A 72,089-nucleotide genomic window follows, 5' to 3' on the forward strand; every position below is an offset into this window, starting at 1 on the left:
TGGTTGTGTCACACACATATCAGAAACACCAAGCTAAAAATGTTCAATTTGTCAAAAGCACACAAGCCAGTAAGTACAGGGACATGATTACAGACATTTGTATTCATCTGTATACTGACTCACCTCCCTGCTAATGGCCCACAATGAATTAACAAGCCTACTCACATCAGGAAGCCCATGCTCCAGCAACATGTACTGTGATGTGACCACAATGAAACACTACACACGTATGTGGCTTCTGAAGGGTAGGCCTGAATGGACCCGCACATTCACACTCTTCGAGACAGACTCACTGCACATAGTTCCTACAAGCAACCTCCACAATACAGACTTCACCCTTATACCTGAGTGAGAATGAAGGGGCTGGCACTGTGAGTACATGTGGCCTACCAAATGCTGACTCATGCCACTTGAGGGGGGTTGGGTTCTGTGGTATGTACCTGTACCACAGAACACTCCTTTGGACATATGTGTCCAACTTACAAAGTTGGCATCCAACATTCAAAGTCATGCATTGTTCAATTTTTGCTATGTGACCAAGCTATTGACTCACATGCCATGTCCTCTCAGGAATCAACACAGTGTCTGCACTGTGGAAATGTCATTCATGCAATAACCCTGTACAGGGTAATTAAGACTTATCTGAAGGTGATGAAGGTGATGAAGGTGACAACAGAGCTGTGGGAGTAAGGGGCTTGCCATGAGTCAGAGACACACATTGACAATGTTGTAAAACACACATATGGACTTCTTCTGGATGTACCTCTGAACTAATTCCTAACCGAGTCAATGGGCTGAAGCATTCAAAGCAAGTTTTGCCACTAGAGGATCATATTGTCCACATGACAGGATCTACTGGTGTGCAGGGAGCGGGCACAGTGCCATGGTTGCATAGCCACAGTGACTCTCTCACAGCCGGGACTAGGTCCCATAATGGGAGATACATGTGACAGGTCCTGGTCTTTGCAGGCTGAGCATACAGAACCTACATGCCTTTCACATTTCCATCACCTCCATGCATGACAGTACATCATGTGTCCATCAGCAATGTGGCATGTGGTTTGTGTGGCAACCTGGAGGGCACGGCGAGACATGAAATGCCTTGCAGAAAACAGTTTTTGCAAGGACAGATGTGGGTTCTGAAATCTGTGGCACCATACGTATTGCTCACAAGATCCTCAAATAACTCAGACAAGATGCATGCACAGCTCATGCTGTCATGCACATACATGTTGTCCAACATTTACAACAATCATGAAGAAAAAGATGTCATTTGGTGGCAGAAAAGTCTCCTTGCCCAGTTATGTGAATCCAACACAAGGAGGATCTAGGAACACAAAAACATCACACAACACAATGTTAATGAACACACATATAATACTGGCCACTAATACCTGCACAATGTATATCCCATTTATGTCACATAGACTGCAATAAAGGGCACACAAGAAGTCCAACTGGCACACAGGGGCACATTGTAGCATGGCTGACGAGGGAAAGGATGGTGTTGAACAGAGTCAATTGTGCACATGAGGTACTGACCTGTTCCTCTGGTGAACTGTCCATATAGGGGAAGGACCTTATTTTTCAAAGCCGCTCCAGCTCCTCTGGAAAGAAGGAAGGGCCCTATCACCTGCTGGACATGGCATGATTGCTCCCAGAGGCAGCACACAGCAGTTCAATCAGTGGAGGTGTTGCTGTCTGCAGTGCCAGGAGCCAAGTGAGTGAATTTGTACAACATGGTGGTCACATCTGCCACGTACGTGGTCATCACCGTCGATGGATACAGCCACTGGGCTGCGACCATCACAGGCAACAATTTTAGCTTATGACTGTGTCCGCCTCGGTTGGAACTGCCTACTGCCCTGAGGAGTTTTGCCAGAGTGTGGTTCCTAATGTCCAGCAGAGTAGGTAAGGCATCCACCATTTTGGCAGCCTGAAATACTGTACATGGCTTTGTAAACTGTGTCACACCTAGAATATATGTGTTGTAGCACCACAAACATCCTTATTCTGTCTTGTCATGTAGGTCCTAGTACACAACCTAGTAGTGTTTTGCACGACACAGAAGGCTTTTGACTGTGGTGCACGGCCCACCACCACTGATGGTCTTTTTGGTGGTTGGAAAATACAGTTACATTTCGAGGGGCAATTGTGTAGCAAATAGTTGAGTTTCGCCCAAATCCATGTTATGGACACATGTGTTGACAACCATGGGGGGTCACATGTGACCCTTGTGTAGTGGCCAGCTGGGATGTATTCTGTGTGTCATGCCTATCCAGTCAGAAATGCTTTGTCACATGATATTACTGGCATGCATCATGCAAGTTGCTGTGGACCCACTGACTAATGTTACAAATCATTTCTTGTCACACACAGGTACCCGGAGAGAGGGAGGATGCAACAAACTTCTGTCTACCATCCTATGCCAGACCTTCAGACCATGGAGTAATGGCATATGTATGATTTAAAGCTTATACTTCTTGTTTTGTTTATTGTATAGGTACCTTCATCATGACATTTTCATGTGGGAATTTCAGAGTTGTGACATTGGCAGGTATGTGATGCTATTTTGACATACAGGGTGGACATGGATTGTTCTAGGTAATGTAGGTCACAGAGATTAGGTGTATGTGACTTATGCCAGGACAGCTTGCACAGTGCTTGGGTGGAAGGTCAGAAGTGCCCATTGGGCTTGTTTTGTGTGCTGAGGTATCATGTGTATCACGTGAGCATAAGATATGTAGTGTTAGCTTACAACCAAGTCATTCTTCCTTCACAATGGCTAAACACTCTTTTTATATGAGCTATATGTAGCTGTAGATGTGTTTCATCTTTGTAGGCCGCAGTGCTTGTGCCACAACACTGACATATGTCTGTGTCATGCCACCAGATGCATGGGCATTAGATTATCATGGTTCTGTGATCAGAGACTGTTGTACTTCCATCTGTCTGTATCTTGGATTATGTGATGTTGAATTACTTTGGTGTGGTATGTGATAAAGCTCAAGCTGATGACATCAACCACATCAATGTTTGCCTATTCTACAGGACAATGTCTGGCAAATCCCTTCCTTCCGTGATCTGGCGATCTGTACCTGTCAACATGTTCATTCACTCAGTATGAGTCAATCATGTTTGATTTCCAATAGTCCCAACAGTTTGACAGCCTATGTGCTGATCACTGTAATTGTTTTACTTTGAGCAGACACTTGTATGTGTATGTTTGTGTGGGAGGGTTGTAATCCTAAGCTGGACACTGTGCACATGCAACATATCCCAGCTTGAACAAGTAGCTTGGATCATCATTGTATAGTTCACATGCTCTGACATAGCTACATGGCTTAATATGAAACCAAAATCAGCAGACAAAGAGTCAGTGACAGCTGATTTTATTGTGCAGCTACGACTAACAGAAAATATTTGTGACATGACTCAACAAAAAATCAAATGTGAAGGGGTCCATTGTGGTGAACAAAATCATTGGCGTATATACCACACAACTGGGAGAGCAAAGTCCAGAGTACTCCTCCCATTGGAAATGGTAGGTGGTTCAGGATCAGTCCAGAGTGAATATGTAACACACAAAGGAGGTCTTTAAGGAGGAGGGTTATTACTGGCAGTGGTGGGTGTCTTGCCATCCGCACCTCCTGGATTCTTTGTTGGTCATCCCCGCTTGCATGGGGGGATCTGCTGCTACAGAGGCAGGGGCGTCTGGGCCTTGTTGCTCCTCTAGGAGGGCCTCCATTCCAGTGGCAGGCACCAATGTTGCTCGGCCTGCTGGTGATTGGCCAAAGGAAGGGGTAGACTGATTTTGAAAAGCCCTACTCAGGGTGGTATGTATGTCCCTCAACACCCATGTTAGGGAGGCCATGTTGGTATTGTGGGCCTCCATCTGTTCTACCATTTCCCTATGCATGTCCCTTTGTAGCTGTTTGATTTTCCTGAGTTCGTCAGCACCTGGCCCATCACACCTGGAGACTCCTGATAGACCCCCAAGAAATGGCTGATGATGTCCTGGCCAAGAGCAGCCCCAGTGGCCCCACTCCTCTGCCCCTCAGCATCCCTCCCACACACCTTACCCCCACAAGCCTGTGCCCTTACCACAGGGTGCCCCCTCCATCTGGGTCCTGGACCCTCATTGTCTGAAGTGTTGCGCTGCACCTCAGGATCCAGGACTGGGGGGCATGAGATGGTAGACACTGTGCATGGGACACAGGTTGGGGATTGAATGGTTGCCTGTGATGTTGAAGAAAGAGGGCTGTGAGGTGACGTTGTGGGCACAGTGAAACTCACTGTTGCCGTCTGACCAGTTGTCCAAATGGGCCAGAAATATCCTCCATGTCCAGCCTTCCAGAAGTGTCTTCGTCATTGAGGGCTTCATTCAAGGGGGTAGTGGCAGTCTGTTCTGTGTCCTTTGTGTGTCCAGTGGCAGATCCACCTGTTGATGTAAAACATTTATTGTTACTGGTTGTATTGTCACACCTACCTCCAATGATTTAGTTACAGTAAGCAGAGATCTTGTACACAGTTAAATTGTAATTAATCTAGTGGTGGCAAAAAAACAATGGTAATGGGTGAATTGAGATGACATGTGTGAAGCATGCCAACTCATTGAGACTCAAGTAGCTGCTGAGATGTGCAGATCAGTTGCACTAGGGAGGATGACCAGAAAATGACACCTTGCCACCAGTGCAGCCAATGCAGTGGATGGGCAAGATATAACTTTGATCATATAGAGGCCTCGTTGAGGTGGATGCAGGCAGACCCAGGACATTGTTGAATATGTGACAGGAGTCATCATGTGCACAGTGCTATGTCAATGTATCTGCTGCTGCTGCCAATCTGTTGATGCATCTTAAGACCTTAGGAATACTTTTACCACACACTGAGTAAGCTGTCCTTCCTGTCAGCAATAGGTTCATCTTGGGTTAACATGTCAAGAAAGAGCTAGGTAGACAGACATGTCTCTGATTTGAGCATGATCTGTGGTTGATCACTCCCAGGTGGGTACACCTCATTTGTGAGTTGTCAAACAGGGATCTTTGGACAAGAGAACACTGGGCTGGTGGTTGGAGTTGTTTAAACAGTGCCTCTTGGGAGTTGTAGTCAGATCACTCCCCACACTACACACACTAGACAAATGTTATTCCCCCAGGTGAGTAAACTTCATTTGAGAGTTCACAATCAGATGTATTGGGGCGTGTGACCACTGTGCTGGTGGTTGGAGTTACTAGAACAGGGTCTATTGTGCTTTGCAGTCAGGCCACTCTCTATACTACACACACAAGACAAATCTTATCCCCCAGGTGACAGAAGTTCATTTGTGAGTTACACTACAGGGGCCTTTGACCAAGAGAACACTGGGCTGGTGTTTGGCATTGTTGAAACAGTACCTTCTGGGAGTTGCAGTCAGGTCACCCTCACTACTCCCCAATACTTGAGAACTGTTGTGTTTTACATGTCTGCATGCTGGCTGCATTTATGCTTGAGCATACATTGTCATTCTAGGACATGCCATGGATCCTTGCATGTGTTTCTGATATTGTGAGATTTCCATGCCCCATTTGGACATGTGACATGTGATAGGCCTTGATAACTGTGACGTTGGGTGCAATGATACACAATGAGAGTGTTTAAACTCATATACCCTGGGTATTGAATGTTTGCAATGTACATGAACAAGGCAATGGGTAAAGTTGAGCTGTGAGAATGCATGACATTGCATTTTGGTGGATTTTTTTGTGTTGCGACTTACTCCCCCAGGTATTCCTGTCAGACCCTCAGGATGGCCAAGACCTTCTCCTCCCAGGGAAAGAGTATTAATGGGGCACTGAGAGGGCCACCACCAGTCTTGTTGGCCTGCAGCTCATGCCTTGAGACTGGGAAATGGATCTTGCCCCTGAGGTCGTTCCACCTGTTCCTAATGTCCTCCTTTGTGCTCAGAGTGGTGCCTACACCACTCACTCTGTCGATGATCCTGTCCCACATTTCTATTTTCATACTGAGAGGAGTGTATTGGGCTTGTGCTTCAAACAATTGTGATTTCATCCACAATGACTCTTAACTCATCTTCAGAAAAATTGGGATTTTTTTGAATGTGACATGGTGGGAAAAAATATTAAGGGTGACAGGGACTTAACAGGGGAAGTGCAATAGGGTGTGAATGGACAAAAGTGTGTGCAGGGTGTTCATTGGGATGGTGAAATAAAAGGGGTGCCTCATCTATATACTGTACGGGCTAAAGTTGCTCGGGCTTCTTTGTTTTGTTGTGTAAATGCAAAGTATTGTGGTCTGTGAAGGGGTGTATTTTATAGTGTGCTTTCCTGGTGTGTGCACTTGGCAAATGTATGTCAGCTGTGTTGTTTTTAAATTCATCCAATGTGAAGTTGAGTGTTACTTTGCTGACCATGAACCACCGTGGTCCCGACCGCCATTGACTGACCGCTGTGAAGGGACAGTCACAGCAACTGTGTGATTGTAATATGCTCACTGGTTGGCCATGGCACTGATAGCACTGAAGGTCGACCACCTATATCCAGGCTGCCGCACAGCTGGTGGTCTGCCTTTTTTGCTTGGCGGCTGATGGGTCTGCTTGTATAACTTGTAATTGGGCAGTCTTGAAGACTGCAGGTGGTGTGGTCTTTTCAGGCCTACTAACATGGGGGTCTGACCACCAAACTCGTAATGAGGCCCTTGGTCTTTATTGCCTGCTCTCAGTACCATTTGGGAAAGACCTAGGTGAAAGCACCCCAAAATCAACAAGCCTTTTATTGCCACATAAATGTTTCCTAGGATCTTCCTTCCCCTAAACTCAATAATATTTTGCAAAATATCCCGCCATCTCTTTTTTAGGTCACTGGTGACCTATCCGGTGGTTAAAATGGTATATTGTTCCACGGCTCTTCAAACAACTCTTGCATAATCATGGTGATTCTAGCACCAAAATCTATCAATAAAGTGACAGTCTTATCTCTATTTCCAAAATCATTGTAGAGGTCAACACACTTGGTAGCATCCCCTTTAACTACGTAGTGTTACAACCATCTGTAACAACCATTATTATGGCTCTAAGATCATCATGTATCTTTTTTATCCCGTCATTTTAAAAGTCAGAGGCATTTGTCACCCCATTATTACTTAGACTACCATTGTTGCCTTAAAAGTTGCTTCCATTGCGTTTGTTACTTTGACATACTTTAGCAAAGTGACCGGCTTTGCCACAAAACCTACATGTGATGTTCTTTGCAGGGCATACTTTGTTTCCCTTAGCATGCATACTATTCCCACATAAAAAACATACATTAATTTGCTTAAGGAAAGACGTATTGTCCCTTTGTGTAGTTTTACTGAATGTGTACTCTCTGACTCCCTGACTAAACTACAGCTATAGATTAATTGGATTCATCTTTGAGTTCCCTAACGGCTGAATTGGACATTTCTAAGCTTTTTGCTGTTCATATGTGTCTTCAAGTGATGGGCTGCCCATTGAAAGAAGCTTCTGCTGAATAGTTTTATCACTGCACTTTGAAATGTATTGCTCTCTAACTAGTTGAGCAGTGAATGTCTCAAACCGACAATCAGCAACTAATTTTCTGAGAGCTGAAATGTATGCATCAACACCTTCTCCACTTCTTTGCTCTCCCTTGAAGAATTTGTGCCTGATGACAACCAGACTTGGTTGAATGTCAAATCGTAGCTCTAGTTTCTTTACTGGTTCTGCGTACTCATCTGGTTCTTAGTCCCCTTCATTAACTACCAAAGTTTGTAAATGTTTACACACAGACCTTCCTTCGAATCCTAATGAACGAAGAAGTAAATATTTTTTTCCTCAGGTCTATAACCTGGTGCCCTAAACACCCCTAAATATGTAACTAAAGCATTATACCAATGTTTCCAAGAGATAGGGAGATTTCCATGAATTTAAAGAAAAGGTAGTGGTGGCATAACAGACTGCATTTCACCGGATGATATAACCAGTATACGATATATGGTTTGTTAAATTATCTTTGATACCACCTTCATGCTTGTCTTTACTGTACCATTAAGATAGTTTAATTATGTTTTGGTGTGCACATCACTGGATTCCTAAACATGCCAAATGTAATGTTACAACATATATTTCTGCTGAATTGTGTTATAGAGATGCAGCAGTACTAAATCACAGATGTTTTTTCTGTAATTTTTACATAAGTTGCTTTGGGAATAAGGATGTGTGCACCACTATAAAGTGCGCAAACATTATAACAGCACTCTTAATTTTGATTGAACGATGTGCACTTCATCGATATATGTGGAAATAAGGCGATAACTATGGATGTGCACATCATCAATATGTGCCCTTAATGTGATGTGCTCATCACCGTGTTGATCGTACTCCTAAAATGCTGGTACATTCAAGCACAAGTGGCAGATGTGCACCTCAACAATTTGTGTGCTTACTATGGTGTGTGAAACACAATGTTGATTATTTTTCCAAAATGCTGGTAGATTCAGACACTGCAGCAACAGTAATTTCAAAACAACAGCAGTCAAAATGGCATCACATGTACACCGAGTTGCGTGCTGTGCTACGTGATGTTGCAGATGTTATTGTGCTTCAAAATGCTGCCCTAACTCAGGTGTAGGCTTGAGACAGTATGGCGGCACGTTTTTTCTGTGAGTGACATGTGCACTTTGTGCATAACCTTCATTTCATCAACATTTACACCAACTGAATTACGTTGGGTGTTATAAACACTAGACCATAACAAGGCTAATCAAGTATGGAAATGCAATGCATCATAGTCTATGAGCCTTCTTATGTGCAGAGCAAAACTCATGCACACTGACCATTTTAAGAATGAGTTCAAAACAAAATGTTGCTAGTGGCTGTGAAACCCCTCAGCAGTCCTGGGACAGAGAACACCGCAAGAATGGCTGTCTCTTTTGCTGGGAGAAGTGCTGGCCAGTTGCCTCTGCCGTCAATGGAGAAGAGGAGACAGCAGCGCTTAGATGGTCGCAATTGAGGAGTAGGTTCAGCAGCTTCTGAGAAACTCGTGGCCAGATAAATTGTAGTAATCACGCTGCTCAGAAGTACAAGATCTTATATTTATTCTCCGTGAAAGAGACTGCTGTGGAGGAGCATCCTGGTCTGGTCACAGCTTACACACAAATGCCGTTCTCCAGTAAAATGACCCTTAACATTCTACAGTGGAACCTACTTACATCATAAAGCATGCAGCAAACCTTAGGATATGAATACTACAGAAAGCTGTAATTTTCTTGTAGGAAGGTGAGGGATGGTGGGAAGGTACTAATTTTGTACAACTGAACTGCCTTCCCCAATAGCAACGAGTTGTTATGGAAGATGAATACAGCGGTCAAATCTATTCATATTTTTGTCATGCTGCCATAGCGTATGCTATTTAACTGATGGTTCAGTAAAAACTAAACTTGCCTGATTTCCTGGCCATCTTCCAAATACTTCTGAATCTCTGAGTTAAGTTTTTTGGCTACTGCCTGGGTCACAAGAGAATAGCACCTACTTTTTTATTTATCCTGTCATCACATAGAAAGTGAAATGTATTCGATATTTGCCCAGCTGCCAGGTAAATTGTATTGCTTTGGAATATAGGGTAACTGCATTTATATAGTACATCATACCTATGGTGAGGTGCTGAAGCCTATTGGTGAATAGAAAGCATGCTACTCTATAGAGAGAAACAGCTATACCATGCAGTCTTTATTGCCCAATGCCTTTATCACACATGCCAGAAACCACAAAGGTTACTGGCTGAGAAGCCGGCAGGGCTGTGGGCCAGAAGAGCCTTGGGCCTCCTCCCATGGCCCCCAAAAAAGGATACATTGTGTGTGCCCCAGGTGGGCAACAGGGTACCCACTGTACACAAAAATAATGCAGGCTCCTGCCAGCATCATGAAGGCTGCTGGCTGGGGAGCCAGCATGGGCCATAGGGGCTTTGTAGACATAGTTGGTGGTCTCCAACTGCAACCCCAAACTATGGTTACATATCTTACTTTCCATAAAAAACATAGAAATTTGCTGAAAAAAGGCAAAGGTTAAAGGGACATTATAATTAGGTGACAAAGTCAGTTAAACCATACAATTTTAACCTAAATTGACTAGTTGCATTTATCTCAAGTAACTAAAACGTGTGCCCCAACGTAACTATAACACTTGCCCTCACCATGTACTTCTAATTACTTAACATGTTCTATGATATCATTGATCACATCAAATCAACACCTGAAATGACATCATTTATAACAACAATGCCTGATGGGGGAGCAAGATATAATTACTTTAGGAAACAAGTTATAATTACTTGAGCTAACCATAACTGGTGAATTTCAGTTGTTTAGTTTGTTTAAAGTTTCACCTAATATTAACATCCCTTTAACCTTTGTTTTTTTCATGAAAAGTTATCTATATATGCATAGATATAATAGGGTGGGTGGTAGAAAATGGTAGTACGTAGAGGTAAAGGGTGTTAAGGGTAGTTTAAACATGGGTAATGTTTGGGGGGTTCCCCCAAAATAGAAAGAAAAACAAACATTTATTTATATATGGGTTTTATTTACCTTAAATATACATAAATAAACTTACCATGTGTGGTAAAGACATGCATGGTGAGGGATAGATGTAAAGGCATGTATGGTAATGGCATTTGTGATAATGTTATGCAGCCATCTATAGGTTGTGCTTGATTAGACGGTTGACGTGTGGTCTGTCATGGGAATTTTTTCAGTGTTATTAGTGATGATCAGAGTCCCACCAAAGTTATGTTATTTTTTTCAGGACTGTTGCTTTATGTCTCTAAGCTAATCCTTGTTACTAGTGTTGTAGGTTTCAATGAAACCAGAAAAATAGATACAACTGTAAGGTTACTGTACTGCTAAATGCATATTTTGTAGGTTTTAACTTTCATGGACAGTTGAGTCAAACAGTCAAGGCTTAATCTTCTAGAGTGGTGTTTGATAAAATGACTAGTTATGCCAGCACGTTTCACTCACAAAAAAATAAAAATGACAGGATTGCATATATCATGATGATATAGGGCCTTTCTGGTGGTGCTCACCTGGGTTATTTTTGCGTGCTTTGACGGACTGCTCCCACAATATCTGTTGATTTCATTGGGATTAGGGAGATCATTACCAGCAGCTCCAATGGGAAACCTAGATGGGAAGACACATTGAATAGTTTGCATGGTATGGAAAGGTTCTTGTGACTTGATTTACTTGAAGTGAGTGATAGGGCTGAGGCCATGATCACTGTTGGATTTTATACTTCTGGAGACTTCATCTGAGATTTTTAGAGTCCATGGAGCAACACTAGAAGCTGGATAAAATCTTAGGGCCTGATTAAGATTTTGGCGGATGGGGTTACTCTGTCACAAATGTGATGGATAACATAACGGAATCATAATACGGCGGACGGGATATCCGTCACTTTTGTGGCGGAGTAATCCTGTCCGCCAAACTCTAAATCAAACTCTAAATCAGGCCCTAGTTTTGGAGGGGTTCAATTTCAGAAGGTTATTTGGTATCTGTTGGTTGATGGTTTAGAGGCAGTTGTTTAGAGCTTAGGTGTTTACCAAATGGAAGTTCTAAAACTTCAGGATGATCTTTGTGATGTTGGTGAAGTTGTAGTAGGTAAGGCTGAAGAGGTCCATTAGCAGGTGAAGGTAGACATTAAAGAGAAAAGGGTAGATTATCAAAGTTTGAGGAATCTCAAATCTATGCTGACTAAAAGCCAGAGAGTATGGGATCTGGTGGTGATGAACTATGTGGTTTGGAAATATGTGAAGATCCTATGTAGTTTCTTGAAATGACATTTAGTTTTAGATACCTACTGTGAATAAAAAAGTATTTTTGCTTTCTTGATAGATGATTTGTGAATTGTGCTGTGGCATTGAATTGATATTTTGTCTATGGTTAGAGGTTGTGTACAACCATCAAAATGATAGAAATGCGGCTTTAGAGCTGGTCCAAATCTGTTATTTAGTTGACGGTGAGACAGTGGTAACATTTCAGTGTAGTGAGATGTTGAGTTTCCTCCACTCTCTGTAAGTAGTTTTGTTGTCCACATCGGGAATTGACATTGAAGGAAGTGAGGTGCGGTTAGTCCAGCTTAAAGGAAGCTTTTATTTCATTGTTAAGAGTGCAGGAAGAGACAGGTTTGTATCCAGGTTTATCTAGGTGATTGTTTTGGTCCAGAGACAAATTGGATTAAGTTGAGGGCCTCTCAACCAAGGTTCGGTGATGAAGGGAAGTTTCTGCTATTGTTACAAATTGGGTTTTTGGTAGAGGACGTGAACACCCTTTTCAAGCAGAAACCACAATTTGTGTCAGGTTGAACCGCAAAAGTCAATAAATTAACCTGTGCTTAACCTTCTGGTAACTTAGCATAAAAAAGTCAAGCTTAACTTTGAGGCACTATGTAAAGTACTTATGCAGCACACAAACAGGAATAAAGTAAAAACACAACACAAAAAAAATCCATATCAATTTATAAAAACAGAGAAAAATGTAATAAATTATTTGACACCACAACAACAAAAATGTAATCAGTAGAACCGGAATTATAACTATTTAAAGTTTGTGATCAAAATTAGCACCTAAAAGATCAAAGCACAATCAAGGACATCTAGTTGCACAAGACTGAGACAAAGTCAAAAGTTATAGGACTGCAATGGAGCGCGGTTAACATACACGAGGTGGTAGGGCACAGTCTCTGCTTACCTTCGGTCTTAGAAGTAATTTTGAAGAAAAATGCCCAAGAAGATAAAGTTCAGTGAGGCAACCCAGCGGTGTCTGAAGAGGAGGCATCGTCAGGGGGAGCCAATAAATGAAGCTGCATTGAAGATGTCTAAGGTTAGGCTTAGTCACTTTTTTAGAAGTCAAAAATCTGCGGTGGGACAAAGCTGCAGGGTGTAGCCGATGAGGACTCAATGAGGCCAGATACCCTTCCATAGAGGAGCAGCCTGTAAGGATTTTCTACTGCAGAGAAGAACGTAGCAGGGGCTACCGTGACATCAGGCGGAAAAGGCGATGCATCTGGGGTGGATCAGCATAGAGGTAGGTTCTGGTCTTCTGTCAGTTCTCAGGGGACATTTTGGCAGAACAATTTCTAAGTCTTGATGTTTTGGTTTATGGCTGTTTGGGCACCTTTGGCACCACTTTCAAGGGCCCAGGCCTGGGTGGGCACCGCTTGAGGGGTAGGACTCACTTCAGACAGGATTCAAGCTGCTGGAGCCATTTGTGTCCCTGAAGCTCAGAACACGAGGCCAGCCGACTAGACCTTGGGGTCACTCAGGAAGTGCTGGGCTCAAGCAGCAAGGCAGTCCTCCAGCATCAGGGTAGTGCCCTGATGGTTCAAGGCAGCTATCCAGCAGTAGAACAATCCTCAAATTACAAAGCTGGTCTCAAGCAGTAGGGCTGTTCTTCAAAGTGCTGGGCAGGCCTTTAGAGTATCCTCCACAGGTCCAGGAGTGAACTGGGGACTGGGTCTGAGGGTTGTATTTTATACCTGGTGCCAGCTTTGAAGTGGAAGCAACTTACAGAGTATTCCCCACACAGTTAGTTCTGGAATTTCCTTCCTTCCTGTCCAGGCTCCAAGGGGTCCAGTCTGACAAAAAGCTAGTGTGAAGTTTTTGTGGGTGTGCTGAGGCAGTTCCTCTGAAATGTGAGTGGGACAGGAAACATCTCTACTCTTCCTATCCTGGTCTGATGGCCCAACTGTTCAATATTTAGTCCCCCTTTGTCTTACTGTCTGGGAGGAATACACATAGGCCAACTGCCACTCACATCACATTCATGGGACACAGTATACTGGCTGCAGACCCAAAATAGTTAGGACAAGAAAATGCCAACTTTCGAAAGGTAGCATTTGCAGAATTGTGGCCTAACATTCGACTTTACTGTTAAAGAAGATTTCAAATTACTCCTTTTTAGAGGTCAAACATGGCATTTCTACCTGATCCCAACAACAGTTATCACTTATTAAGTGTAATAAGGTAACCCAATGTAAACCAATGTTTTCTAATGGGAGAGGTAGACCTCACAGTATTGAAAAACGAATGGAGGAGTTTTTCACTACGAGAACATGTAAAACAAAACAGTGCAGGTCCAACTTTTTAAATACAATACGCACTGCCATATGGGCTGTTTAGGTAACAGAAGTACTAAAAATTTAGTTTTAGGCCTGGCAAAAGGTTTATTTTGCCAGGTCAATCTGGCAGTTTTAAACTCCACACGGGATGCAATGGCAACCCTAAGACATGTTTTAAAAGGTTACATAAGTGGGTGGCACAACAAATGCTAGTTGCTTTTAATTTACAGGCCTTCGGTACAGGTTCTACCACTTTACTACGGACTTCTAAGTAAATTAAATTGGCCAATTGGGTGTAAGCCAATTTTACCCTGTTAGAGGCATGATCATAAGCACTTTTACACTGGTTAGTAATGATAAAGTACACAAAGTTCTGCAGAGAGGGCTAAGTCCAAAAGTTATGATTCAGAAATGAGAATGGATGTAGGTGTTTAAGTCACTCACGTTCATCGGTTATAAGTTGATGAGATGGCACTCAGCTAGGGGTGAATTTGAAAAGGAATGAAAGGCCGAAAAAAAGAATAGGTGACAGGGAGAAAATGGTGTTAAGGCAGATTTGGAAGGTAAGGCTTATACAGGTAGAATACAGCCATTGTTTGTTTAGGGTGATAGGAGAGGAGATGAGGTGGAGTTGTGTTCTGAGAGGTATTAGAATGTATAGAATACTTAGAATGTGTGCAAAGAATAGGGAGTCCCAGTTTGGGGAAAGAGGGCAGAGGTGAAATAGGATACTGTTGATGGGTATGTAGGAGAAACTTAGTGTCAGAGAGACAGTCAAGAGGCATTTGTTAAGATGTGTTTAGAAGGGTGGGGTGTAAGCTGTAAGGAGGATGCTTTGATGAGAGCAGGAGGTCCAAACGCAGGAGATAGATGGCATGAGTGTGCTGAGGGGTCTGAAGAGAGGATGGAGTGTGGGTAAAAGAGGAAGTGGCATATGATTGTTAAAATGGAGGTGGAGAGCATCAGGCAGGAGCTAAAGATTGGTGGAGTATAAGTTTAGAAATGAAGGACATTGGGAAGGATAGGAAAGTGGGAAGGAGGTGGTAGGGAAGGAGAAAGATAGAGCATGTGGGGAGAGAAGATAGATATGGTGGTAATTGAATTTGGAGGAGGTGAGGTAGTAGGGTGTGGGAAGGGGTTTATGGTGGAGAGAAACATTACATCAGAAGGGGCAGGGGGGAGGCAAAGAGGCAGGAGGTGCAAAAGTTAAGAGGGGAACCTACTGGTTGCAGGGGAGAGGATGCTACAGGAGATTGTGGCATGGGGAGGAGTATTGGTAGGAAGAGGTCAGTAGGGACAAGGTGGGTCAGAGTTGTTACATAGGTGAGAAAAGGCAAGATCTTTCCAGGAAGTGTGGGTGCATGCAGGGACATTCAGAAGTGATACAGAGCTGATGTCTGTTGTGGTACAACTTTGGTTTGGCGTGGCCACTGGGGTGTCTATAAATCCAAGCTCTATTGGTAGTGGTTCTTTCCAGCGAGCAATCAGGCATCTAGGGTTTCATGGGTGTAAGACAACGCAGCACCGTGGAGCGGAGAGGAAGGGAGCATTGTAAACTGAAAGATTAATTAATGTATGGGCAGCACTGTTTTTCAAATTGTCAGGTAAACGAGTACTTTTTCTGGGGAAAGGCGTGCTTCTCAACAACGTTGAATGTTGAGTCTGTGCGGTCAAGATAGAGAAGGGTGGCTTGATGCCATCCCTATTAACACTGTAGCATCCTGTTCACTCTTTAAATAGAAGACAGACCACAGCAGACGTTTGAGTACAGTTTCGGAATAAATGGCAGTGTTAAACATCATGTGTGTCAACTTGGTGTGTCAAGTATGGTGAAAACACTTGCCGCTGTTTAGCTTAAAAGGCCCTGTAAATAGAATACAATACTCGAGGATTATCCAGGTGACTAATGGGAAATGAGAGATGCGGTCGATGCGGGAATAGTTTAAACGTAGGCACACATTATGGAAGCTATACAGTCTGTTCTTTCAGTGTTACCCTTTACCATCATAGATCAGCTACACAAAGTTATATGGGAATAGAACCTGGCCAGTGTTTAGCACTGCACTGTAGCAAATTAAATGCATCATTTGCAACCTCAAAATGATACGTGAATAGCAATTTGTCTTGATGAATAAAGTGTAGGAACAGCGAGCAAAACATGTTAAAATACATTTTATTTCAACATGTGAAATTGAAACGCAGCCGATGAAACACACCCAAGGACATTTCATTAATCACGAAGCATTGTCCAATGTAATATACAGTGCCTGCACATTCAAAAACGTTACGTGATAAGATAGTAAACGGAGGTGCATACAAATACATTACATGAATTACACATTGAATGCAGGTCAATTCAAATCCATTCCATAGAATCACATTAAATGGAAATTATTGCAAGTTCATAACATAGCTTGCATTCTTAATACAAACGAAAACAAGCACATACAAGCAGGTACATGAACAAAACTAGAGCATCACAATGTAGAACTTCAGACATGGTATTTTAAATGGAATGTGTGATGACTGACATTTCAAGAAGCACATTTGCTAGTTATTAAAATTATTTCCAATTATCTTGTCACGTATTTATTATTTACCTTTTAATAACCCTTTTCCATAAACATCTTTATGGCATGACCTTCACAATATTTATAATATAAATCATATAAATATTTTTTTTATTTGCCAATCAAGATGGTGCATACAAATCAATTTTATGATGGTGAGCTCCGAGCATGTTTACCTACATACCTTCATCTTCATCCTGCACATGCAGCCCCTTGGGTTCTACTCGCAGACAACAACATAAAAGTTGTTCAAACGCACTGAGGACCCACAACTGTATTTGAAAGTTGCCTCTGTTCCAGACATCCAATACTTCAAACACTGCTTTGCACCTGGACTTGGATGCCTGGCACCTATCTGAAGCTTAATTCCAAAGAAACAAAATTCCCAATCTTTGTCAGGGTGAACATGCAACAACTAGTCTAGACCTGTCACAATGTTGAGAGACCAGAAAGTGTTGAGTTCCAACTTTCACCTCAGGCCAAGTCATTTGGATTCACCCTGGACTGCGATTTCACCATCAAGAAACATATCAGCAAGAAAATTAAGATATCTTGGTATCAGCTTTCCCTATTATAGAAAGCGAAACCATTCCTTACAGAAATTGACTTCAGAACTGTCATTCAAGCATCTGTTCTCCGGCATCTGTATGGTGGCAATACAGTGTTCCATGACCTCCCGGACTCCAGAGGGGCCCCTTTAATGGCATTCTACCTACCACAGCAAGCCTCATCAGGGCCTGACGAAGTATTACCACCCTCTTGTAACTCTACTGGCTGCTCTTGCCGGCCAGAACCAGCTTCAAAACAAGTTGAACCATTTACAATGCCATCTTGGTCGGTGCCTCTCTCTATCTGGCTCATAAGATTACCATTTCTGGTGGCGCTCAGCAAAACAACAGCTACAAATCATCAGACTGGAGACAAAGAAGTGCAACAGGCCTTTTCCTCCTATGCACCCAGAATCTTGAACAATACCTCCTCGTGGATTGCTAAATCATGACACAGTAACAACTTACTTTCACTTTTAAAGCAAGCCTCCCCTTCAATCACACTTTGACTGTGTCATGATTCTTGCAGCTCCACACGTCGTTAAACATGCCACTGCATGTTTATATTGTTAGTTCAAGGAGCTTCGTGAGTGTGTGACCCTCCTTCCCGGCTTTTTGATTTCATAGCATGTTGCTAATCCCTGGTGGTAGTGGGGAATCATGTATTTAACAGCTGAATAGTAGTGAGTACAGAATTTATCAGTATTTGTTTCACATGTATGTGTCATTATCCTTTACACTTATGTGCTTATTACGCGTCATTATGGTCTCATAATATTTGGTTAAAGTGTGCTAACTATGCTTAAAAAACTGATAAAAACACTCCTTCCCTCTTAGCACTGGTTGGGTTCACCGTTCCATGCGGTTCGAGCACAAGCTCCGACACCTCCTGCTGAAGAAATGTGCATCAGCATGCGGAGAGACAGCTGCTCGCAGCACTCCACGTGCTTCAACGCCACCTTGGAAGGCATAGTTATTTAAACTGCGCCCCCAGTCAGATGCCCGCTTGGCCCCGCCCGATTGAGCCTCACCTGCATGCCTCGTGTTCAGATCCATTCTAACACCTGTTCGGGGCTTCTCCGGCTTCCGCTGCTTTCTGCTGCATTTCCCTGAGAGAGGAACAAAGAACACATAAAAAACATACTTGCAAATATTTTGGGCTCCTCTCCGCAAAGGACTCCAGGTACACTGACTATAAACTGGTTAGCACCACTGCACTGCCTTTAGCGCGCATAACCACCTATAACCTCACAATCTGCCACATTAAATATGCATAGTATTTTGGGACACTAGTTGCACACTGCTATTGAGCATGGTTTATTTTTCAGAAACATTTGCAAAAGGACCACCACATCCAGTTCAGAAACTATGTGAACAATGATCTTTTGTGTTTATAGAACTATTGGATCTGATAGCGCAAAAACTGTTGATTTCATCTTATGTTAGGAATTCGTGGTTTCAATGGAACTCTGATTATTGATCTCAAATGGACACTTATTTATGAGTGCAATTAACCATTTCCCAACTAATATTTGTGATTCCTGAAACTCTGATGTAAGAGTGCTTGATATATGATGAGGATGCTTTTTTTTTACACCAAAACACATATTCATGTGAAACTCATTTTCTGTCAATTTCTTATATTGTAGCAGAGAAATCTTATTTCTGACTTAATCACTCCACAATTCCTGGATAAAGACGAAAAACATCTGTTATAAATATCTGAAATTGGTCCACTAAATCCAGTACCAGAACATATGAAATAAAACACGTTGATTAATATAAGAAAAAACAAAACTGTAAAAGGAAATGGTGAAAACATGTGCTCCTCAAGTGAATAAGAAAGACCATGACAAAGAGAAATAAAAGAATGGCTAATATTTTTGTGATTCTTAGTGTATCTCAAAACAGAAAAACCTCTTATAAAATTATAAAAACCCATTTGTCAACTCATTGATTATTAAAGAGTTTCCAATGAAAAGGTTAAGAATTAACAAAAAAATCACCAAAAATATGGAAGCAGGAAAAAGTCCAAAAAAGAGAAAAAGCAAAAACAAGAAGTATGGTGTTATGTAATGGTCTGCACTGAAAACAGTAATGTACACTTAATGACTGTATTTCAAGAACAAATACAAGTCCAATCCCACTGCTACCACCAATGTTAGAAATGGGGTCTTTGGTTGGCAGTCAGGTTACCCCCGTCCAAGCAAGGACCCTCACTCTAGTTAGGGCAAAGGAGAAACACACCTGGTGAATCCCCCTCACCATCTTGGTAGCTTGGCACGAGCAGTAAGGCTTATTCCAGAAGCAATGTGTAAAGTATTTGAACCAACACACACAGTAATACAGTGAAAATTCTACAAAATGGACACCACACCAGTGATGAAAAATAGATATTTATCTAAATCAAACACAACCAAAATGACAAAAATCCAATATACACAAGTCAAAATATGAATTTTCAAAAGAATAAGTCTTACTCCATAGAAAACAATGTAAACGTTGATTTTACACAAAGTGCCTGGATTGTGTCAAAAATGAAGCTGCGTGTGCGAGCGTGCATCGGAAAAGTAAGCAATTAGTCGATTCCTTACTCGCAAGTGAGGCCATGGGTCATTTTCTTCTTCTGTCGGGTCCGGATGGGGCACCTCAGATCCACGCAGGTTCATGGCCCAGGGACGATGCACGAGAAGTCCGGTCGCACAGTGTTTGAAAATCGCGCTGAATGCGGTTTGCTTCGGTATCAGCAGCCGCAAGCGGGTGTTGCATTGTTTCTCCAGCCTCGATGCGTTTATCTCCCAGCCGCGATGCAGGGGGAAGCATCAATTTCAGCCATGAAGCATGTGGCAAGTCGTTTATCAGCCGCTTTGCAGATGGTGCGACAAAAATTTCCCTGCACGGCATTTTGTGCGTGGATTTCAGTTCTTGTTCTGCCAACTTCAGCTCTCCAGGGCCCAGGGCAAGAGTATCAGCAGAGAGTCCAGGTGCTGGCAGATGAAGTCTTTGATGGCCCTTGGACTTCAAAACTGGAGGCAAGCTCACTCAGTTCAAGTCCTTGGAGATTCTTCTTCAAGCAGGAATGCACAACAAAGTCCTGTCTTTGTCCCCTTTCACATGCAGAATCAGCAACTGCAGAATAGCCCAACAAAGCACAGTCACAGGCAGGGGCAGCACTTCTCCTCAGCTTTTCAGCTCTTCTCCTTTGCAGAGGTTCCTCTTGGTTCCAGAAGTGATCTAAAAATCTGGGGTTTTGGGTCTACTACTCATACCCCTTTCGGCCTTTGAAGTAGGCAAACTTCAAAGGAAAGTCTCTGTTGTTCACCGGATCTTGCCTTGCCCAGGTCTGGCCCCAGACACACACCAGGGGGTTGGAGACTGAATTGTGTATGGGCAGTCACAGCCCATTCAGGTGTAAGTGACCACTTCTCCCTCCACTTTAGCTCAGATGGCTCATCAGGATATGCAGGTTACACTCCAGCTCCCTTTGTGTCACTGTCTAGAGGAGATTCACAAACAGTCCAGCTGTCAGTCTGACCCAGAGAGGAAATCCACAAACAGGCAGCATTACAGAATGCTTTAAGCAAGAAAATGCTCACTTTATAAAAGTGGCATTTTTAAAGTAATAATCTAAAAACCAACTTCTCTAAAAGATATATTTTTAAATTATGAGTTCAGAGACACCAAACTCCATGTTCCCATCTGCTCCCAAAGGGACACTTCACATAAGAGTTATTTAAATGTAGCCCCCATGATAACCTATGAAAGAGATAGGCCTTGCAACAGCGAAAGCTGAATTTAGCAGATTTTCACTGTCAGGACATGTAAAACCACACAAGTACATGTCCCACCTTTAACCAACACTGCACGCTGCCCAAGGGGCTACCTAGGCCTACTTTAGGGGTGCCTTACATGTATAAAAAGGGAAGTTTTAGGCCTGACAAGTGGGTACACTTGAAAAGTCGAATTGGCAGTTTAAAACTGCACACACAGGCACTGCAGAGGCAGGTCTGAGCCATGTTTTCATGGCTACTAATGTGGGTGGCACAACCAGTGCTGCAGACCCACTAGTAGCATTTGATTACAGGCCATGGGTACCTCTAGTGCACTTTTCTAATAAATCAAATATGCCAATCATGGAAAAGCCAATTACACATACGTTTTACACAGTAGCACTTGCACTTTAGCACTGTTCAGCAGCGGTAAAGTGCCCAGAGTACCAAAAACAGCAAAAACAACGTCCAGCACACAGTCAAAACATGGGAAGCAGAGGCAAAAAAGACAGGGGAGACCACTCCAAGGATGTCAGGTCTAACACACACAGGGGGTCATTCTGACCCTGGCGGTCGGTGATAAAGTGGCGGCCAACCCGCCAACAGGCCGGCGGTAAAAAAAATGCAATTCTGACCCTGGCGGGAACCGCCAACACAGCCCGCCGCATTAACACTCCGACCGCCACGGCGGAACAAACAAACAGCGCGGCGGTCACCGCCAACAGCCAGGCGGCAGACAATGTACCGCCCACCCTATCACGACCCACCAATCCGCCACCTTTTCCGGGGCGGGAGCCCCGCCGATAAAAACACGGCGGAAACAGACATTTTCAATGGAAAACGCTCACCTCGACACACTCCACGCGGAATCCGGACAGCATGGAACCCGAATTGAACATCATACCTGCTCTCGTCTACCTGCTCATCTACCACGAGTACGAACTCCGGCGCAGACGTCAACGGTGAGTATGCACCTACGACACACGGGAGGGGGGAGGAAGAAAGGTTATGGGCATACACATATGCGACCCCCCCACCCCCCCAATATGTACACACCAATGCAGAGCAGGAAGTCACAGTGACACCACACAAAGCCCCTTTAAAAATACAATGACACAACCAAATTTGGAATAAATTTTCATGTACAAAAAAAGCACCTGGAAATAATTGAGCAACCGTGAAAAATATTTACAAAAACCAAAAAGATATACACATCAGTGTATCACTGAAGTAACAAGTCCTGCACATCCTACGAATCTAACATGTCCGTGGGCCAAGGTTCTGCGAAACAAGGGCAAAGCCCACACACGAGACCTAAGTCCTTTGGAGAGAACACTGCAGGGGCATCCGATGTCAAAACTACAGGCACCTCAGGGGGAAGGGAAGGGGGGGCCACCACAGCCACATGAGTCCACGATGCCAGATCCACGAGGAGCCACCATGCCCACTGTACCATCCTGGGGAGTGCAAAGCCACAGTCTCTCAAGTCTCTGCAGTGGGTGGGTTGCCCACTGTGCCATCCTGGGGAGTGCAAAGCCACAGTCTCTCAAGTCTCTGCAGTGGGTGGGCTGCCCACTGTGCCATCCTGGGGAGTGCAAAGCCACAGTCTCTCAAGTCTCTGCAGTGGGTGGGTTGCCCACAGTGACATCCTGGGGAGTGCAAAGCCACAGTCTCTCAAGTCTCTGCAGTGGGTGGGTTGCCCACTGTGCCATCCTGGGGAGTGCAAAGCCACAGTCTCTCAAGTCTCTGCAGTGGGTGGGTTGCCCACTGGACCATCCTGGGGAGTGCAAAGCCACAGTCTCTCAAGTCTCTGCAGTGGGTGGGTTGCCCACTGGACCATCCTGGGGAGTGCAAAGCCACAGTCTCTCAAGTCTCTACAGTGGGTGGATTGCCCACTGGACCATCCTGGGGAGTGCAAAGCCACAGTCTCTCAGGTGGATTACAGAGTCCAGTGGTCAAGGAGGAGGCATGGTGGGCACAGTGAACCATAAACAGTGCCTGAGACGGCGGGACCCAGCGCAGCGGTGCATGACATGGCGATGTCCAGCGGAGCGGTGCTTGAGACGGCGGGGCCCAGCGGAGCGGTGCTTGACAGGAAGGGCCCAGCGGAGCGGTGCTTGACAGGAAGGGCCCAGCGGAGCGGTGCTTGAGACGGCGGGGCCCAGCGGAGCGGTGCTTGACAGGAAGGGCCCAGCGGAGCGGTGCTTGAGACGGCGGGGCCCAGCGGAGCGGTGCTTGACAGGAAGGGCCCAGCGGAGCGGTGCTTGAGACGGCGGGGCCCAGCGGAGCGGTGCTTGACAGGAAGGGCCCAGCGGAGCGGTGCTTGAGACGGCGGGGCCCTGTTCAGCGGTACCTGTCTTCACGGCGGGGCCCTGTTCAGCGGTACCTGTCTTCACGGCGGGGCCCTGTTCAGCGGTGCTCTTCTGCACGGCGGGGCCCTGTTCAGCGGTACCTGTCTTCACGGCGGGGCCCTGTTCAGCGGTACCTGTCTTCACGGCGGGGCCCTGTTCAGCGGTGCTCTTCTGCACGGCGGGGCCCTGTTCAGTGGTACCTGTCTTCACGGCGGGGCCCTGTTCAGCGGTACCTGTCTTCACGGCGGGCCCTGTTCAGCGGTACCTGTCTTCACGGCGGGGCCCTGTTCAGCGGTGCTCTTCTGCACGGCGGGGCCCTGTTCAGCGGTACCTGTCTTCACGGCGGGGCCCTGTTCAGCGGTACCTGTCTTCACGGCGGGGCCCTGTTCAGCGGTGCTCTTCTGCACGGCGGGGCCCTGTTCAGCGGTACCTGCCTTCACGGCGGGGCCCTGTTCAGCGGTACCTGTCTTCACGGCGGGGCCCTGTTCAGCGGTACCTGTCTTCACGGCGGGGCCCTGTTCAGCGGTGCTCTTCTGCACGGCGGGGCCCTGTTCAGCGGTGCTCTTCTGCACGGCGGGGCCCTGTTCAGCGGTACCTGTCTTCACGGCGGGGCCCTGTTCAGCGGTGCTCTTCTGCACGGCGGGGCCCTGTTCAGCGGTGCTCTTCTGCACGGCGGGGCCCTGTTCAGCGGTACCTGTCTTCACGGCGGGGCCCTGTTCAGCGGTACCTGTCTTCACGGCGGGGCCCTGTTCAGCGGTACCTGTCTTCACGGCGGGGCCCTGTTCAGCGGTGCTCTTCTGCACGGCGGGGCCCTGTTCAGCGGTGCTCTTCTGCACGGCGGGGCCCTGTTCAGCGGTACCTGTCTTCACGGCGGGGCCCTGTTCAGCGGTGCTCTTCTGCACGGCGGGGCCCTGTTCAGCGGTGCTCTTCTGCACGGCGGGGCCCTGTTCAGCGGTACCTGTTTTCACGGCGGGGCCCTGTTCAGCGGTACCTGTCTTCACGGCGGGGCCCTGTTCAGCGGTGCTCTTCTGCACGGCGGGGCCCTGTTCAGCGGTACCTGTCTTCGCGGCGGGGCCCTGTTCAGCGGTGCACTTCTGCACGGCGGGGCCCTGTTCAGCGGTACCTGTCTTCACGGCGGGGCCCTGTTCAGCGGTACCTGTCTTCACGGCGGGGCCCTGTTCAGCGGTGCTCTTCTGCACGGCGGGGCCCTGTTCAGCGGTACCTGTCTTCACGGCGGGGCCCTCTTCAGCGGTACCTGTGTTCACGGCGGGGCCCTGTTCAGCGGTGCACTTGCAGTATGTCAAGGGAGTCATACCTGGCCTGGACACCCTGCTCACTCGCCCTCCGACCGTGCTGTGTCAGGCCCCTTCGGGGAGTGAGTCCTGGGCCCTTTGGTGTCGTCCCTTGCAGCCGGGATGGGGCTTGTGGGGCCCTCCTGCTCCGCGCTCCTGGTGGTTGTCCTCTCCGCCCTGCTGTCCTTCCGCTCCTTAGATGGGGCTCTCGGGCCCTTGCCTCCCCTGGCTGCTGTGGCCGGTGAAGTGGCCGGAGTCACCTCCTTGGGGGCAGCCGTCTCTGTCCGCTCACGGCGGCCCTTCAATTTCCGGGTCCTCTTGCCTGGGGGGGGGGGCTGGCTGTCCCCTTGCTGCTCACCGAAGTGTTACTGCCGCCAAAGGGTGGACTCCACATGCCATGCACCACTTGCACTGTAGTAGTTGGGCTGGTGGTGGCTGAGGTGCCCTTGGGACTTTTCCCAGTTGGAGGGGGTGGGTCGGGGGAGGGAAAGAGGTCAAAAGTGGAGAGGTAATTTTTCTTGGGACCAAGGTAAGGGGTAGGAGTAGTGGTGAGAGAAGTGGAGGAAGAGGATGTGGTTGTATGAGAGCCAGGTGTGCTGTCCTTGGGTGCAGGTGACTGGGACGTAGGCTGTGGTGAGGTGGTTGGCTGTTGTTTGGGTGTCTGCCTGCGTTTATGTGTCTTGGAAGAGGGGGTGACAGACACAGTGGGAGAGGACACAGGGGACGTGTAAATGCCGGTGGGGGTGGTGACTGCAGGTGTGCGGACTGTAGTGGAGGGTTTGCTGGTGGTGGAAGAACTGGCTGATGTTGGGGTGCATGCAGGTGTGAGTGTAGACGTCACAGGGAGGGAGGAGGGAGACGAGGAGGACGGGGACACAGAGGTGGTAGTGACTGTTGATATGTCTGCATCTGTGTGTTGCTTGGGTGAATGCTTGTGTTTTCTGTGGTGCTTATGTTTGGATGAGCTGGCCTTGGGTGTTGAGGTGTGTGCAGGCTGGTCTGATGGTGTGGATGGGATAGGTTGAGGTACAGGAGACAGAGAAAGGGTGGAGGCAGATAGAAGAGGGAGACTGGAGACAGGGACAATGGCTGCCGTCAGTGCTGAGGCCAGAGCAGTGAACGCTCATTGATGGGCAGCCTGACCCGAATGAATGCCCTCCAGGTAGGCATTGCTCCGATGCACCTCCCTTTCCACCCCCTGGATGGCATTCAGAAGGGTAGTCTGCCCAACAATGAGCGTCCTCACCAGGTCAATGAGCTCCGCACTGAGGGCAGCAGGGGTAACAGAGGCAGGGGCTAAGGTGCCTGGGGCGAAGGAGACGCGCGCCTTCCTGGGCGAGCGGCCACAGAGCGAAGACTGAGGGGCTGCTGGGAGGGCGGTGCTGGTGCGCTGGGTGGCGGCTGTACCTGTTGTTGCGGGGGGCACAGATGGTGCCGCCCCCGCTAGGGAGCTCCCAAACGAGGACGTGTCCGTGTCGCTGGTGTCTCCACCGGCCCCCGTTGTGGTGCTCCCCTCGCCCTCCGGATCACTGGTGCCCTCGGTGTCTGTGTCAGTGCCCACCGGGGCCTGGTGACCTGCAGCTCCCTCCTGCTCCGACGCCAAATCTCCTCCGCCTGATGATGCTAAAACACAAGAAGACAAAGATTTAGGGTGGGGGGAGAAATGAAACAAAGTTGAGTGCATGCCTTAGCAATACCCTTTGCGGAGAGGACAGACACAGGTGCCTCGTGCACTGAGTCGCGAACTTGGGGTACACTACTCAGTACTTCTGACTAGGCAAACAGGTCTAGGGACAACACATGCGCACATGTGTGATGCTGGAGCATGGGTAGCTGCACTTGGCACCCTACAGAGGTGGGGGGCGGGGGCACAGGGCCATGCCTAAGGGAGCGGACTACACTACAGAGAGCGCCCGGGCCTAATGTCACCCACAGCCCTCCTCCCCCACCCAGACGCCTCCAATGCGCATACAGATAGGAGAATGTGCGGATACTCACCCCCTTGTGTCTGCTGTGCTGTCCTCCAGCGCCCATCCAAATTAGGGTAGGCCACCGCCAGGATCCGGGACATCAGGGGGGTCATGGTGCGACTGGCACCCCTCCTAGGTCGGGAGGCCATCCCCAGCAGTGTTTCTGCGGTCTTCCTCGTTCCGCGGCGGATGTCCTCCCACCTCTTGCGGCAGTGGGTGCCCCGTCTGTTGTGGACCCCCAAGTTCCGGACTTCCTCGGCGATGGCACGCCAAATATCGATTTTCTGGTGGGCGCTCACCTGTTTGACATGTACAGGGTGGGAAAGAGAAACCGTCACATATCTGCATGTTTGGAGTACATGCCCCCCCTCCCCAACCTTGTCATGGTTCCCATTCTCTCATCTGTCGTGCGTTGCACTCCCCATTCCCTCCACACCCCACCAACTTACATCCCCCCCCTCCACACAGGCATAACCCATTCAATGTGCACTGAGTGTACTCACCTGTTGGTCTGGAGGAACGTAGAGTTGTGCATACTGGGGGAGGACCCCGTCCACGAGCTTCTCCAACTCTTCTGAACTGAAGGCGGGGGCCCTTTCACCAGTAGCAGCAGCCATTGTCACTTCCAGACCGAGTTCACAGCAGCACTTGCAGTATAGGTCCTCTCCTGTGGATGATCAGGTCTCGAATGATTGAGCAGATAGAAAATGGCGGTCACGCCCGCGGCGGTGCGTACCGCGGCGGTGCGTCCCGCGACCGCCGGCGCACATCGTCATTGGCTCCTGAAACCCATAGGCTTCAATGTTAACCAATGCGTCTTCGCACAGCGGTCTTCGACCGCCTACCGCCACGGTGTGCCCCGCCAGCGCAGTGACCTCACATCCCATTGTCCCACTTCACAGGTCAGGCATCGGCCATTTCAAGGGCCCACATGGCTTAATTTCTAATGCGTCACACAGGCCTAGGCCTTGCAATGGCACACATACAAACATATCAAACCATACATTTACCTGTACTGTGCAAGCTGTGTTGTACGTACCTGTGAGTGGATTGACTCTGTACTCCATATTCTCCTTCCTAGGCACCATCTGCTGGGACTAGCGATGAGAAGGAGGAATCCTCGCATGTACCGGCCGCTGGTGGACCTGTCCACAATGGAAGAACGCAACATAATACTACGATACCGACTTGACCGAGCCTCCATCCATGAACTGTGTGCCCAGCTGGAGCCAGCCCTGATGTCCCCCATCCGCCAACCCACAGGAATTCCCCCTCTAGTGCAGGTTCTGTCTGTCCTCCATTTCTTTGCAACTGGCTCATTCCAGACAACAGTGGCCATGTCATCTGGGATGTCTCAGCCTATGTTTTCCAAGATCTTATCCAGAGTGTTGTCTGCCCTGATGAAACTCATGCAGAGCTACATCATTTTCCCAGAGGAGGGTGATTTGCCTACAGTGAAAGCTGATTTCTATGCCCTTGGACACATCCCCAACATCATTGGTGCAATTGATGGGACCCATGTGGCTTTAGTCCCCCCAAATGACGATGAACAGGTGTACAGGAACAGGAAGAATTACCATTCAATGAATATCCAGGTGGTCTGTTTGGCTGACCAGTACATCTCCCATGTAAATGCCAAGTTCCCTGGGTCAGTGCATGACGCGTATGTTATGCGAAATAGCAGCATTCCCTATGTGATGGAACAGCTACAGAGACAGCGTGTGTGGCTAATAGGTGACTCTGGTTACTCCAACCTGCCGTGGCTATTGACCCCAGTGAGGAATCCCAGGACCAGGGCAGAGGAACGGTACAATGAGGCCCATGGGCGTACTAGGAGGGTGATTGAGCGAACCTTTGGGCTCCTGAAGGCCAGGTTTAGGTGCCTGCATATGACAGGTGGATCCCTAATGTACTCACCAAAGAAGGTGTGCCAGATCATCGTGGCGTGCTGTATGTTCCACAACCTGGCTTTGCGACGCCAGGTGCCTTTCCTGCAGGAGGATGGTTCAGATGGTGGTGTTGTAGAAGCCGTGGAGCCTGTGGAGAGTGAAGAGGAGGAAGACTCTGAGGACGACACAGACAATAGGGACAGAGTGATACAACAGTATTTCCAGTAACACACAGGTAAGAATCACCCACGCCATTTCACAATTGCTTATAGCCTCCTGCATCTGTACTTTCTGTAGTTCCCCACAGATGTTTTTCATTAATTTTTGCCTTTCCCTTCCCTTCTCAGTGCTGTCTGACTCAGTACCTGACTTCTGCTTGGTTCACCCATGAACTACAGCGTATTGACATTGGTATGTTGTCATGACTAATTGACAGAACAGAAATCGAACAGTAATATGTAATACATTTGTTAATAATACAGCATGACTCAAAACAGATTTGTGTGCAAAATGTGATTTATTTACAGTGCTAGATATCGGTACATGTGATTCTAAGGGTGATGGGTGGGGGTGGAGGAATATCCATGGCAGAGTCCAGTTCTCAGTCTCACAGGTGCATTGTCCTTTTGCCTGTGGAAGGATGGAGCATAGGCAGTTCATGGTTGGACAGGGTGGCAATGTGGGACAGTGGGAAGACTTGAGGGGGTATGTCCTGCTGGCGGGGGTCTTGACATCCTACTCTGTCTTTTTCTTTGGTCTCAGGCTCCTCTTACGGGGTGGTTGTTCTTCAGCAGGAGGTGGGGTTCTGGGGGGCTGTCGAGGTGTTGGGACATCCTGTCCACTAGCGCCGGCGGAGGTGGTAGGCTGTTCCTGGTCCGGGCTAGTGACAGTGGCCCTGTGTGGTGCACCATGGTCCCGCAACGCGTCCTCTATCCTGTGGAGGGCCAGGACGATGGTCCCCATTGCGGTCCCGATGATTCTCAGCTCCTCCCTGAACCCCATGTAGCGTTCCTCCTGCTGTGCCTGGATCTCAGTGAACCTGGCCAGTACCGTCGCCATCGTTTCTTGGGAGTGGTGGTATGCCCCCATGATGGTGGTGAGGGCCTCTTGGAGAGTGGGTTCCCTGGGCCTCTCCTCCCCCCCCTGTCGCACAGCAGCCCTCCGAGCTGCCCGGTTTCCCCCGGCCTCTGTCCCCTGGACGGTGTGCCCGCTCCCACTGCCCCCAGGTCCCTGTTGTTGTTGGGGTGTTGGGTTAGCCTGGGTGCCCTGTAGTGGCAGACACACCGCTGATTGAGCTGTCCTAGAGACAGAGGCATGGGCCCGCTGGGTGGGAGCTGTGCTGGTGTTGGCAGAGGGGGTCGGTCTGGTGTGGCCTGTGGCTGCCTGAGGGGAACCGACTGCCCAGAGGTCCCCGATGGTCCGGGCTGGTCATCAGGTTCACTGTCGACAGAGCTGCTATCCTCAGTGTGGGCCTGTTCCGGTGGTGGGATGGACACTTCTGGACCCTCCTGGCTGGTGTGTTGTCGTTCGGGTCCTGCATGGGGTAAGAGAGTTTGGTTATTGTTTCTGTGTGTACAATAGCGTGCGTGTTATGGGTGCCCTTGTCCCCCAGTGCAGGCATTCCCTTGAGGGAGGTGTTGTGAGGGTAGTTAGTGGGGGGGGGGGGTTAGTGCAGTGGTCATGCTTAGGTGATGGGTGCCCATGATTTGTGTTGGCATGCAGGAGTTGGTGTTGGGATGGGTGGGTTGTGCTGGTGAGACATTGTCAGGGAGGATGTGTGCTGGGGGGTAGGGGGTGAGGGTGGGGGTGTGGGTTGCCATGCTGGTGGGGTGGGGGGATATAGTAGTTGAGATTGGACTTACCAGAGTCCATTCCTCCGGCTACTCCTGCGAGGCCCTGAGGATGCAGGATGTTCAAGACGTCTTGCTCCCACAATGTGAATTCGGGAGGGGTGGGTGGGGGTCCGCCGCCAGTCTTCTGGACCGCGATGTTGTGCCTGGAGACCATCGATCGGACCTTCCCCCGTAGGTCGTTCCATCTTTTGCGTATGTCCTCCCTGTTCCTGGGATGCTGTCCCACCGCGTTGACCCTGTCCACGATCCGCTGCCATAGCTCCGCCTTCCTAGCTATACTGGTGTGCTGCACCTGCGAGCCGAAGAGCTGGGGTTCCACTCTTAGGATTTCCTCCACCATGACCCAGAGTTCTTGGTCCGAAAAGCGTGGGTGCCTTTGGGGTGCCATGGGGTGGTGTGGGTGAGGTGTGGGGTGGTGTATGTGATGATGAGTATGTTGGTGAGTGGTGCTTTGTGCTACTATGTGGTGTGTGTGATGGTGTAGTGTGCCTCAGTGTGTCTTGCTTTGGATTGTCTGCTGTGTCTCTCTCTCCTTCTCTCAGTAATTATGGTCGCAGGGGTTTGTGGGTGATGTGGGTGTGTGTTTTCTAGTTGGTTGATTGTGTGAGAGTGGTGTGTGTATGTGTATCAGGTGTGTGTATTTCATATTGTCCAATGTGGCTGTGTTTTGGTGATGTGTGTGTATTCTGACCGCCGCGGTGTGTACCGCCAATGGAATACCGCGTTTGAATGACCGCCGTGTGGATTCGTGGGTCAGAATGGCATGGGCGTATTTCTGTTGGCGTGACGGTGGAGGTTTGGTCATCTCCAGTTTATCGCTGCCCGCTGATGTGGCGGGCTGCAGTGGAGGACGAAATTTTGGAGGTTTGGCCGTTGTGGGTCAGAATGACCGTGGCGGTTAACCGCGGCGGTGTTATGGCGGTCTTCTGACCGGCGGTAAGGGCCTTTTACCGCCGAGGTCAGAATGACCCCCACAATCTCTTACAAGCCCTGGTGGGAGGTACTTCCAGGGCTGGTAACTTGTCAGGTATTTTACACACTTTACAGTTAGAAATGCAGAAACTAAGGGTGGAGAATACTGAATATAAACCCAGGGCTGCTCCAAGAGGGGGAACTGTACATGAGAACTTTCGCCCTGTACTAAATCCCCCCAGACTAGCGGACCCTTATGGCAAACTCCTTCTCCATCACGCACCCAAGCATATTCTGCCTCACCTCTACAGCTGACAATAAACACTCCTAGTCTTGTGCCCTTGGCAACCTCGGGGGCTTCTATGGAGATAGTGCTAAATATGGAGCTTTCATGAGCCAATGTCAGTTGCACTTCTTGTGCAAAGCCCAGGCCTTCCCCAGTGATGTGGCAAAAGTTGCATTCATAATTTCCTATTTGGGTGAAGGAGTGGCTAACTGGTCAATTCCCCTCATAGACACCAATGATGCTATTTTGTACAATTTGAATGCCTTTAAGGCAGACATGACCCGATTATTTGCCAAACATGTCTTTGTCCAATCAAGTGATAACAAATTACACAACCTACAACAGGGTACAAATGACCTCTTAACTTACATAACCACTTTGAACCAAATTGATAGCCAAGACCTACTGGCCTGAAGAAAAATAAGCATCACTGTTCTACCATGGCTTAAGACTTGACTTGAAAGATGCTTTATCTCATAATGAAGACCTCCCCGATGATAGTTACAAGTTCATAGATCTGGTGGTCAAGCTTGACCATCGCTTGGGTGAATATACAGTGGAAAGATCCTGTGATGATACCAAGTTAGTGGCCATTAAAACTGAAAAATAAAACACAGGAGTAGGGGACCTGAGACAGAACTCCTTCAAATTGGAGGCAGTAAGGGACCATTGTCCAGAGAAGAGGAGCGTCAGCGCCCCCCAAAATATGTGCCTTTATTGCAGGAAAGCTAGACACTTCGCCCGGGATTATACTGCTAAGCCAAAGAAAAATATTAAGACCGTGGCCAGTTTTGTGTTACCAGAAACCTTGCAGGGAAACTAGAACTCTCGACAGGTAAAGAGATTGATGTGCCAAGAAAAAACAATACCAGATCTCCCACAACCTAGCAAACACAGTGAGTGGAATTCCACGTCACCGCACTATACGAGTCACCCTAATCTTGACCTTACAACAGAGGCAGATCTTCATATGCTTATCGACTGTGATGACACCAGAAATTTCTTTGACCTTTCATTAGCTGCCAAACTGGTGATTTGAAAAATACCTAAATATGAACGTGAGCCTGTAAGAGCTGTCGTTATTTCTGAATTGTCTTCTGGGTTTATCAAATTCCAGACTAATCCCTTAACTTTGGTTTGCAACAATGTGTACACCGAACATCTTGTCTCCGACTTGATTGACACACCCACTTTCTGGGTTATCTTAGGGGTCCCATGGTTAGAGCGTCACAACGCCAAAATAGATTGGATACTCCAAAGTGTTACTATGGATTCTTCCTATTGTTTTACTACATGTTACCAAGAAGCTTCAGGACTCATAACAGCATTACATTGGGCTGCAGTGCAAGGAATCAATTGAAGTTTCTTACTGGAAGTGTATCACAACTTTCAGGATGTCTTTGCAGCAGCGGCTGATGCAAATCTCAAGGGAAGGGGCGGGAGGGGGAAGAACAGGGGAAAAAAAAAACAAAAACGTACCAGTTCCTGTCACCGGCGCCTGCCGCGTTGCTCCTCTGCTCTTCTTCTGGTGTCACAACATTCACTAGGACAGCAGCACAGGCTCTCTAGCAATCCTGTCGCTGCTGCCATGCTAAACCTAGCATGAAAGCAGCACTAGGATTGGTCTGAGTGGCTTGTACTACGTGGGAGTCTGTAAAGTTTCTCCAGCCTGGCTGTGTATCACAGATGGTGTGGAGAAACCTAAGTTGGCATGTGTGTTTGGCCAGCCCAAGACGGCTAGCTAAACACACATGCACACTCAGTGCACAAATTCCACTCCCCTCTTCCCCCTCCCGTGGCCCCTGCTGATGGTTGAGCTGGCCAGCAGCTGGAAGATAAAATGATAATGAAATATGCTCCTGGCTTAGCCAGAGCGGCGACACTCCTTAGCCATTGCGAAGCAGCCGCACCTGTGTCTTTGACCCTGTTAAAGCTACCCAATTACCACCGCATGAGGCATTTGATTGCAGAATCAATCTAGTCCCTGGGGCCACATTGCCATGTAGCAGGATATATGTGCTTACCCAGCCTGAGACACATCATCTCTGAAAGTATTTGGACAAGCTTTTTCAGCTTGGTTTCATACATCACTCCACGTTGCCCGTTTCTTTTCCTTTATTTTTCTTCCAGAGAAAGAATGGGGAATTGCCAGCCTGTATTACCTACAGAGCCGTCAACAGGGCAACCATAAAAAAACAGCTATCCTCTTCCGCTGATCCCAGTTTTGCTGGATCAGGTACAGCACTCAACCATTTATACAAAACTAGGGGGTATATTTAAGAGCCCCTAGCACCACCGGAACGTCACTTTTAGTGATGCTCCATTGGCGCTATGCCCTGTGCCATATTTACAAGGTGGCATTAAGCCACTTATTGTTAACGCCACCTTGTAAATACGGCCCCTTCACAGCCAGCCCTTTGTGTGGAAGGGGCTAGCAGTGGGGGTTGCTGTGGGTGTGCCACAACAACACCCATTGCATTTTACACTGCCTCAGATTTACGAGAATTCACAAACCTGAGGAAGTGCCAAAATCTAATGCCACCCCTGGAGTGGCATTAGCAAGGCGCAACGAGGAGGAATACTTTTATTCCTCCTCGTTTTTTGCTTTTTCTATGCATGCTGCATTCTGCAGCATGCACAGAAAGAGCAAAATGCAATACGTGATTGTTTATGTACGGGAAGGTGTCCCTTCCTGCACATAAACAATCATGTCAAAATCACTCTTTGCCACTTCTGTGTGTGCTGCATTCTTCACACACACAGAAGTGCCAAATTGGCATTAGTGATTGTTTATGTGTAGGAAGGGACCCCAATGGTGCAAGGATGCCTGCGTTGGTGCTAGACAGCTCAATTTAGCGCCAGCGCAGGGGACAACACAGGGGTGTGCCGTATTAAATTAAATACGCTACAACCCTGCCTTATGAAAATTACGGAGCGTGGTGCTGCCAATTTTGGTGCAGCTTCACACTATGTTATTTTATTTTAAATATGAGCCTAGATCCCCTTTGAGCCTACTATCTTGTCTGGGTCAAAGAAGGTGACGGGTCGGAGACAGCATTCCAAATGAAGTTCCGGCTCTTTGAGTACACTGTTATGCCCTTTGACCCGTGCAATGCCCCAGCAGCCTTTCATTATTTTATTAACAAGGTTTTTCAAGACTTTTTTCAAGACTTCTTGGATATATGCTGAATCGTCTAAATAGACAATATCTTGATAAAGTTCAAAAATGAGGAAGAAGATATCCAACACGTTCGAGCCATTGTTCAGGGTCCTGGCGAGCACACCCTGTTTGCAAAATTAGAGAAATGCTCTTTTCAAGTCCAGTCTGCTGAATTGTATATCTCCTGTCCCCTGAAGGTATAACCATGGATCCAAAAAAGGTAGAACCTATCCTGAACTGACTGGAACCAACAACTGTAATATAAATACAAGTACTTGGTTTTGCCAGTTTTCACAGATGATTCAACCCGCGTTTTTCTGAAATAGTAGTGCCCGTTACACAATTGTTAAAAAAAGGTCAGCCCTTCCCCTGGTCTGATGCAGAAACCTATGCATTCAAACAGAAATTTACCACTGCACCTGTGCTACTGCACCTATACCCTGCCCAGCTGTTTTTGTGGCGGCCGGTGGCTCTCAGCTAACAATAGGTGGGTTGTTGTCTCAAAAAGTCCCCAACTCAGGACATCGTCACCGAATAGCATTTTATTCAAGAAAACCCTTTCTTGCTGAGTGAAATTACAACATTACGGAAGATCATTATTGGCTATCAAACTAGTTTTTGCTGAATGGAGACATCACTAAACTGGAGCAAAATACACAGTCACTATATTCTCCAACCACAAAAATTCTACAATGTTTTGGTTCCATCAAGGCCCTGACCCCACGACAAATGTGGTGGCTGCATTTATTTAGTGGTTTTGATGTTATAATCACATACCGACCTGGCCCTAAACAACTGCAATCAGATGTCCTCTGTAGGTTAGGGCACGCATTATACAATGAGCAAGAATCTGAACCTCTGAATATCATGTCATCGCACACGATTGTGGCATTGAGTGAAGTAGATACCTTCATGACAGATTTACAGGTTGAACTTAGCAAAAACAGATCTGCAGGTATGGGCTCAGAATGAAAAAAAACACTATCAGAGATAACCTTTACTTTGATGACAATCTCCTGTACATTCTAACCACATGCTTGACACAACAAGTACTCAAAATTGAATCATGACTCCCGGTTGGCCTGGCATCCCGGTATGCAAAAAAACGTAAACAATTGAAAAAAGAACTTCTGGTGGAAATATGCGCTGAGATGTTTCAGAGTACGTCTCAGCCTGCCGGATATGTGCTAGGAACAAATCCTTACATCAAGCCTCACCGGGCATGCTGTAAACCCTACCACTAGCCCCCACACCCTGGCACACTCTAAGTTTAGATTTTATCATAGACTTACCTGCAACAAATAAACACACCACTATACTACTTGTAGTAGAGCTACTATATAAAATGGCAAATTTCATAGCCCTAAAGTGTCTTCCAACAGCAATTGAACTGAATGATATTTTTATCCCGCACGAAGTCATGTTACATGGACTCCCGTCCAAAATAATTTCTAACTGTGGGGGTCCAGTTTACCTCCAAATCCTGCAAATCACTCTGCGCAGCCCTAGGGATTGAAGTGGTCCTCTTCTCTGCTTACCACCTTCAAACAGACAATCGGACAGAATGGGCAAGCCAGTCCCTTGAACAGATGAATCGCTGTCTGTTATCTTCAGTCACCAGTCAATGGGACCAAGCAGTCCAATTTGGCAGAATTTGCCTACAATAACAGCACTTATGCAGCCACTAAATGCCCCCCATTTTATTTCATGATATGTGTCCATCCAAGAGCGCTACCCGTTCTAACCTATAGCCCTTCCTTAGTCCCATCATTGACCAAGCTTTTCCAGCAGCTACACACCATTCAAGACCATGTTAGGCAAAGCTTGGCTAAAGATAAACAGTTAACAAAAGCACAGGCTGACACCCATTGACTCCCAGGACCATGATACAAACCAGGAGATCAGGTATGTTTATCCACACACAATCTCAAAATGGATAGCCCGCGCAAACTCCAGCCATGTTTCATTGGACCTTTCTTTATCAAGGAAATCATAAACCAAGTTGCAATAAAACTGGAGCTACCACCACAATACATATTCCATCCTGTTTTTCATGTGTCCCTCTTGAAGCCTTACCACCCTAACACTAGAGAAGATCGTCCACCTCCCCCTATTCCAATTGATGAACATATGGAATATTAGGTACACCATATTCTGGTCTCTAGGCGCATTCAAGGATAGTTGCACTATCTGATAGACTAGAAATGGCATGATCCCCTCAGAACACTCATGGAAGTCTACCTCCTTTGTTCATGCCCCAAGCCTTATATGGTGATTTGTTTGTGCTACATCCTGATAAACTCTGCCTTGTTTGGCTGCCTTTTGGGAAGGTTACTGTCATGATTCCCACAGCTACACAAGCCAAATATGCATGCCAGGGTGCTTTTTTTATTCTTAGTTCAAGGAGCTTCATGAGTGGGTTACCCCCTTCCCCTTTTTTTGATGTCATAGATTATTGCTAATCCCTGGTGGTAGTGAGGAATTGTTTTTAACAGCTGAATAGCATTGAGCACAGTATATGAGTATTTGTTTGACATTTATGTTTCATTATGCTTTAACCTTATGCTCTTATTATATTTTGTTATGTTCTCATTTTGTATGGGTATATTGTACTTATTCTGCTTCCCAAACTGGTAAAACACTCCTTCCCTGGTGGCATTGGTAGGAACATGACATTCCCCTTCTATGAGGTTCAAGCACACGCTCTGCAGTGCCCGCTGAGGAAATGTGCATCAGCACATGGAAACACAGCAGCTTACAGCTCTCCACGTGTTTCAGTGGCCATCTTGGACAACACAGTTATTTAAACCACTCCCTCACTCAGCCGCCCACTTGGCCTCACCTGATTGAGCCTCATCTGCATACCTTGTATTCGGATCCATCCCAACGCCTGTTCCAGTCTGTTCTGGCTTCTGCTGCGCTGCTTTTCCCTAAGAGAGGAACAAAGAACACAGAAAGAATATATTTGCAGGAATTTTTGCCTTTGTGGTTCACAGGAGCTGCAACGGCCCCCACAAAGGATTCCAGGTATGCTGGCTATGAACTGTTTAGCACCACTGCGCCGCCTTGTACCAAAACTTCACAGGGCTTTGAGCGCATAACTACATATAACCTCACATTCTGTCCACATGGAATGTGCATAGTATTTTGGGACACGAGTTGCACACTGCTACTGCACATGGTTTATTTTTTAGAAACATTTGGCAAAAGGACCTCCACATCTAGTTCAGAAACAATGTGAACAACGGTCTTTCATTTTTATGGAGCTGAACTGTGAAAACACTGTTGATTTCATCTTATGTTATGAACCCATGGTTTAATTGGATCATTGATCTCAAATGGACACTTATGTATGAGCGCAACTAACCATTTCTGGACTAATATATTTGATTCCTGAAACTCTGATGTAAGAGCGCTCAATAAATTATGACACTGCCTTTTTTACAGCAGCTCTTCTAATGAGTATGATATGGTATGTGATTAACAAATGTGCCCATATACATATGATATAATTAGTCACTGCAATGTAGAATACCCTGAGTATGTCTTTCATTAATAGATCTCTTTATCCAGAGTTACTTGCTGCAAAGGATATCCCTTGAAACCAAACCCAACAAGTTAAAGTTAAAGGTCCTGTGCTAAGAAGATGTGAACAACATCCACAATATGTTTGTCTTCTTTCTCTCACTCCCAACCCCCTTCCCTTTCAGGAACTAACCCCAGTATGGCATAGATATGCTGCTACCGAGGTTAGTCCTCAGAAAGAGTAGTGATCCATTGTCACCCAATTTGAGCCTCCTGGTGTTCAGGTGAGTGGGTTGTGACTTTTACTCACTTATATTCCTAGTTAAGAAATGTGTTGATGGATCTCATTGTTATCTTTAGTCATCACTTACTATGCAATATAGGTTACTTATGATCAGCCTGTAATTCCCTCTTCATATGTTGTTGGAATAGTTCAGTCTTTCTTAGACAAAGTCAAGATTATTTGCCAAAAAATGGATCCAAAGATGCTAGAATATCTTTTTTGAAGAGTCCTTTAGTTCAATTTATTAATTGTATTTTGGCCAACAAACTATCTTTGTGTTGATGAAAGGATTATGATTAAATGGAATGAGGGTGTGTCATGACTGCCATATCTGATCATAGAGCAGTTAACACTACATTGGATTTCGTTTTACAATCTTATGAGTGGCCAACTTTTCATTCTGATGTTTAAGAATATCTTCTTGCCTGTCCTATTTGTGCTCGGTCTACATCATTAAATCCTAAGCTGTTCAGATACTGACAAACTTTACCATTGGTCCCCTGAACCTTGACATATGATTTCCACAAATTGTATAATGGGTGTTTTCTATTCAGAAGTGTTTTCATGTGATAAAGGTAATAGTAGAGACTTTTCCAAAGATGGTTCATTTTTCTCATCGATCCAAGTTACTCTTGGCCAAAGGAATGACCCAAGGTTTTTTACTGATATTTTTCATCTTCATGCCAACTTTTGGAATAAGGGGTCTTAATACATTTCATCTTTTTAGAAAGCTCTGTGTAAGGCATTGAGGGCTCTTTCTTTGGTTATCATCCTCAATTAAATGGGACAATGAGTAATAGCTGTGTTGTTGCTGTAATGCAACTTAGGATCATTTGACGTCCTATTTACTAATTGCAGAATTTTCCACAGGGTGCCACCAAGGTATCATCTTTCCTTTGTATGTAAGGAATTATTCCAAGTTTTTCTATATCTTCTTCTCATATTCACCCTGTGTTTCTAGTGGCTACTGATTATTTGCATCATTTTTAGAAGTATAGGTAACTTGTTTCTGAAAGTTTATTCCAAGCTCAAGATGATGGCAAATTTAGATAAATTAAGATAAAAATATTCCCCTTTCACTACTGGAGAGAAAGTTTGACTGCCTTCTCGTTTTCTTTCTATATATATTGCCAGTGAAATTTCAACCATGATTTTTGGCCCATTTGTGATAACTCATTAGTTCAATCCAGTAGCCTTTCAGTTTATGTTGCCTTGCATGTAGAAGATTATTTCTGTCTTTTATGCATCCGAACTGAAGCTATATGTCCCTGGCCCTTATCATTGGCTTCCATCTGAAATGTAGCCAGTCATGGTTCAAGAGAAACCAGAATAAGAGGTTTAAGAAATTTGTGATTTTTGGATACTTCACAGCTGGCTTCACTTTTTGAACTACGTGAATGATTATTCACTCTTTGGAAGATGCTTCTTCAGTTCATGCTAACTTATAAGTCTACTGGTCCTTTCAATGGTGTGCCAATATGCTGGGAATTTGAAGAGGATTGCAAAATAATAGTTTTACCCTTTGTATTTACTTCCTAATTGAAACTTTCTTAAGAAGACACTTAACAACTTTCACATGTATTATTGAATACAGGGTGGCACCGTGTCTACTAAAAGGATTCTCCTTTTTGCTATGCAATAAAGATGCAATTTAACAAACATTCTCAGCATCCAGTCCTTGACAGTGCCTAAGGTCTAAATAAGTAAATGAAAGCAAGAGGTATTTTAAATAAATAATATTGCCACCAATGATACATGGAACTTCATTTTTAATCAAAGTCTATCATAACTAAGAACTATGATAATGACTTTACTTAATATACACATTTTAGGATCATGAAAAGAGTGACTTAAAGCTAAGGAAATATTATCTATATTTGATATCTTCTTTTTGGCATCAACAGTTTGGTTTACTTTGTTTGTATTATATTCAAATGCTAAAACAAAAAAGGGAGTTGGAGGAAAGTATGGGCTGAGCTTGCCCCCCTGAGTGACTATATAACATGACCTAAAAACCCATCTCAAAACAACCTAGAGAGCCTCCACAGCAAAAAAAGGAAAGTGTTATTTTTCCTTACAAAACACCCTCACCCACCAGGGTTTCCCCTTGGTGGCATGCTTCATCATTGAGTCCATCCTGTTCAGTTGCGGATCAAGGCATGCTGCAACCAACGGATTATGTGGGACCACTTTTTTAGACCATATAACCTACTTCATTGAGGTGAAAGAAAATAGGAGTGGAAGGGTCTTAAACAGTTAAAAATACCTGCCTACAGGGAAGTCAATATTTGAATACCTGCCCTAGTGGCAGTATGATTAAAATGGGGTACATGGAAGTGGGACATATTATGTGCCTTCCTTCCTGGTCTACATGTTTCAAAGCCTACCCCATGGCCTACCCCAAGGATCCATGATACCGGAATCAGTGATTTCCAATATACACTTTCACTTTAAATGTGTACTTTATGTTTGTTTTTCTTACACAGGCACTTCTTAATGCGATCACTGTATTATTTCAGCAATTTTTAATGCAATCACGCTTTGTTATTATGAGTGTTCTGCACATTTGGGGTGTTGAATGCCAACGTTTTGTGCATTTTCCTAGAGTATTATAAAACAATGATACTGCCAATGTTAGGGCAGGATAATTCTTCCATTTGTGTTTCCACAGGCAATAATCTGATGTCACTATCTGATGTCACCATATGAGATAGGTGCCGTACACCTTATCTTTAACATGCAAGGGACATGCATGGGCACATTTTTCCTTTTAGGAGTGGCACAAGGGAGTCGTCCTTGGTCCTGATGAGAAGCCTTGGGGTAGGCTTTGAATGATGAAGATCTGGAAGGGAGGTACATAATCATACTGCCACTAGGGCACTACAGCAGGTATAAAAATATTGTTGTTCCTGGTAGGCATGTATTTTAACTGTTGAAGACCCTCACTCCCATTTTCTTTCATCTCAGTGAAGTAGGTTATATACTCCAAAAAGTGCTCCCACGTAATCCGATGGATGCAGCACGCCTCTTTCTGCAACAGAATGAGATGGATCCAATGATGAAGCATGCTAGCAAATGGTAATCTTGGTGGGAGAGGGTTTTTTCTAAGGAAGCTCTCTAGGTTGTTTTGAGCTGGGTTTTTGGGTCACGTTATATTCAAATGCACCTATTGAATGAGGGATGGACATTTCAACACATTTTGGGGGTTATTCTAACTTTGGAGGAGTGTTAATCCGTCCCAAAAGTGACAGTAAAGTGACGGATATACCACCAGACGTATTACGAGTTCCATAGGATATAATGGACTCGTAATACGGCTGGTGTAAATCCGTCACTTTTCCGTCACTTTTGGGACGGATTAACACCTCCTCCAAAGTTAGAATAACCCCTTTTATGTGTCAGAAATTTGTTTTTTTTAAGACTACAATCAGTGTGAAGGGTTTCGGATAGATATTTTCAGAGAGTGCAATAAACCTTTTCCAAACCTTGGACCTTGATTCTTACCCGATGAAGTTCAATTTTTTAGGGGAGTGGTTATAAGGCTTTATAATAACACAAGTTAAGGTGAGCTATTTTTGCTATTGTTGCTCATGTAATTGCACAAAATGTGACAGTGAAATACTTGAAATGGGAGTTGATTTCAAAGATACAAAATTGTAGAATAAGGTTAAGTAGTAGTTTAATAATGGAGAAAGGGGTTTGTAAGTGACAGGACAGAGAAGGGTAATTTGAGAAAGTATTGGCCACTTAAGAACTTTGTACCAGGTGACTACAATCTATTTTAGCCTAATGCCAAGTTACTAAATGTAAATGCTGTTGAGATGATTGGCTTAGTGAACTTTTTTTCTATCCAACAGATGAAATGTTAGTCAGTTTTAAATATTTATTACCTTGATTGTTTTAATGTTTAGATGGTTGCCAAATACTCAGTGTATCTTGCTGGTTTCATACTCTACAAAAAGGAGTAAGCTACAATAAAATCTGTCTGCTCTGGTCCAACCAGAGTTAACTTCTGAGAATACTTGGCTTATGATACTGGTAGCAATTTGGGTGACCATTTGGTGGTGCAGTATGCATACCTTTATGGCAAACCACTGGCCTACTACCTTCTCAATATCTGGGGCCAAAGTTTTGAGAAGCTTAGTTGATGGTCTGCCGGTAGGTACATTTACTGAGCCTCTAATTGTGAGTTGTGGTGTATCCTCCTTTATGAATACTTTTGGGGCAATTGCCAGTCTCAGAAATTGTTGCCAGAGATATGAAATTATTTAACCAAAGGAATTTTTATTTTCATGTAAGCCATATATTTATTAAAATGAGCGAATAAACAGGAGTGTGGATGGGACCTGAGGCTTTCAAATTAACCTCTTAGCTTCTGGGCCTTTTCCCCCAAGTGCTGAGCCCTTTTTTGGCTCTTTGGGGTAGTTTGCGCTTAGACCTTCTTAACTTTTTGTCCACATTATCTATCCACGCCAAATTTGTGACCTTTTTTCCAACATGCTAGGGATTCTAAAGGTACCCAGAGTTTGTGGGTTCCCCTGGAGGAGACCAAGAAATTAGCCAAAATACAACTAAAATGTATTTGTTTTCAAATAAAAGGGAGAAAAGGGCTGCAAAAGAAGGCGTGTGTTTTTTTCCCTGAAAATGGCATCAACAAAGGGTTTGTGGTGCTAAAATCACCATCTTCCCAACTTTCAGGAACAGGAAGACTTGAATCAAAAAAACAAAATTTTCAACACAATTTTGGCATTTTACTGGGACATACCCCATTTTTACCATTTTTGGTGCTCTCAGCTTCCTTCCAGTTAGTGACAGGAATGGGTGTGAAACCAATACTGGATCTCAGAAAGCTAAGCATTTCTGAAAAGGAGACAAAATTCTAACTTTAGCAAGGGGTCATTTGTGAAGATCCTACAAGGTTTTCCTACAGAAAATAACAGCTGAAATAATAAAATATTGAAATTGAGCTAAAAAAACAGCCATTTTTCTCCATGTTTTACTCTGTAACTTTTTCCTGCAATGTCAGATTTTGTTAAGCAATATACCGTTACATTTGCTGAACTCTTCTAGTTGCAGGGATATATAGGGCTTGTAGGTTCATCAAGATCCCTAGGTGCCCAGAGCCAATAAATGAGCTGCAACTTGCAATGGGTTTTCATTCTATACCGGGTATGCGGCAATTCATTTGGTGAAATATAAAGAGTGAAAAATAGGTATCAAGAAAACCTTTATATTTCCAAAATGGGCATAAGAAAACGTGTTGAGAAGTAGTGGTTATTTGCACATCTCTGAATCCCGGGGTGCCCATACTAGCATGTGAATTACAGGCCATTTCTCAAATAGACGTCTTTTTTACACACTGTCTTACATTTGGAAGGAAAAAATGTAGAGAAAGACAAGGGACAATAACACTTGTTGTGCTATTCTGTGTTCCCCTAAGTCTCCCGATAAAAATGGTACCTCGCATGCTTGGGTAGGCCTAATGCTCGCGACAGGAAAGGCAACATGGACACATCACATTTTTACATTGAAATCTGATGTGTTTTTTGCAAAGTGCCTAGCTGTAGGTTTTGGCCTCTAGCTCAGCCGGCACCCAGGAAACCTACCAAACCTGTGCATTTCTGAAACCTAGACACCTAGGGGAATCCAAGATGGGGTGACTTGTGGGGCTCTCACCAGGTTCTGTCTCCCAGAATCCTTTGCAAACTTCAACATTTGGAAATAAAACACTTTTTCCTCACATTTCGGTGACAGAAAGTTATGGAATCTGAGAGGAGCCACAAATTTCCTTCCACCCAGCATTTCCCCAAGTCTCCCGATGAAAATGGTACCTCACTTGTGTGGGTAGGCCTCCTGCCCGCCGCAGGAAAAAAACACATAACGATCAATGTTGGTCCTTACATGAGGCAACTGTTGACGCTGGGGTGATCCATTCCTGACGCAGGCACTAGGTACAGGCACTCAAGTAGGGTAGTGTTTCAGGAATCACTGAGTGGTAGGTATTTTGTGGATCCCAGCATATTCCTGTAGTTTGAGTGACAGAAATGCAAGAAAAATAGAGTTTGTATTCAACATTTCAGCTTTGCAGGGTATTCTGGGTAAGAAAACTTTGGGGAATCCACACAAGTCACACCTCTGTGAACTCCCCAGGATGTCTAGTTTCCAGAAATGTTTGGGTTTAGTATGTTTCCCTATATGGCCGCCAAACCCAGGACCAAAAACGCAGGTGCCTGCCTTACAAAACCAGTTTGGTTTCTGATAGATAATTTTGATTTCTCCACAATACGATTTGGGCGGTGGAATTTGGGGCTGAACTAAATTGGGGAGCTCCCAAGAGAGCACTCTCTCTCTGTGCTTGCCGCTGCATTCACCTGCTCTGTGGGTTGGGTTAACCCACTATTGCCCCATTGCACAGACTGTGCTTGCAAAGGGACAGCAGGACTGTCCTCATCACCTCCCTCATAATTACTGGAAGAGGAGTTATCGAATGGGACTCCTCCGACTGAAAAGTCACTCCAGGAGTCTGCGCCATTGTCCTATCCCTCAGATGCTGTCTCAGTATCTCCTGTCTCAGTCTCGGATCCTATGTCAGAGCTGTCCTCTATAACCCGAGTGACGACGTCAGCAGCAGTCATCCATCAAGATGCCATCTCTGGTACTGGCTAAAGTGTTGCTCTAAAACACTAGCCTACGTAGACAGTCACAAAATTGCTGGTGTGTGTGTGATATGTGCAACAGTAGAGGTCACCTTACCTGCGCTTCTTCCCTCAATCAGCACGTTCTTTCAAGACACTCAAAAAACATCTTGTCACATACCATTTGTCACAGTCTTTAGCACCTCCTGCGCCCAGTCCAACAATCATTATTGGTGCTCCCACTCCCATGTCCTCCTCCTCGGATTCTCTCATTACCACCCAGCAAAAGTGCCCTTCACCTCTCCATAGCTGCCCCCCACCCCGCACATACATTTCATTTGTATTATAGCGCAAGTAATGACTGACTTTACTAATGTACTCAGTTATTTACATAAAATACAGATTTGCTCTTTGCAGTAGGCATATAAACCTTCTGCGCTTTTTATATGGCACTAAAACTGCCACTAGAGAAAAGTCTGATCCTTTTTCAGCAGAAACATAATCACAAGACTTACTTGACTCTTTGATTGCTACCTAAAACCTACAGTTGAAATGCGTCAGTTGAAGTATGTGATGTGCATTGCTTTGAAGACGCAAGCTGCAACTGCAAGACAACTGGTGGCAAATATATATATATATATATCTTCACACCAGTTTGACAATTAAGTCAAGGATGCAGCACTCACTTAGTTTGTTTGGGGTCCTGTTATGTAATAAAAGAAGTCTGATGAAATCCTGTGAGTGCCACATCCTTGACTTAATTGTCAAACTGGTGTGAAGATTATTGACAGGAGTAGGTCCTTCCCTGATGCAGGCACCGACATGAGATGGTGCACCTTTTTGGACCTGTTGGAGTTGATATATATATATATATATGTATATATTCCAAAAAACGATGAGAAAAACTGGTCAAACCAGCTGCATCATATCATAATACAGAATCAATCCAAGTCTGCAAAATAAGGAAACAAATCTTTCCTATAAAGTCCGCTGCTTTATTGTATGCGTTTGTAGATGAAAAACGCTATCTCCCATAGAAAACAAAGGGGGTCATTACAACCCTGGCGGACGGTGTTAAAGCGGCGGTAATACCGCAAAGAGGCCGTCGGAAAAAAAAAGGGATTTATGACCGTGGCGGAAACTGCCAACATAGACAGCCACTTTAACACTCCGACTGCCACGGCGGTACAGACAAGCAGCGCGGCGGTCACCGCCAACAAACAGGCAGAAGAGAAAGTACCGTTCACAGTATTACAACAGGCCAATCCGCCACCTTTTCCGGGGCGGATTCACCGTGGATAAAAACACGGCGGAAACAGCCATTTCAATGGGAAAACGCTCACCTTAACACACTCCACGAGGAAGGAGGGCACCATGGAGCCGGAACTCCAAATACTCCCTGCGATAGTGTTCCTGCTCCTCTACGAACATCAGCAACGCCGGCTCCGAAGACAATGGTGAGTACTGCACCTACGACATGGGGGGGAGGCAAAAGTCAGGGACACACACACGCAACACCCCCACCCAGACCCTCGCACACTACAACACACACACCAATGCATTTCCAAACATCACAGTAACAACCCCCAACCCCCCCCGGAAGAATGCAAAGACAAAAGGAAATGAGTACAACCATTGTAATGTATCAAAATACAGTAAGCTAATATATACAGAAATATTTACACATTCCAAAAATATCCATCACGATTAGTAGTGCAGGTATGCACCATTCAATGTCCGTGGACCACTGGGCCCAAAGTGCATGGGCGAGGCCCACACACGATACCTGTCCAGAAACGAAGAGAACACTGCAGGGGCATCAGATAGAAATACAACAGGCACCTCAGGGGGAATGGAATGGGGGGCACCTCAGCCGGATGACAGCACCACGCCAGATCCACAACGGAGCTCCATGCCCATTGATGTATCCTGGGGAGTGCAAAGCCACAGTCTCACAAGTCTTTGCAGTGGGTGGTTTGCCCACTCTACCATCCTGGGGAGTGCAAAGCCACAGTCTCACAAGTCTTTGCTGTGGGTGGTTTGCCCACTGTACTATCCTGGGGAGTGCAAAGCCACAGTCTCACAAGTCTTTGCAATGGGTGGTTTGCCCACTGTACCATCCTGGGGAGTGCAAAGCCACAGTCTCACAAGTCTTTGCAGTGGGTGGTTTGCCCACTGTACCATCCTGGGGAGTGCAAAGCCACAGACTCTCAAGTGTATAACAGTCTCCACTGGTTCTGGAGGGGGACTGGTGCCCAGAGTGCATGACTCTCCCCGTGACGGTCCCAGTTCCGTCACTGCCCCTGCCGCACATGGGCTAGCGATGCTTGAGTTGGCGGTGCTTGCCCTGTTCAGCGGTGCTTGCCCTGGCGGTCTTTGCCCTGTTCAGCGGTGCTTGACTTTGCAGTTTCTGACCTGTTCAGCGGTGCTTGCCATGGCGGTCTTTGCCCTGTTCAGCGGTGCTTGCCCTGTTCAGCGGTGCTTGCCATGGCGGTCTTTGCCCTGTTCAGCGGTGCTTGACTTTGCTGTCTCTGACCTGTGCAACGGTGTGTGCCATGGTGGTCCCTCATTGCCCAGCGGGGCTGTGGCTGCCGGGGCCCTCCTGAGCACTGACTCTGGTGGTGGTCTCCTGACCGGTGACGATTGTGCTGCCCTCCTGGGCACTGACTCTGGCGGTGGTCTCCTGACCAGTGAGGATTTGGCTGCCCTCCTGGGCACTGACTCTGGCGGTGGTCTCCTGACCAGTGACGATTGGGCTGCCCTCCTGGGCACTGACTCTGGCAGTGGTCTCCTGACCAGTGACGATGGGGCTGGAGGTGGCATCCTGGGCAGCGGGGATGATGGCGGCCTTCTCCGCAGTGCTGCTCTTCCCAGACTTTGGCGCTTTCTTCTGCCCCTTCCCTACCTTGGGAGGAGTCACAGCTGACTCGACACTCCCCCCGGGACCCTTGTGAGTGGCTTTGCCGGCAGGAGTCTTCACCCTCTCCCGTCGGGCACTGTCCAACTTCTGGTGCTTCACAGGGGGGGGACTGGCTGTGCTTTGGCTCCGTGTCACACTGGCTGCCCTGGTGCCCGGTGCACTCCACATACCTCTAACAGGCACCACTGGTACCGCACATTTTTTGGCTGAGGTGCTACTAAGGGACCTATGAATTGGGGGGGGGTGGTGGTGGGAAAGAGGTCAACGTTGCTCTGGAAAAGTTTCTTAGGAACACTGTGACGGGTAGCTGGAGGGGGTCTGGGAGTGGAGGAGGAGGAGGTGGTTGTAGGAGGTGTAACTTTTGATGATTTGGGTGCAGGTGCATGTTCTGGAGGCTGTCGTGAGGTGGATGGATGTTGGGTGTGTGTGTGCCCGCGTTTGTGTACTTTGGGAGGGGGCATCACAGACACACTATGAGAGGACACAGGGGACGTGTAAATGGTAGTGGGGGTGGTGAGTGCAGGTGAGCTGGGTGTGGTGCTGGGTGTTCTGGTGCGAGTCCTACTGGCTGTAGTGGTAGTGCATGCAGGTGAGAGTGTAGACGAGACTGGGAGGGAGGAGGGAGACGACGAGGAGGGGGACACAGTGGAGGCAGTGGATGTTGCTGTGTCTGTCTGTGGGTGATGCTTGTGTGAGTGCCTGTGGGATGTGTGGTGCCTATCTTTGCCTGAGCTGCCCTTGTGTGTTGAGGTGTGGGCAGGCTGGTCTGATGGTGTGCTTGGGATAGGCTGAGGTACAGGGGATTGGGTCTGGGTGGAGGAAGTTGGAGGGGGGAGGCTAGACACAGGGACAATGGCTGCCATCAGTGCTGAGGCCAGAGATTGCAGGGTTCGATGATGGGCAGCCTGACCAGAATGAATGCCCTCCAGGAAGGCATTAGTGTGTTGCAACTCCCTTTCTACACCCTGGATGGCATTCACAATGGTAGACTGCCCAACAGTGAGTGACCTGAGGAGGTCAATGGCCTCCTCACTGAGGGCAGAGTGGGTGACAGGGGCAGGGGCTGAGGTGCCTGGGGCGAAGGTGATGCCCACCCTCCTGGGTGAGCGGCCACGGGACGAAGGCTGAGGGGCTGCTGGGAGGGCGGAGCTGGTAGGGGGGGTGTCGGCTGTACCTGTAGAAGTGGGGGGGCACAGGTGGTGCCGCCACCACAAGGGAGCTCCCATCATAGGACTAGTCCGTGTCGCTGGTTACTGATCCGGTGACTGCTGTGAAGCTCCCCTCGCCATCCGTCCCACTGGTGTATTCTGAGTCCGTGGTGTGGCCCTCCATGGCCATGTGGGATGCAACCCCCTCGTGCTCCGGTGCCACTGTACCTCCGCCCGATGATGCTGATGCACAAAGGAACAGGGAGAGCACAAAAAGGGGTGGGGAAACAGAAGAAAGACAGGCTGAGTCCATGGCTTACCGCTACCGTTGGCGGACAATACAGACACAGCAGCCCCCTGCACTACGCCGCGCTCTTGGGCTCTACAGATGCAGTATCAGGGATATGGCCTACATGGCTATGGTGGACATCTGCACAAATAGATGACACAGGGGCGTGTATACCTGTAATTGGCACTCTACAGAGGTGGGGTGGAGTGGCACATGGCCTGCATTACGGAGGGGCCTAGCCTACGGAACTCGCCCTGGCCTAGGGAAACCCACAGCCCTCCTCCCCCACTCAGACCCCTCCACTGCACGCAAAGTCAGCAGAATGAGAGTGTACTCACCCCCTTGTGTCTGCTGTGATGCCCTCATGTGCCCATCCAACTCAGGGTAGGCCACCGCCAGGATCCGGAACATCAGGGGGGTCATGGTGCGACGGGCACCCCTCCCACGTTGGGAGGCCATCCCCAGCTGAGCCTCCGCCGTCTTCTTGCTCCAGCGGCGAATGTCCTCCCATCTTTTACAGCAGTGGGTGCTCCGTCTCTGGTGGACCCCCATGGTCCGGACGTCCTTGGCGATGGCACGCCAAATATCCTTCTTCTGGTGGGCGCTGACCTACATGACATGTACAGGGGAAGAAGAGAAGTCATTACCAACTGCACCGTCGAAGTGAGTGGCCCACATCCCTGCCCTTGCCATGTGGCACATGCATTCACACTCCTTCATGCTTGCAGAACTCTGCCCCCTTCCTTCTTACATCCAGCCCTCTCCACCCAGGCATAGCCCATACAACTTGCACCCTACGTACTCACCTGTTGGTCTGGAGGACCGTAGAGTAGCGTGTACTGGGGGAGGACCCCGTCCACGAGCTTCTCCAACTCCTGTGAGGTGAAGGCATGGGCCCTTTCCCCAGACGCACGTGCCATTGTCTGTTCCAGACCGAGGTCACAGCAGCACTTGCAGTGTAGGTCCTCTCCTGTCGAAGATCAGGTATCGAGTGATTGAACAGATAGAAAATGGCGGTGACGTCCGCGGCGGTGCGTATCATCACCACCGGCGCACTTCGTCATTGGCTCCTGGGACCCATAGGGTCCAATGTTAACCAATGCAGCATTGTGCCGCGGTCTAGGACTGCCTACCGCGACGCTGTACAACGCCAGCGCAGTTACCTCACATCCCATTGTCCCACTTTAGAGGTCAGGCATCCGACATTTCAGGGGCCCACATGGCTTCATTTTCAACTGCGTCACACATACCTAGGCCTGGACTCAACACACATACAGACAACGTTTTGGATTTTGTTTCGTGTTCTGTGTAGCTGTGGGTACATACCTCTGAATTGCTTGACTCTGTGGTCGCTGTTGTCCTTCCTAGGCACCTTCAGCTGGGACATGTGAGGAGATGGCGGAATCCTCCGGTGTACCGACCGCTGGTGGACCTGTTGACAATGGAAGAGTGACATTTAATCATCACCTACAGGTTTGACCGTGCCACAATCCAGGAACTGTGTACCCAGTTGGAGCCAGACCTTATGTCACCAATCCGCCATCCCACAGGTATCCCCTCTCAAGTGCAGGTGCTATCAGTGCTCCATTTCCTAGCAAGTGGGTCATTTCAAACAACAGTGGCCATGGCATCAGGGATGTCCCAGCCTATGTTTTCCAACGTGTTGTCCAGAGTGTTGTCTGCCCTGCTGAAACACATGAGGAGCTACATCGTTTTCCCTCAGGTGGAGGATTTGGCTACAGTTAAAGGTGACTTCTATGCCCTGGGACATATCCCTAATATCATAGGTGTCATTGATGGGACCCACGTAGCTCTGCCCCCCCCCCCACAGGAGTGAACAGGTGTACAGGAACCGGAAGAGTTATCATTCGATGAATGTACAGATGGTATGTTTGGCAGACCAGTACATCTCGCAGGTAAATGCTATGTTCCCTGGCTCAGTGCATGACGCCTACATCCTGCGGAATAGCAGCATCCCTTATGTGATTGGCCAACTCCAGAGGCACCGGGTGTGGCTATTAGGGGACTCTGGTTACCCCAACCTGTCATGGCAATTGACCCCAGTGAGGAATCCCAGGACCAGGGCAGAGGAATGCTACAATGAGGCCCATGGGCAGACTAGGAGGGTGATAGAACGCACCTTCGGCCTTCTGAAGGCCAGGTTCAGGTGCCTCCATATGACAGGTGGTTCCCTATTCTACTCACCAAGGAAGGTGTGCCAGATCATCATCGCCTGCTCTATGCTTCACAATCTTGCTTTGCGACGCTAGGTGCCTTTTCTGCAGGAGGATGGTCCAGATGACGGTGTTGTGGCAGCTGTGGAGCCTGTGGACAGTGATGAGGAGGAAGCAGAGGAAGAAGACATTGACAACAGGGACTCAGTCATACAGCAATATTTCCAGTGACACACAGGTGAGAACACTTTCTTTACTAATACATTTACTTTCACACTTCTACCTCTATCCTGTCTGTCAATTTCAAGCAGTATTTGGTAACTGAGTTGTACATTTCCATTACGGTTTCACAGGTGTGGTTACCAACGTGTGTCATCTGCTTGCATCCTTCATGGACTTGTGATATGTGACATAGGTATGTTGACATTACTATTGAGAACGGATTTTGTCATTGTCATAGCTAATAGACATTTTCAAAATCACAGACTGACTCCAGATTGTTTTGTGGTTCAAGGGTGGTTATTGAAGTGCTATTTATTGGAGGGGGTGGTAAAATGGTGATGGGTGATGGTGGAGGAATGTCCATGGCAGAGTCCAGTCTATTAGTCTCACAGGTGCACTGCCCATATGGGCATAGGAAGTGGAGCTGGGGCAGTTCCAATATGGACAGGGTTACAAAGTGGGACAGTGGGATGACAATCAGGGTGGTCTCATTTCTTGGCGTTGCTCTGGAAAAGTTTCTTAGGAACACTGTGACGGGTAGCTGGAGGGGGTCTGGGAGTGGAGGAAGAGGAGGTGGTTGTAGGAGGTGTAACATTTGATGATTTGGGTGCAGGTGCATGTTCTGGAGGCTGTCGTGAGGTGGATGGATGTTGGGTGTGTGTGTCCCCGCGTTTGTGTACTTTGGGAGGGGGCATCACAGACACACTATGAGAGGACACAGGGGACGTGTAAATGGTAGTGGGGGTGGTGAGTGCAGGTGAGCTGGGTGTGGTGCTGGGTGTTCTGGTGCGAGTCCTACTAGCTGTAGTGGTAGTGCATGCAGGTGAGAGTGTAGACGAGACTGGGAGGGAGGAGGGAGACGACGAGGAGGGGGACACAGTGGAGGCAGTGGATGTTGCTGTGTCTGTATGTGGGTGATTCTTGTGTGAGTGCCTGTGGGATGTGTGGTGCCTATCTTTGCCTGAGCTGCCCTTGTGTGTTGAGGTGTGGGCAGGCTGGTCTGATGGTGTGCTTGGGATAGGCTGAGGTACAGGGGATTGGGTCTGGGTGGAGGAAGTTGGAGGGGGGAGGCTAGACACAGGGACAATGGCTGCCATCAGTGCTGAGGCCAGAGATTGCAGGGTTCGATGATGGGCAGCCTGACCAGAATGAATGCCCTCCAGGAATGCATTAGTGTGTTGCAACTCCCTTTCTACACCCTGGATGGCATTCACAATGGTAGACTGCCCAACAGTGAGTGACCTGAGGAGGTCAATGGCCTCCTCACTGAGGGCAGCGTGGGTGAAAGGGGCAGGGGCTGAGGTGCCTGGGGCGAAGGTGATGTCCACCCTCCTGGGTGAGCGGTCACGGGACGAAGGCTGAGGGGCTGCTGGGAGGGCGGAGCTGGTAGGGGGGGTGGCGGCTGTACCTGTAGAAGTGGGGGGGCACAGATGGTGCCGCCACCACAAGGGAGCTCCCATCGGAGGACGAGCCCGTGTCGCTGGTTGCTGATCCGGTGACTGCCGTGAAGCTGCCCTCGCCATCCGTCCCACTGGTGTATTCTGAGTCCGTGGTGTGGCCCTCCATGGCCATGTGGGATGCAACCCCCTCGTGCTCCGGTGCCACTGTACCTCCGCCCGATGATGCTGATGCACAAAGGAACAGGGAGAGCACAAAAAGGGGTGGGGAAACAGAAGAAAGACAGGTTGAGTCCATGGCTTACCGCTACCGTTGGCGGACAATACAGACACAGCAGCCCCCTGCACTACGCCGCGCTCTTGGGCTCTACAGATGCAGTACCTGGGATATGGCCTAATTGGCTATGGTGGACATCTGCACAAATAGATGAAACAGGGGCGTGTATACCTGTAATTGGCACTCTACAGAGGTGGGGTGGAGTGGCACATGGGCTGCATTACGGAGGGGCCTAGCCTACGGAACTCGCCCTGGCCTAGGGTAACCCACAGCCCTCCTCCCCCACTCAGACCCCTCCACTGCACGCAAAGTCAGCAGAATGAGAGTGTACTCACCCCCTTGTGTCTGCTGTGATGCCCTCATGCGCCCATCCAACTCAGGGTAGGCCACCGCCAGGATCCGGAACATCAGGGGGGTCATGGTGCGACGGGCACCCCTCCCACGTTGGGAGGCCATCCCCAGCTGAGCCTCCGCCGTCTTCTTGCTCCAGCGGCGAATGTCCTCCCATCTTTTACAGCAGTGGGTGCTCCGTCTCTGGTGGACCCCCAGGGTCCGGACGTCCTTGGCGATGGCACGCCAAATATCCTTCTTCTGGTGGGCGCTGACCAACATGACATGTACAGGGGAAGAAGAGAAGTCATTACCAACTGCACCGTCGAAGTGAGTGGCCCACATCCCTGCCCTTGCCATGTGGCACATGCATTCACACTCCTTCATGCTTGCAGAACTCTGCCCCCTTCCTTCTTACATCCAGCCCTCTCCTCCCAGGCATAGCCCATACAACTTGCACCCTACGTACTCACCTGTTGGTCTGGAGGACCGCAGAGTAGCGTGTACTGGGGGAGGACCCCGTCCACGAGCTTCTCCAACTCCTGTGCAGTGAAGGCATGGGCCCTTTCCCCAGACGCACGTGCCATTGTCTGTTCCAGACCGAGGTCACAGCAGCACTTGCAGTGTAGGTCCTCTCCTGTCGAAGATCAGGTATCGAGTGATTGAACAGATAGAAAATGGCAGTGACGTCCGCGGCGGTGCGTATCATCACCGCCGGCGCACTTCGTCATTGGCTCCTGGGACCCATAGGGTCCAATGTTAACCAATGCAGCATTGTGCCGCGGTCTAGGACTGCCTACCGCGACGGTGTACAACGCCAGCGCAGTTACCTCACATCCCATTGTCCCACTTTAGAGGTCAGGCATCCGACATTTCAGGGGCCCACATGGCTTCATTTTCAACTGCGTCACACATACCTAGGCCTGGACTCAACACACATACAGACAACGTTTTGGATTTTGTTTCGTGTTCTGTGTAGCTGTGGGTACATACCTCTGAATTGCTTGACTCTGTGGTCGCTGTTGTCCTTCCTAGGCACCTTCAGCTGGGACATGTGAGGAGATGGCGGAATCCTCCAGTGTACCGACCGCTGGTGGAGCTGTTGACAATGGAGGAGTGACATTTAATCATCACCTACAGGTTTGACCGTGCCACAATCCAGGAACTGTGTACCCAGTTGGAGCCAGACCTTATGTCACCAATCCGCCATCCCACAGGTATCCCCTCTCAAGTGCAGGTGCTATCAGTGCTCCATTTCCTAGCAAGTGGGTCATTTCAAACAACAGTGGCCATGGCATCAGGGATGTCCCAGCCTATGTTTTCCAACGTGTTGTCCATAGTGTTGTCTGCCCTGCTGAAACACATGAGGAGCTACATCGTTTTCCCTCAGGTGGAGGATTTGGCTACAGTTAAAGGCGCCTTCTATACCCTGGGACATATCCCTAATATCATAGGTGTCATTGATGGGACCCATGTAGCTCTGCCCCCCCCCCACAGGAGTGAACAGGTGTACAGGAACCGGAAGAGTTATCATTCGATGAATGTACAGATGGTATGTTTGGCAGACCAGTACATCTCGCAGGTAAATGCTATGTTCCCTGGCTCAGTGCATGACGCCTACATCCTGCGGAATAGCAGCATCCCTTATGTGATTGGCCAACTCCAGAGGCACCGGGTGTGGCTATTAGGGGACTCTGGTTACCCCAACCTGTCATGGCAATTGACCCCAGTGAGGAATCCCAGGACCAGGGCAGAGGAATGCTACAATGAGGCCCATGGGCAGGCTAGGAGGGTGATAGAACGCACCTTCGGCCTTCTGAAGGCCAGGTTCAGGTGCCTCCATATGACAGGTGGTTCCCTATTCTACTCACCAAGGAAGGTGTGCCAGATCATCATCGCCTGCTCTATGCTTCACAATCTTGCTTTGCGACGCTAGGTGCCTTTTCTGCAGGAGGATGGTCCAGATGACGGTGTTGTGGCAGCTGTGGAGCCTGTGGACAGTGATGAGGAGGAAGCAGAGGAAGAAGACATTGACAACAGGGACTCAGTCATACAGCAATATTTCCAGTGACACACAGGTGAGAACACTTTCTTTACTAATACATTTACTTTCACACTTCTACCTCTATCCTGTCCGTCAATTTCAAGCAGTATTTGGTAACTGAGTTGTACATTTCCATTACGGTTTCACAGGTGTGGTTACCAACGTCTGCTTGCATCCTTCATGGACTTGTGATATGTGACATAGGTATGTTGACATTACTATTGAGAACGGATTTTGTCATTGTCATAGCTAATACACATTTTCAAAATCACAGACTGACTCCAGATTGTTTTGTGGTTCAAGGGTGGTTATTGAAGTGCTAATTATTGGAGGGGGTGGTAAAATGGTGATGGGTGATGGTGGAGGAATGTCCATGGCAGAGTCCAGTCCATTAGTCTCACAGGTGCACTGCCCATATGGGCATAGGAAGTGGAGCTGGGGCAGTTCCAATATGGACAGGGTTACAAAGTGGGACAGTGGGATGACAATCAGGGTGGTCTAATTTCTTGGCGGGGGTCTTGCCATCGTGCTCTGTCCTGTTCCTGGATCTCAGGGACCGCTTGTGGGGTGGTTCTCCGTCTGCAGGGGGTGGGGTGCTGGTGTGGTGGTCCTGTGGAGGGGCGTCCTTTCCACTAGCGCCGGCGGAGGTGGTGGGCAGTTCATCATCCAGGCTAGTGTCAGGGGCCCCTTGGAGTGCCACGGTGCCCCTCATGGTGTTCTGTATGTCCTTCAGCACCCCTACGATGGTGCCTAGGGCGGAGCTGATGGTTCTGAGTTCCTCCCTGAACTCCAAATACTGTTCCTCCTGCAGGCGCTGGGTCTCCTGAAACTTGGCCAGGACCGTAGCCATTGTCTCCTGGGAGTGGTGGTATGCTCCCATGATGGAGGAGAGGGCCTCGTGGAGAGTGGGTTCCCTTGGCCTGTCCGCCCCCTGTCGCACAGCAGCCCTCCCAGTTCCCCTGTGTTCCTGGGCCTCCGTCCCCTGGACCGTGTGCCCACTACCACTGCCCCCAGGTCCCTGTTGTTGTTGGGGTGGTGGGTTATCCTGGGTTCCCTGTAGTGGTGGACACACAGATTGACGTGTCCTGGGGACGGAGGTATTGGCCCGCTGGGTGGGTGCTGTACTGGTGTTTCCAGAGGGTGGAAGGTCAGTGTTGGGCTGTGCCTGTGCGAGGGGAACCGACTGTCCCGAGGCCCACGATGGTCCGGTCTGGTCATCTGGATCCAGTTGGCCAGAGCTACTGTCATCACTGTGGGCCTCTTCTGTGGGTGGGGTAGAGATGTCTGGACCCTCCTGTCTGGTGACGTTAGGTAGTGGTCCTGCAGGGGTATAAAAGCATGATTATTGCATCTGTGTGTGTCATGGTGAGCAATGGGTGGGTGAGCGTGTACCCCAGTGCTAGCATTCCTGTGTGGGGGCTTGTGTGATGATGGTTAGGGGTTGTTATGGGAATGTGCAGTGGGCATGCTTTAGTGATGGGTGTCCATGCTTTGTTGTGTCACGCAGGGCTTGTTGTTGGGATGTGTGGTTTGTGTTATTAGTACATTAGTGAGGAGTTGGAGTGATAGGGGAGGGGGTAAGGGCGGGGGTGTGTGATAGCATGCAGGTAGGGTGGGGGATATGATAGTTAAGATTTGACTTACCAGTGTCCATTCCTCCACCGACTCCTCCGAGGCCCTCAGGATGCATAATGGTCAAGACCTGCTCGTCCCATGTTGTTAGTTCTGGGGGAGGAGGTGGGGGTCCGCTGCCTGTCCGCTGAACCGCGATGTTGTGCCTGGAGACCACGGAGCGCACCTTCCCCCGTAGTTCATTCCACCTCTTCCTGATGTCCTCCCGATTTCTTGGGTGATGTCCCACTGCGTTGACCCTGTCCACGATTCTTCGCCATAGCTCCATCTTCCTAGCTATAGAGGTGTGCTGCACCTGTGATCCAAATAGCTGTGGCTCTACCTGTACGATTTCCTCCACCATGACCCTGAGCTCCTCCTCTGAAAACCTGGGGTGTCTTTGGCGTGCCATTGGGTGGTGTAGGTGATGTGTGGGGTGGTGTATGTGGTGATGAGTGTGGTGATGTGTAGTGGTGTGGGGTGTTTTGTGCGTGGATGTTGTGTGGGTGATGGTGTTGTGTGCCTCTGTGTGGTGGGGTTGTCTATTGCTGTGCTCTCTCTGTCGCCTTCGTCTCTAATTTTTGGTCGTAGGGGTTTGTGGGTGATGTGGGTGTGTGTTTTATATTGTGTTGGGTGTGTGGGAGTGGTGTTTGTATATGTATCAGGTGTGTGTATTTTGAATTGTCCAATGTGGCAGTGTTTTGGAGATGTGTGTGTATTTTGAGCGCAGCGGTGTGTACCGCCAATGGAGTACCGCGGTTGAAAGACCGCCGTGTGGATTCGTGGATCGTAATAGCATGGGCGTGTTTCTGTTGGCGTGACGGTGGAGGATTTGTTTTCGACAGTTTATCACTGACCTTTGGTGTGGCGGACTTGTGTGGGTGTCTGAATTTCGGCGGATTCCGAGATGTGTGTCATAATAGGTGTGGCGGAATTCCGCGGCGGTGTATTGGCGGTCTTCTGCACGGCGGTAAGCGGCTTTTACCGCCAATGTTGTAATGACCCCCAAAATGTTAACGCGTTTCGGCAAACGCCCTTCTACAGGACATGTTTACATATATAGATCACATTTATATGTGGGTTTGGTTTTCCTGGGGGCCGATCGCAGCCCCCAGGGAAACCACACATGCATTGGCAAAAGTGATCTATATATATATTTTATATATATATATATATATATATATATATATATACAAATAGATCTATAGATAGATCTATATATATATATATATATATATATATATATATATAGATCTATCTATAGATCTATCTATGTAGATAGATATATCTATCTACACAGATAGATATATCTATATATATATAGATCTCTATATATTTAGACCTATATTTTTTTTAGTAGTTGTATGGTTTCCTTGGGGGCCAAAATGGCCCCCAGGGAAACCCTACAACTACTAAAAAAAAGTATTTCCCCCCACATGGGGTCGCCTTGCCCACTGGCGACCCCCTGTCAATTTCTTTAAAAGAAATTTAGCCCCTGGGGGGGTGCGATCGAGTGCCATTGCGTCCCCCCAGGGGACACCTACCTTTATGTTAAAAAATATGCCCCAGAGGGGTGTCCGGCCCGTTTTTACAAGCCCGATTTCAATCCCTGGTGTCTAGTGGTGTTTCCAGCCCCACGATCGCAGCTGTGCTGCGATCGAGGGCCAGGATACATGTTCAGATAGGCCTTGTGTAAAAGGGGAGAGTCTCCCCTTTCACACGAGGCCTTCCCGAATGTCGGGAAGGCCATTTGGGGCCGTTTTCTCCATCCTTATGGCCACTTCCTGCCCCAATGGGGGAAACAACACTGTGAAAACAACTCTGTCACGTCACAAAGGGGTGGGTGTGGGGGGCGACACGGAAGATCTTTTTGAAAAAAAAAAAGCCTTGGTGCGAAGATTTTTTAACCCCTTCCCTAGTGTCGGCCACTGGTCGTGACCCGCACCAGGGAGGTAGTGTGGGCGTCGGCCAGTGGCTGACGTCCGCACTAAACGGGTTAAAATTCAACAAAAGCTTGTAAAACTTGCCATGAGGGAACTTTGTCTATTTCTCTGTAGGATACGACACAGCTAGTCTGTGCATCGGTGAATGTGTTCATGAGGTCCATAGTGACACTCCTCTTCTTGTGATAGAATTCTGGAGAGATTATGCTTTTACTTTACTCAGTTGACTTCTGCTTATTAAGTGATATTATGTCAAGTCAGATGGCAAATAGATGTCATGATTATCAGCCTAGCTTGTGGTGGGAACTGCAGAAACCAGGTTTGTTAACTTATAAATGTTGTGATACAAAACAAGAGAGAACAAGTGTTCCAGACATGACAGAGTCATTTAAAAATATCCTTTATTTACATCCTTGGAAACATTGTCTTGCAAGTAATTGACTGTATTGCCATGTGCTGACTTAGAGGGTCATTCTGACCCTGGCGGCCGGTGGCCGCCAGGGCCACCGACCACGGGAGCACCGCCGACAGGCTGGCGGTGCTCCAATGAGCATTCTGACCGCGGCGGTTCAGCCGCGGTCAGAAGCGGAAAGTCAGCGGTCTCCCGCTGACTTTCCGCTGCTCATTGGAATCCTCCATGGCTGCGGAGCGCGCTCCGCAGCCATGAGGATTCTGACCCCCCCTACCGCCATCCAGTTCATGGCGGGAAAGCCGCCATGAACAGGATGGCGGTAGGGGGGGTCGCGGGGGCCCTGGGGGCCCCTGCCGTGCCCATGCCAATGGCAGGGGCCCCCGTAAGAGGGCCCCAAAATGTATTTCACTGTCTGCCTTGCAGACAGTGAAATACGCAACGGGTGCAGTAGCACCCGTCGCACCTTCCCACTCCGCCGGCTCGATTACGAGCCGGCATCCTCGTGGGAAGGTCGTTTTCCCCTGGGCTGGCGGGCGGTTTAACTGGAACCGCCCGCCAGCCCAGGGGAAAACTCGTAATACCCGCCGCGGTCTTTTGACCGCGGCGCGGTAATTTGGAGGGCGGGATCCTGGCGGGCGGCCTCCGCCGCCCGCCAGGGTCATAATGAGGCCCTTAATCAGACTTAATTAGAATACACGTGATGGTTATGTAATCAGGTGAGGCCCATCTATAAATAGCAACATAACTGCCTGACTTGTGCTTGTGATTCAGCTTCTCTCCTGGCAGCTGGCAATGACTGATAAGCTCCTTAATCATGGAAAGCCTCCTTTGAGACTTGTCAATGAAAGCTTTGTGATTTATGTGAGAAGCATCAGAGAGTTACAACCCTGTACTTACTTATAGACAGAGATTGTTTTGTGAAAACTGAAGGAACAATTTACTTAAATTATTTTGAGAAAACTAGGAAGAATGTCAAGTCAAAGTTAATTTATAGAACAGATTGATTTTGAGATGTGATAACAGAGCTTTTTGAAAGGATGCCAAATTGAAGTTAATTTACAGAAATGTGGTAAAAGTATTTTATTTTTAAGGTCAAGTCAAAGTTAATTACTAGAAACAGACTATTTCTGAGATGAGATAAAAGAGCCTTTTTGAAATAATATCAAGCTGAAGTTAATTTATAGAAACAGACTATTTCTGAGATGTGATAAGAGAGCATTTTTTAAAGCATGTCAAGTCGAAGTTAATTTATAGAAACAGACTATCTTTGAAATGTGCTAAAACAGCCTTTTGAAAGACTTTAATCAGAGAATCACAGAACGTTCATGTATTTTAGAGAAAGAGAATTTTTAAAGACTAAGGGGGTCATTACAACCCTGGTGGACGGTGTTAAAGCGGCGGTAAGACCGCCAACAGGCTGGCGGTCTTTTTTCGAGTATTATGACCATGGCGGTTACCGCCATTGTCATCCGCCGCTTCACCATTCCGCCCGCTAGGGCGGAGACGACCGTTGGGGTGGAGACCTGGGTCTCCAGCCCGGCGGCCGTCACAATACCGCCGCCGGTATTTGGACCCGGCTTACCGCTGTGGATTTCCAGCAGTAGGAACCGCCATGAAATCCATGGCGGTAAGCCCTATCAGTGCCAGGGAAGTCCTTCCCTGGCACTGATAGGGGTCTCCCCCACCCCCACCCCGACTCCCTCCCCTACCCCCCCACCACTCCTGCCACCCGCCTAAGGTGGCAGGGCCCCCCTCCCCACCCCGACCCCCAACATCACATAACTCACACACACACGACACGCACGCAGGCACCACCAACACACATACACGCACACACACCAACATACATGTCTACATCCACACACTCAGTCAGACATGCACACCCATATACAGACATACACGCACACATCCATACAGAAATACATACAGACATACACGCACTCATTCCCAACACACGCAACACACCCGCAAGCATACACGCACTCACACCCCCCTCTACATACACAGACGCACACCCCCATGCACCCACACAACACACAACACCCCCCCACCCCCCTCCCCTAACGGACGATCGACTTACCTTGTCCGTCGATCCTCCGGGAGGGGATGGGAGCCATGGGGGGTGCTCCGCCGACACCACACCGCCAACAGAACACCGCCGCGCCGAATCACAGGACGTGATTCGCTGGGCGGTCTTCTGTTGGCGTGGCGGTGGAGGTGGAGCAACCTCCATTTCCCCACCGCCCGCCAGTATGGCTGTTGGCGGCTCTCCATCGTAAAAAGGACGGAGAGCAGCCAACAGTCATAATACGCCGAGCGGCAAACCGCCACTACTGGCGGTCTTCCGCACGGCGGTCCCTCAAGACCACCGAGGTTGTAATGACCACCTAAGTGCCATTCTAAGGAGTCCTGCATAATTTGTTTAAAGGTTAATACAGTATTTGGACTTTTAGGTTACATGAATATAAGACTGTATATTCTTGGGAAGATAGGAATAGAAACCAAATTCCCTCTACAATCCTAAATTACCCAGTATTGGAAAGTAATCCAAGAAACTACAGTCACCATAAATCCAATAGGAGAGAGTAGGTTCATACAATTATATCTGTTTGAAAGTATATCAAGCCATTTAATATATGACATCTGATTTCAAAGTCTTTATTATTGTCACAGGTCTCCCTCCCCACAGTACCCTCCCCAAAATCCCTTCCTCCTCATCCGGTGACTCCGAACCTATGATAACTAATATAGTCACAGAGTTGGTGCTGCCAGAAGGTGGGCATTGGAGGGTACTGCTCCTGAGGAAAGTGCCCCTGACTATAGATGGATTCACTATAGAATCAATTTATTTCAGTGAGAAAACTATGCTTACAAGGACATGTGCCTGTGCAGAGCCCTGTACAGAATTTAGGAAAATATCCTTTTCAGAGTGATCAGGACAATTATAAAAATGGAATCACCCTTTCTGTATTTCATTCAGAATGTATTATGTTCTGAAGATCATATTTCTTCTGCCTCTTACTGTGTCATCCACACAGACTTTCTGTACCATAAAATAGCCATTAATTGCGCATGACCAGCTTGGCCATGAATAATTTATACTGTAGGCTATTTAGCATGTATTTGATATTCACCGTCCCTTGACATGTCCTCAGGTACAATCTTGGTACTTTCCATTGGCCCTGTAAGCTCTACAAGTCTACATTTTGAACCTTATTGAGAGAGTCCTGTAAGATGCATTACCTAGCTATAGTCTTTTTTCAACTAGGAGTCATATTTAATATTCCTGCTTGATAATATCAACTTGTGTCATGGCCCAGTTCTCACTCAAAATATGATGCCTTTATTATATCCTAGTTAGGACACTGTTCACCTAGGGTTGACTTCAGTTCCACCCTCTCATAAGAAGGTTCTCCTGTACAAACTGAATGGCACAAGAGCAGTCCAGTTAATGGGAGTTATGGCCTGATTTAGAGTTTGTCAGAGTCACAATGGTGAGAGATATCCCGTCCATGAAATATAAATCACATTATATTCTACAGAATTTATATTTCGGCTGACAGTATATCCGTTATCGTTGTGATGGAGGAACCCTTCTGCCAAACTCTAAATCAGGTCCTTTATTCTGCTCTTGTAAAAGAATAACTTATCATTTATCATGCCAGGTTGGGTCTCCAAATGCATGGATACATTTTGGTGAAAGTCGTAGTGCGTATCAATGTGGCATTGGCAAGGCTATCCACGTAGTCCATCAACTCATGCTTTTGGATAAATCTGTATTTTACAGCTTTATAAAGTTAGACTTACATTGCAATTATGTGTGCCTTAGTGACTAATTCATTTCGTATTCTATATGTTTTGGTGAGGATCAATTACATTTAGTGATTGTGTCCATATACTTATGGATATTTTCTGAACTAACATGCAAATGACAATTTTTTTTTTTTCATTTCATTACTTCTTGAAAAATGTGAAATGATATTGGAGACAATGAGCAAAAAACTTGTAGGAAACTACTCTCTTTTGCATGGTGTACCCCCAGATTTTTGCTCTAACTGTTTTTGATGACTGTAGCACTCTATGCACTTTATCCCTGCTAAGCAAAGGAAAAGTGCCTCTGCTCCTCTTTTCAAACTGTTGGAATTGCTATACTCCTAATTGGCATTATTGTCTTACGTATAAGTCACTAGTATGTGGTACAAAGTGTACCAAGACATATAAGTTAAATGCCACCGTTAGATGTGGCATCCTTGGTGTGGGTTTCCTCTGACTTTTTGCCTTCTGACCTTCTGTTCTGCTGACTTCTTATTAAATGGCTTTGGACTCTGGCCATTTTACCACTGCTGACCATTGCTAAAGTGCATGCGCCTTTTCATTAAAACACAGTACAAGTGGCTCATCCCCAATAAGCATATTTAATTTACTTATTGGTCCCTATTAAGGTGCACTACATGTAGCCAAAGCCCAGGTGGGCCTGCAGCACTGATTGTGCCACTGATTGTGCCACCCACTTCAGCAGCACTTTAAAGTTGACTCAGGCCCGCCATTGTAGAGCCTGTGCATGGAGTTTTAAACTGCCATGTCGGCTTCGCAAGTTAACCACTTGTCAGGCCCAAACCTTCCTTTTTAATACATATGTTACCCCTCAGGTAGGCCCTAGACAGGGTGCAATGTTTTTAAAAAGCTGTACATGTACTTTTAAGCTTTCATGTCCAAGTAGTGAAAGATTCTTTCATTTGTTTTTATTACTGCAAGCCTTAGGTTAACATTGGGATTGCCTTATTACATTTTATAAATATAGGGGGTCATTACAACATTGGCGATAAAAGCCGCTTACCGCTATGCAGAAGACCGCCAACACACCGCCGCGGCCGTGGAAATCTGCCACAGCTATTATGACCCACAGCTCGGAATCCGCCAAAATTCAGACACCCACACAAGTCCGCCACACCAAAGGTCAGTGATAAACTGGCGATACCAAAATCTCTACCGTCACGCCAACAGAAATACGCCCACACTATCACGACCCACGAATCTACGCAGCGGTCTTTCAACCGCGGTATTCCATTGGCAGTACACACCGCCGCACTCAAAATACACACACATTTACAAAACAAAACCACATTGGACAATTCGAAATACACACACCTGATACACATACGCACACCACTCCCACACACCCAATACAATATAAAACACACACCCACATCACCCACAAACCCTTATGACCACAATTGCAATAGAAGGCCAGAGAGAGACACCACAATCTATAACCAGGCATCCACAGGCACACAACACCATCACCCACATAACATCCACACACCCCACACAACACACCACTAAATATCACGCCACATATCATAACACACACCACCCCACACATCACCCACACCACCCCATGGCACGGCAAAGACACCCCAGGTTCTCTGAGGAGGAGCTCAGGGTCATGGTGGAGGAAATCATCCGGGTAGAGCCACAGCTATTCGGATCACAGGTGCAGCACACCTCCATAGCTAGGAAGATGGAGCTATGGCGCAGAATATTGGACAGGGTCAACGCAGTGGGACAGCACCCAAGAAATAGGGATGACATCAGGAAGAGGTGGAACGACCTATGGGGGAATGTGCATTCTGTGATATCCAGACAACGCCTTGCGGTACAGAGGACTGGCGGCGGACCCCCACCTCCTCCCCCACAACTAACAACATGGGAGGAGCAAGTCTTGGCGATTCTGCATCCTGAGGGCCTTGAAGGAGTAGCTGGAGGAATGGACTATGGTAAGTCAAACCTTAACTATTACAACCCCCACCATACCTGCATGCCATCACATACCCTCACCTTCGCCCTCACCCTATCACTCCAACTCCTTACACATGTCCCACTATCACAAACCACATATCCCAACACCAAGGCCTGGCCACTGCACATACCCATACACCCCCCTAAACATTCATCACACAAAGTCCCACACAGGAATGCAAGCACTGGGGTACACAGGCCCCCACCCATTGTTTTTTGCTTTCCCCACCCATTGCACACCATGATACACACAAATGCAATAATCATGCTTTTACATCCCTGCAGGACCCCTACCCAACGTCACCGCACAGGAGGGTCCACACATGTCCACACCACCAACAGAAGAGGCCCACAGTGATGACAGCAGCTCTGTCCAACTGGATCTAGATGACCAGCCCGGCCCATCTGGGACCTCGGGACAGTCGGTTCCCCTCACACTGGCACAGGCCACCACAGAGCCTCCCCTCTCTGGAAACACCAGCACAGCACCCACCCAGCGGGCCCATACCTCTGTCCCCAGGACACGTCAATCAGCAGTGTGTCCACCACTACAGGGAATCCAGGCTAACCCACCACCCTAACAACAACAGGGACCTGGGGGCAGTGGCAGTGGGCACACCGTTCAGGGGACAGAGGCCCAGGGAAACAGGGGAACTAGGAGGGCTGCTGTGCGACAGGTGGAAGACAGGCCCAGGGAACCCACTCTCCACAAGGCCCTCTCCAACATAATGGGAACCTACCATCATTCCTAGGAGACGATGGCAACGGTACTGGCCAAGTTTCAGGAGACCCAGTGGCTGAAGGAGGAACAGTATTTGGGCTTCAGGGAGGAACTCAGATCCATCAACTCCATCCTGTGCACCATCGCAGGGGTGCTGAAGGAAGTCCTCAACACCAGGAGGGACACTGTGACACAAAAAGGGGTCCCTGACACTAGCCTGGACGATGAACTGCCCACCACCTCGGCCAGTGCTAGTGGACAGGAGGCACCGCCACAGGTCCACCACACCAGCACCCCACCCCCTGCAGATGGAGAACCACCCCACAAACGGTCCCTGAGATCCAGGACAAAGACAGAGAACGATGCCAAGACCCCCGCCAAGAAATGAGACCGCCCTGAATGTCATCCTTTTGTCCCACCTTGTCACCCTGTCCATCTTCAAACTGCCCCAGCTGCACTTCCTGTGCCCCTTTGGACAATGCACCTGTGAGACTGATGGACTGGACTCTGCCATGGACATTCCTCCACCATTACCCCTCCCCATTTTACAGCACCCTCCAATATTGAGCACTTAAATAAACACCCTTAAGGCACATCAAAATCTGAAGTCAGTCTGTGATTTCGAAATAGTGTGTTAGCAATTACAGTGACAAAATGCTCTTACAATTTTAATGTCAACATACCTGTGTCACACAGCTCTAGTCCATGAGGAAACAAAGCAGATGTCACACAGTGGGACCCACATCTGTGAAATCGTAAGGGAAATTGAAAACTCAGTGACCATACACTGGGTGAAAAGGACAGACGGTAGAGAGATAGTAGTGTTACATTACATGTAGTAGGCTGGTTTGTCTTCTTACCTGTGTCTCACTGGAAGTATTGCAGGATAACCGAGTTCCTGTTGTCGATGTCCTCTTCTTCTGCTTCCTCGTCTTCACTGTCCACAGGCTCCACAGCTGCCACAACACCTCCATCTGGACCATCCTCCTGCAGAAAAGGCACCTGTCATCGCAAAGCTAAGTTGTGAAGCATACAGGAGGCCACGATGATCTGGCACACCTTCTTTGATGAGTAGAATAGGGATCCACCTATCATATGGAGGCACCTGAACCTGGCCTTCAGGAGGCCGAAGGTCCGCTCTATAATCCTTCTAGCCCATGTCCTGGGATTCCTCACTGGGGTCAGTAGCCATGACAGGTTGGGGTAACCAGAGTCACCTGAAAAAGGCGAGGGACAACTGTTAGACACACACTAACCTGTAGGGATATCCCCACATCCAGACAACTATTACCACTGATTTGGTTCCAGGTGCTCACCTAACAGCCACACACGGTGCCTCTGGAGTTGCTATTCCGCAGGATGTAATCGTCATGCACTGAGCCAGGGAATTTGGCATTCACATGGGAGATGTACTGGTCTGCCAAACACACCATCTGCACATTCATCGAATGATAACTCTTCCGGTTTCTGTACACCTGTTCACTCCTGCAGAGGGGGGACCAATGCCACATGTGTCCCATCAATGGCACCTATGATGTTGGGGATATGTCCCAGGGCATAGAAGTCACCTTTCACTGTAGGCAAATCCTCCACCTGAGGGAAAACGATGTAGCTCCGCATGTGTTTCATCAGGGCAGACAACACTCTGGACAACACGTTGGAAAACACAGGCTGGGATATCCCTGATGCTATGGCCACTGTTGTTTGAAATGACCCACTTGCAAGGAAATGGAGTACTGACAGCACCTGCACTTGAGGGGGTATTCCTGTGGGATGGCGGATAGCTGACATCAGGTCTGGCTCCAACTGGGCACACAGTTCCAGGATTGTGGCACGATCTAGCCTATATCTGATGATTACATGTCTTTCCTCCATTGTCGACAGGTCCACCAGTGGTCTGTACACCGGAGGATGCCGCCATCTCCTCACATGTCCCATCGGACGGTGCCTATGAAGGACAACAGTGAGCACAGAGTCAACCAACTCAGAGGTACGTACACACAGCTTTCACAGAACACAATTCATAATCCGAAATAAGCATGTATGTGTGTTGAGGCAAGGCCTAGTTATGTGTGACGCAGTTAAAAATAGAGCCATCTGGGCCCCTGAAATGGCGGCTGCCTGACCTGTAAAGTGGGACAATGGGATATGAGGTAACTGCGCTGGCGTTGTACACCGTCGCGGTAGGTGGTCGAAGACCGCGGCGCAATTCTGCATTGGTTAACATTGGACCCTATGGGTCCCAGGAGCCAATGACGATGTACGCCGGTGGTGACGGTACGCACCGCCGCGGACGTGACCGCCATTTTCTATCTGTTCAATCACTCGATACCTGATCTTCGAGAGGAGAGGACCTACACTGCAAGTGCTGCTGTGACCTCAGTCTGGAAGAGACAATGGCTTGTGCGTCTGGGGAAAGGGCACCTGCCTTCACATCGGAGGAGTTGGAGAAACTCGTGGATGGGGTCCTCCCACAGTACACGCTTCTCTACTGTCCTCCAGACAAACAGGTAAGTACACTGGGAGCATGCTGTATGGGCTATGCCTGTGTGGAGTGGGGTGGATGAAAGATAGGGGGGGAAGAATGAGGCATGCATGAAACAACGGTGAGTGCATGTGCCACATGGCAAGGGTAGGGATGCGGGCCAATGACTGTGACGGTGCAGTTGGAAATAACTTCTCTTTTTCCCCTGTACAATTCCTGTAGGTCAGCGCCCTCCAGAAGAAGGATATTTGGCGTGCCATCGCCAAGGACGTCCAGACCCTGGGGGTCTATCACAGACAGAGCACCCACTGCCGGAAAAGATGGGAGGACATTCGCTGCTGGAGCAAGAAGATAGTGGAGGCCCAGCTGGGGATGGCCTCCCAACATGGGAGGGGTGCCCGTTGCACCATGACCCCCCTGATGTTCAGGATCCTGGCGGTGGCGTACCTGGAGTTGGATGGGCACTTGAGGGCATCACAGCAGCAACGAGGGGGTGAGTACACTCTCATTCTGCTGATTCAGCGCGCAGTGGAGGTGTCTGGGTAGGGGAGGTGGGCTGTGGGTTCCCCTAGGCCAGGGCAAGTGTGCTAGTTAGGTCTTCTTTTTCAGGCAGGCCCTGTGGCACTCCACCCCTCCTGGGTACAGTGCCAACTACACCTAGTCAGGCTCTTGTGACATCCATGTGTGCAGATGTCGCCCATAGCCTTGTAGGCCATGTCCCAGGGATTGAATAGTGGACCCCAAGTGCGCGGCGTACTGCAGGGGGCTTCTGTGTCTGTCGTGTCTGCCAACTGTAGCGGTAATGCATGCACTCAACATGTCTTTCTTCTGTCGTCCCCCCTTTTTGTGGTCTCCCTGTTCTTGTGTGCATTAGCATCATCAGGTGGAGGAGCAGTGTCACCGAAGCAGGAGGGAGGTGCATCCCAAATGGCCCTGGAGGGTGACACTACGGAGTCGTATTTCACCAGTGGGATGGAGGGCGAGGGGAGCTCTACAGCGGGGACAGGTGCTGACACCAGTGACATGGACTCGTCCTCTGATGGGAGCTCCCTTGTGGTGGCGGCCCATCTGCGCCCCCCCATCTACAGGTACAGCCGCTACCCCTCTTCCAGCACCGCCCTCCCAGCAGCCCCTCAGCCTTTGCCCCATGCCTGCTCACCCAGGAGGATGGGCATCACCTTCGCCCCAGGCACCTCAGGCCCTGCTGCCCTCAGTGAGGAGGCCATTGACCTCCTCAGGTCCCTCACTGTTGGGCAGTCTACCATTTTGATTGCCATCCAGGGTGTAGAGAGGCAGTTGCAACAGACAAATGCATTCCTGGAGGGCATTCATTCTGGTCAGGCAGCCCTTCAGCGAGCTTTTCAGACTCTGACCTCAGCACTGATGGCAGCCATTGTCCCTGTCTCTAACCTCCCCCCTCCAACTTCCTCTACCTAGACCCACACCCCCTGTACCTCAGCCTACCCCAAGCACACCATCAGACCAGCATGCACACACCCCAACACACAAAGGAAGCTCAGGCAAACATAAGCACCACACATCCCACAGGCACTCACACAAACATCACTCACATGCAGACATAGCAACATGCACTGCCTCCACTGTGTCCTCCTCCTCCTCGTTTCCCTCCTCCCTCCCAGTCTCGTCTACACTCACACCTGAATGCACTACATCTACAGCCACTACTTCCATCACCACCACACCCTGCTCACGTGTAGTCACCACGCCCACAACAATTCACACATCCCCTGTGTCCTCTCCCAGTGTGTCTGTGATGCCACCTCCCAAGGTACACAAAGACAGGCACACACCCTCCCAACAGCCATCCACCTCACGACAGCCTCCAGCACATGCACCTTCACCCAAAGTCACCAAACGTACACCTCCTACAACCACAACCTCTTCCTCCACTCCCAAACCCCCTCCAGCTACCCGTCCCAGTGTTCCCAAGAAGCTTTTCCTGTCCACCCTTGACCTCTTTCCCTCACCTCCCCCACCATGTCAGTCCCCTAAGGCCCGACTCTCCAGGTCCCAACCTAGCACCTCAGCCACGACATCGGCGGGATCAGTGGTGCCAGTAGTCACCGGATTCTGGAGTGCACCAGGCAGCAGGGCAGCCAGTGTTGCAAGGAGCCACAGCACAGACAGTCCCCCACCTGTCAAGCATCAAAAGTAGGCCAGTGCCCGGTGGGAGAGGTGAAAGACACCAGCCACCAAAGCCGCTCTCAGGGGTCCCGGTGGGAGTGTGGAGTCAGCTGCAACACCTTCCAAGGTGGGGAAGGGGCACAAGAAACTCGGCAATCTGGGAAGATCGGCACGGCGGAGAAGACTGCCATCAGCCCCGCTGCCCAGGAGGCGACCGCCATCAGCCCCGCTGCCCAGGAGGTGACCGCCATCAGCCCCGCTGCCCAGGAGGCGACCGCCGGCACCAGCCCCGCTGCCCAGGAGGCGACCGCCATCAGCCCCACTGCCCAGGAGGCGACCGCCATCAGCCCCGCTGCCCAGGAGGTGACCGCAAGCACCAGCCCCGCTGCCCAGGAGGCCACCGCCATCAGCTCCGCTGCCCAGAAGGCGACCGCCAGCAGCCGCCCCGCTGGCCCAGACAGGACCGCCAGCACCAGCTCCGCTGCCCAGGAGGCGACCGCAAGCACCAGCTCCGCTGGCCAGGATGCGAGCACCAGCCCCGCTGGCCCAGACAGGACCGCCAGCACCAGCCCCGCTGGCCCAGACAGGACCGCCAGCACCAGCCCCGCAGGCCCAGACAGGACCACCAGCAGCAGCCCTGCTGGCCCAGACAGGACCGCCAGCACCAGCCCTCCTATCCCAAACAGGACCGCCAGCACCAGCTCCGCTGGCCAGGATGCAACTGCCAGCACCAGCCCCGCAGGCCCAGACAGGACTGCCAGCAGCAGCCCCGCAGGCCCGGACAGGACTGCCAGCAGCATCCCCGCTGGCCCAGACAGGACCGCCAGCAGCTGAGTCGCTGCAATGGACACCACCGCCACAAGCACCGCTGCAATGGACACCACCGCCACAAGCACCGCTGGCAAGCACACTGCTGCCACAAGCACCGCTGCAATGGACACCGCCGCCACAAGCACCGCTGGCCCATGAGCACCAAGAGCACTGGTGCTACTGAGTCCGCCACAAGCAGGATGAAGCA

Source organism: Pleurodeles waltl, chromosome 12 (assembly GCF_031143425.1).
Source record: "Pleurodeles waltl isolate 20211129_DDA chromosome 12, aPleWal1.hap1.20221129, whole genome shotgun sequence".
NCBI classification, from domain to species: Eukaryota; Metazoa; Chordata; class Amphibia; order Caudata; family Salamandridae; genus Pleurodeles; species Pleurodeles waltl.